This window comes from Prorops nasuta, unplaced genomic scaffold, assembly GCF_024137725.1.
Source record: "Prorops nasuta isolate Cenicafe-Biocafe unplaced genomic scaffold, Cenicafe_Pnas_1.2 PNAS00016, whole genome shotgun sequence".
NCBI classification, from domain to species: Eukaryota; Metazoa; Arthropoda; class Insecta; order Hymenoptera; family Bethylidae; genus Prorops; species Prorops nasuta.
The window spans coordinates 5448486-5520574 of record NW_027116813.1 but is presented as its reverse complement, the minus strand read 5'-3'; the positions used below and the strand labels follow the sequence as shown (position 1 = coordinate 5520574).

Genomic DNA, 72089 nt, shown 5'->3' with positions numbered 1-72089 from the left:
TACGAAATCACCGACTTTGAACTTGGCACGACCTGCGACCTTGATGTGGCTGTATACTGTCTTGAGTAGCTTATCTGCATGCTCGGGTTTCACATCCACGGGACGCATTCCCGTGGTACGATGCTTTCGCGCATTGTACGCGTCCACCAACTCTTGCAGCATAGCGCGCCACTTGTAATTACCGTTCAACGTAAATCGTTTCCACATTTCCGTCTTCAACGGACGATTCCAGCGCTCGACTATCGACGCTTTCATCACGCTGTAGGTCGAGTAGTGATTTATCCCGCGTTTCCTCATCAACGCCCGAAAGTCACTGTTGTAAAACTCCTTGCCGTTGTCGGTCTGTAAATTTTTCGGACATCTGTCGTCCTTCAGTAGGATTCTCGTCATTGCCGTCGTCACTTCTCCGCCGCTCTTGGTCTTCAATGCCACCGCCCAAGCGTATTTTGAGAGGGTATCGATTACAGTGAGAATGTACTGGTGACCCGCATCGACGTAATTGCGCATATCAACAAGATCGGCCTGCCAGAGATCGTCGAAGCCGCGCACGATGACTCTTCTGCGTGGAAAATTTATCCTCGCCGGTGCGTGGAGCTCCTCCACCAACTGTATCTTTTCTTTGCTCATTTTTTCAAAAATAGACAGATTCTTCGAAATTCCTAATGAAAAGTGTTGCTAAGTATTGCTCTTTCCAGATCTCTTTTACTCACTTTATCATCCAATTTTTCACAAATTGTTTGAAAAATTTGGTCCATCTTTTTCTCAAATTGTTCATTATGTTTATTCAATGCCATTGTCAGATATTGCTTGAATTCAAGCAGTAAATGCTCTAAATTTGGTTCGTGTTTCCTACTCTCACCATCCAGTCCAATTCCAAATTTATTTATCGACATTTCAAAAATCAGTCTCCTGTTCCTCGTTATTATTATTATTCCTCTTTTTGATGGCTCGTAATGTCGAGAGTATACAGTCTACGATGTATGTTAAACAAATGCAAATTTCACAGCAGCAGGAGTCAGACATTTATTTACCTCGTACTACCGAAAGACGTTGATATTACACTGAGGTAAGAGTGTAACGTGCAACTTTCTTTATACGATGAGATCCTCGTCGCGCAACTCCTCGATTATCGACTGTATCTCGTTGTGATGACTAGTATTACCGGCAGCCACCGACGCGATCAAAAGTCTCAAACGTTCGATCAATTCATTCGGATCGTTCCAATGTACGTAGTTGATTGGTCCCTCGGTGACACGCATAAGACCTTTACCCTTTTTTTTCGATGATGCTGATGACGGTTTACTTGCGCTCGACGGTTTACTTGCGCCCGATGTTGACGCGTCAGAAGTTGACGATTTTCTTGCGCGTGATGTTGATGGTAACCGATAAGGCGGTAAAGTAGGTTTTCCCAATAGCAATGGTTTCATAATTTCTGTATATTTTGCACCTCTATTACCTTTGATTTGTTTTAGACTATCGTTTAACAGTTTATGCGCTTTAGTTTGATTGAGAATACTCTTGTATTGTTCCAAATCGTCGGGTTTTATAATGGCTCGATTGGGTTCTCTCATGAAAATTAGTTCATAAGTACCTCTTGTACCGGTGTATAACGTCTTATCGAGAATAATATCTCCTTCATGACTTATTTCAAATTTACATTTACCAAGCGTCAGTTGATCATCTTCATAACGAGGTCCAAAAGCACGATCAATCAAGTTATCCCTATCAGTCAGAAGTAATTTAATATACTTGCCAGGGATCGGATGTAATTGAATATGTTGAAAGACATGTTGAAACAAGCCTGGTTCCTGTTTTTCATCAACATTTAATTTTTCTAGCAAACTTTTTTTTGAATCGGGCGACGGTTGATCGGTTATAGAAGACTCGTCGTCGTCGTCGTCGGTCATGAAATCCAATGGATTCGTAATAGTTTCACTAATATTACTACTACTAAGATTCTTTGCTCGTTTATGCGGTGTCGATGTGAAGTAGGCTCCCCTCTTCAATTTATCGTTGTATTTGACAAACGAACTATTATTATTATTATTTGTGTTATCCTCCGTTTGCGAAACGAGTTTCTTCAATGGTTCGACTATCGGCTTGAATGTCTCGTTCAAACTGCTCTCCATTATCGCCTTCTCCGATTTCAAGGCACGATGCTTGTCGCGAATGACCTCGCTCGTCTTGGCGATCCTCTTCAGAAGCGATTTTTCATCCATCGCGATGCTGTATAAAACAGCTTTCCCCCGAATTGAACGGTTTTTAACCGACCTGTTGCGATGCTGTATTCTCCCCGAACCGACACGGGTTTTAACCGACCTGACACGGTGATCCGAACAGCCTGCGCTCCAGTATCAAACTGACACTCAAGGCCGTGATCGTGAAACCTTACCGGCATGATTATCGACATTCACAAGGCCGAAACCTTACCGGCAAGGTCGAAACCTTACCGGCCTGACAAGACCGTTCACTCGATCGTGGCGTACTCGTTGAAACCTTTGCGATAACGACCGTTCCTCAGAGAGCTATCCTTGTCTATTACTAGGAAACCGTAATCGCGACTCCAACAGGTCGAACACAATGTGAGAAATTTCTCATACGACATATCACTGTTGACGTGATCGTTGAAAATATGCTTCAGATTAGTTCCATCCTGCTTAAATATTATTAGCAAGTTTGCGTTATCTCGTATCAGATGCTTCGGTATTTTCGCATAAGTCTGACAGAGGTAGAAACAATCGATGTTGGAATGTCTACCCATGCAAAAGTAGTCCCTTATATTGTCCTGCTTGTCGTTGGCCACATCGTCGAATATGAAAATGGAATTCGGCTTTGCATCCGCGACGTTCACAACCTCGCAATTGTTGGAAAATTGAAAGTAACCGATTTCCTCCGTTTCCTGCAGAAGCTGCTCCAGATATCGATACTTCGGTTGCTGCAGCGATTTCGAGTAGACGTACAGGTTCTCGAATCTCACACCGTGCGGACTCTCTATGAGGCTCAGCAGCACGTTTGTCTTACCGCAATTCGACGGACCGCAAACTATGCAGCGTATCGTAGATGGTAATAGCGATCCGTGACGTTTTTTTTTTATTTGCGCGGTAGCATTGTGAGCATCCAAATTTGTCACGCGAATAGTCGGCACGTGCTTCACGAAATGCATCCTCGCTATTGACCTTCGGCAACAGCCGTATCGTTCATTTATATTTCGCGATTCACGGAACTATTCGGTCAGTTGCCATTACGATGGCGTTCATGCTAGTCGTCGTCGATTCCCTGCATAACTTGACGAATCATCAGCTCGAACACATACCGAAGATCGTATTGCTCGAGTACTTTCCAGACAGTATCGCGAGTGTGTGGGAAAGATTACCTCGGCACATTCGCGCGGACTCGGATGTGCAGCAATATCAATATTGTTTGCAACACTACAATCTACCTGATACCACTCACCACGACGGACCACCGAGACGGATAAAAGACTGTTACGTTTGTCAGCAAGAGGAGAGAGAGAAGCAGTTGCTCTAAATGTCTGGATCGTTCTTCAATAAAGTCTTGAAAAAATTGCCATTTGAGCTGCACGTGCCCGGTTACAATTATTGCGGACCCGGCACTCGACTTCGCGAAAGATTGGAGCGCGGCGATCGTGGTATAAATCCGCTGGACGAGGCCTGCCTCGATCACGACTTAGCATATTGGCACAACGAGGATCTACCGGAGCGTCATCAGGCCGATAAAGTGCTAGCGAGGAGAGCGCGTGAACGTATTAACGCAAGAGACGCGACCTTGGGTGAACGCGCGTTCGCCGCAGCCGTATGGGCATCGATGAATGCTAAGCGTAAACTTGGCTTGGGATTACATAATAATAATATTGTTGCGATGAAGAAAGCAGTAGCGGCTAAAAAAAAGAACAACAACAACAAGAAAAAAATTGGTATTACGAGGAAGAGAAGAATTCGAATGCCGAGGAAACGGGGTGGTATAATACCTATACTTCCACTACTAGGTGCAGTCGGAGCATTGGCAGGTGGAGCATCGGGTATAGCGAGTGCTGTAAACCGTGCAAAAGCTGAGAGAGAACGATTGCGGGAAATGCAACGTCACAATCGCGCGATGGAAGCGTCGCGCGAGAGAGGCCGAGGTCTTTATCTGAAACCGTACAAGCGAGTCGTCGGAGCGGGTATCCGTGGAAAAAAAAAACAAAAAAAAAACAACAAAAAAACGGTCGAGGAAGAAAATGAATGAGGGGAAATTTCGTCGCAATGTAGAAGCTCTCCTTCCGGATTCAGGTCCTACTAGTAACGTACAATTGGCACTCATCTGCCGACGCATACCATACTTCCGTGGAGTCTTTATGCGCACATCTCTGCCGCTAGACGGACCGCGGTGCAACGAGTGCGCGATCGTGAATCTCGACGATCAATGCGGTCCTGGTACCCACTGGGTAGCCTACGTCAAGCGTAACGACATCGTCCTATATTTTGATTCCTTCGGAAATTTGAAACCGCCGAAAGAATGTGTGCGTTACTTTGGTCCTAACGTTACAATCTACTACAATCATGATCGATATCAATCGTACGATAAAAGCAATTGCGGTCAGTTGTGCGTGAAATTCCTGCGAGAACAGATACTTTGAAAAAGAAAAAAAAATAATGTCTTTCACCGTGACATTATCGGATCGTAAATCAGTATTAAATTCAGATTTCTTTCCCCCCATCAATCTGCAAGACGATCGCTACGAGATCGGTCTCGTGGACATGCAAACGTTCAACTCGATAGCCAATGTGGACGAGACGAATAATAAGTTTTACTACGATAACGATAAGGTACTGACGATACCCAGAGGCTGTTACGAGTTGAGTGCCATAAATGAATTTTTCCAGTCTGAAATTTCTGCGAGACATGAAATTAAAGACAAGATTGACAGCGTCATTCTTCTACGAGCGAATAACAATACACTGAAGAGTGAAATATTCTGTAAATATTCGATTGACTTTGGAAAACCGAATAACATTGGCTCGCTACTGGGCTTCTCGTCGAATCGCGTGATCGAGCCGAACGTCCAGGCTGAATCCGACGATACCGTGGACATTGTGAAAACAAATATTCTACGCATCGAGTGCAACATTGCGGGTGGTGCGTACACCAACGGTAGACCACGACACATTATTCACGAGTTCTTTCCCAGCGTACCACCGGGCTATAAAATCTCGGAGGCACCGAAAACCGTCATTTATCTACCGGTCATCGTCAGAGTAATCGACCGTCTCACGTTACGTATCCTCGATCAGGACGATCGTCTCGTAGACTTTGGACGTGAAGAAATTACCATAAGATTACACATTAAGAAATGTTAATTTACAAAAGTAGTAGCGAGGATTATAAAGCGGTGAAACTGGATGAAACGTTCGCTAGTCGTTCGTCCTACGTGGAGTCGAATACACCGGCTCGGAGTGAAAATCGCGACAAGAGGAGCTTCCTGCTAACGAGAAGAAATATCGAATTTTTACAATCATTGGGATTCACCGTGAAGAGATTGGGCGAAGGTAGTACATAGTGGAACAATGGCAGATCCCTTGAACGTCACCGCACCGCTGACCTACGACAATCGCATCACGAAAATGGAGATGCATGCCTATAATCCGTATGCGAACGCCTCGTTGGCGAACAGCGACGAGATTCGCATTCCCATACAGCAGCAAGATTTGATACTCCTGCCGTGCGAGAGTTATCTCTACGTCGAGGGCCAGCTGGTGGAGGGTACGCGTGACGCGAGCGCCACCAACGATGATACAGTTACGCTCGACTGCAATTCCGCGGCTTTCCTCTTCGACGAGATTCGTTATGAATTGAACGGTATCGAGATCGACCGATGCAGAAACGTCGGTATTACCAGCACTCTGAAGAATCTCGTTTCCCTGAGCACCGAGGAGAGCGCCAGTCTACGTCATTCCGGATGGTTCGTCGCTACGGCCAGAGACCGGCTCAAAAAGGAGGCGGCTGTTAAGAATTTCAGCTTTTGCGTGCCCCTGAAAATGCTGCTGGGATTCTGCGAGGATTATCGGCGAGTCGTCGTTAACGCGCGTCACGAGCTCGTTCTCATTCGCGCGCGCGACGATACAAACGCCATTTACTCGGCGGTGAAAATCACCGATTCGTCGATCAAGCTGCTACGAGTGCAATGGAGAATACCCCATGTGACTCTGAACGAAATTACGAAACTCCAATTTCTCGGTATCGTCGAGCAGGACAAGAGTCTGTCACTCGCTTTTCGCGCCTGGGAACTTTACGAGTATCCCCTTCTGCCCAAGTCGCAGCGACACACGTGGTCCGTGAAAGCGTCCACGCAATTGGAGAAGCCGCGATACGTCATTCTGGCGTTCAGAACGAACAAGAAGAGTAATCAGCACGAGGATGTGCTGAGATTTAATCATTGCAAAGTCCTCGATGTCAAACTCTATCTGAATTCCGAATCCTATCCGTACGATCGTCTCGACACTGATTTCACGAAATCCCGCTACTCCGTCCTCTACGACATGTATGTAAAGTTTTTCACCTCCTATTACGCTGGTGAGAAACTCGGGAGACCCATGCTCGACTATACGGACTTTTTGACTACGGGCCGCTCTTCGTCATCGACTGCTCGCATCAGAACGAGTCCATAAAAACCGGCACGGTCGACGTTAAACTCGAGATCGAGTGTATGGAAATCATTCCGGATAATACTACAGCCTATTGTTTAATCATACACGATAAAATTGTACAATATAATCCTCTTACGAATATTGTTAGAAATGTAAGTTAAAAAAAATAAGAAAACAATTTTTATTAAATAAATATATAATAAACAACAAATTTATTCATTATTTTTTTATACAAAATACCTATCAAACTTTAGACTTAAATTCCACGTTGTGATATTTTCCTCCTTTATATAACATTATTAAATTATTGGATGCTGCAGCCTTTTGTAGGTGCTGCAACTGCTCCGTATCTTCCGCCAATTTTGCCATTCTCCCTGGCAAGAATACCCAATCGGTTGTTGACAGCTTTACAATGATTTTCATTCCATATTTTGTCATAATTTTGTCCACTTCGGAAATATCGTACTCTTGATTTTCCGTCAAGCTATTTAATTTCACAAAATTTTTTGGAATGACGCTTCCCAATTCATTGATTTTATTGAAATTCATTTTTATCTCTATGAAAAAAAAAAAAAAAAAAAAAAAAAATGATTAGTCTCATTAAAGTTAAAAACTCAATTAAATAATGCATGTACTAATCGAATGAAAAAAAATATCCTTACCTTTTTTATGTAACAAACAAGTTTCTTTTTAATGCGTTCAAACACACACAAACTTATTTTTTCTTAATAGTTCAAGCACGCGTGGTACGACTATGCAGCTCTCGTTTAACAGACTGACTTTTTATATGAACGATATTGTCATATATTAAGCGTATGCAATGTTTGGAAGGGGTAATTTTTGTTTATTTTTTTTCTTTTTTACTTGCGATGAATTTCCATTGTGATTGATCTATAGGTTTATCACAGTATAACACAATAGGAAAAAATATCTATGGATATCACTATACGGGGATTATTCAGAGGGTATAGTGTATCCTTCTTAATTAAGAAAGAAATAATGGAAGGGGTAATTTTTTTTTTTTTATTTGCGATAAATTTCCATTGTGATTGACCTGTAGGTTTATCACAGTATAACACAATAGGGAAAAATATCTATGGATATCTCTATATACGGGGAGGGTATAGTGTATCCTTTAAGAAAGAAAGAATGGACTTCTAATGTAATTTCATATTGAAAACAAACGATAAAGACTCTCTCTCTCTCTCTCGACGGGATTTCTTCAGAGGCTGCATTCAGTCCTCGAACGTTCATCAGTGCGGATAGTAAAGTAGAAAATTAAAGAAATGGAAAGTGAACGTTGTTTAGTGACAATAAATCTAGTAGAGGAGGAGGAGGATAAAAATCAAGCAGAATCGATGTCTGATTACATCAAAAGAATTAACGATTCTCATAATCGTTATTTTGAAGAATATGAAGCAATGCTTCATCATAATGTGCACATGAACTGTAAGTACTTATTTTAATTTCTTTTAAAGAAAAAAAACCCTACCCATCCATACAGATTGTTTATTTCAATAAATAGAATCATAAAAGAATTTTACGACACATATATTTGAAAACTGTTAACAATCCCACTATTTGACCAATTTTTTTTTTTTTTTTATTATTATTCAAAACGAAGAATTACGAAAAAAAAATTTTTTTCTTTTATTTTTTACCAGCCATTGCTTTAGAGGAGAGGGAGGAAGAAGAGGAGATGGTGGAAGAAGAGGAGATGGTGGAAGAAGAGGAAGAAGAAGAAGAAGAAGAAGAAGAGTTTGTGATTTTTGTAAGTATATTTGCTTTGTTAAAATAGTTATTACAATATCAAAAAAAAAAAAAAAAAAAATAACAAAATGTTTCTCAAATATGTCCCAGGTGAAAAATATGGCCACACAAACGGAGTCCATTGCTACAAGAACTGAGGCTACGCAAATGGAGCCTCAGATAGATCTCACACCACATTACTGGTGTACAAATTGTACAAAATATGGTCACCTACGCATCAATTGTTCACTACCAGAGTGGTGTAGCATTTGTCATAAATATATACATCATGCAATTGAATGTAAAAAAAATTTCTAAAAAAAAAGCATTGTAAATAAAACCTTTTTAATACTTCAATAAATTATAATTAAAAAAAAAAAAAAAAAAAAGATTCCCTTTTTTCTAACTTACGAAAAAAAAAAAAAAAAACAAAATATGGGGGAGCGATCACTGGATCGCTCTCTACGAGTATTCTCTCTCTCTCTCTCTCTCTCTCTTTCTCCAAAGCGTCTACACTATTCGCCTTAAAAGAAGTCGGTCGCGCGGGCACCCAGGAGCGTAAAGACTCGGTTGGGCACCCCCCAACTCTCATCCCAGGAGCGTCAAGATTCGCTTGGGCACCGCTCTTTAAGGAATTTAAGGTAAAAGGGGGAGGCCACATTTGTACCACCCCACCAAAGGAGTCAGAGGGGGGATACACGCGACAACTATCGGTAGTTAGCGATACCGACAATCATCGATGGAATCTCTCTCTCTCTCTCTCTCTCTCTTTCTCTCTTTCTCTGCGTCCACTGCTTAACGTAAGAGTGGGCCCACGTGTGTACCCTACGAGTTTAACGTCGGGGGAGGAGGAGGATGCGCATGCGCACAACCGCTCGAGGAGAGGGGGCAATTCCCCTACTTCCCTTGCCCCCGCGGGACCCCGACCCCCTCGTCACCCGGTCACAGAATCCCCTTAGCTACTCTACTATGGATCGTATGATATGCTTACCTGAAAAGCTAAAAATGGCTAAAAGATAAGTCAAGGAAGGCTATAAAAATTCTTAAAACTGTTTTTTATTCAATAACTAAAGTTTTACTATCAGTTACTCATCCAGTCTCTATGTCTCATCCTCCTCCTCCTCCTCCTTTTTCATCCACATCCTCCTCTTGAAGGCTAGCTTCTCTATAGCCGTATGCCGTGGTACCGCGAATGTATAATTTTAGTCAAACATCTTTTTTAAATTGAACTAGTTCACCCGTGTGTGTAATTACGTAATATTAAAATACCATTAGCGCGAAAGAAGATTAAGGAAGGCAGTCACCTAGCGGTGATTACTGGACCTAGCAATTAACTCAACCTAGTTTATCTGTGTAGCAGAGTCGGAAATAGTTAGGCTACGTAAGGTAACTAACCATCGACTTCGAAGGGTGAAAAAACCTTCCCTCAACTAGGTTCCCGTAGGATAACTAACCAACGGTACCATAGGGTGAAAAATACCCCCTCCCTAACCAAACTCGGTCCCACTATAAGACCTTCCAACTGTGACATAGGGTGAAAAATACCCCTACCTAACCAAACTCGGTCCCACTATAAGACCTTCCAACTGTGACATAGGGTGAAAAATACCTCCACCCTCCCTAACCAAACTCGATCCCACTATAAGACCCTTTCCTTCCTCATCCCCACCATTACCATACTAAGAGAGTCTTATCCCCACCCATCCACCTTCCACACCACAAAACAGCTTCCCCCACTCCCTGTCATCGGAACCGCATTGCTCCTCTACTGTTGCATAACTTAAAAGATCCATCTGGAAGACTTGCTCGTTGGGCTCTCGCCTTGATGGAATAAGATTTTACGATCGTACATCGTAAAGGAGCTTTAAATCATGTTCCTGAAGCTTTGCCAAGAGCACCGGAAAGTTTAAATCCTTTGCTACCGTCTTACGCCGATACCAAGGATGCGTGGTATTTAAAGCGCGTAAAGGATATCGAAAGAACACCAGAAAAATTTCTTGATTGGAAATTAGATGGAGAGTTGATGTATAATCAACGACGTTCAGATTTGGCAGATGCTGAGCTCGAAGATCTTGATGCTTTGGAAACTGGTGATACCCAGGAAGTACAGGCAGAAAGTGCTCGAAGAATGCCATAAGTTACCGCAAGCCGACCATCAAGGTATCGATCATACATATCAACGCCTTTCGATAAATTACTTCTGGCCAGGTATGTTCAAAGATGTAACGGCTTACGTCAGTCACTGCGACGAATGTCAGCGTTGCAAGGTAGAACAACAAGCTCCCGTCGGCTTCATGGGACGTCGAATTGTTGAATAGCCGTGGACTGTAATATCGGCAGATATTATGGGCTCACTGGCGCCAAGTAAACAAGGGTTCTCGTATGTGTTGGTATTCCAAGACCTAAACACAAAATGGAACGAAGTAGCTCCACTTCAACGCGCTAACGGCAAAAAGATTGCAGAAGCTATCGAAAATTTGGTGATTCATAGATGGGGTACACCAAAAGTTTTAGTTACCGACAATAGTACCGAATTTGTAAATAAAGACATAACTGCTTTATTACAATTAACGGGAGTAGAGTAGCTAGGATGGTTCTGGGACCGCGTGGCGAGGGGGTCGGGGTCCCGCGGGGGCAAGGGAAGTAGGGGAATTGCCCCCTCTCCTCGTGCGCGGTTGTGCGCATGCGCATCGTCCTCCCCCGACGTTAAACTCGTAGGGTACACACGTGACCTCCCCCCCCTCTAATGTTAAGCAGTGGACGCCTGAGAGAGAGAGAGAGAGAGAGAGAGAGATTCCAGCAGAATAAACTCGTAGGGTACACACGTGGTCCCCCTTACGTTTATCCGTACAAGAGAGAGAGCCCCCCATCCCCCTTACGTTAAGCCATACAAGAGAGAGAGAGAGTAGTTACAAATTGCCAGGATCTAAATAGGAGAAGAAAGCGTTATTCTATATAAAAGAGATTGCAGTTTCAAGATTTTCTCAGTTCAACGTACTACTTCACTATGACAATAAATAAATAAATTTGGAGCTGGTTTCAATACCGGTAAAGTGAAAAATTATTTCCACAAAATTGACAATGACACGTTAAAGTTTGATAAACAAAAGAATGCATTTAATGCCAAGAAGAAAATAATTTCAAACTTAGAATGTGATGTTACGGATGAGACAAGTGCGGTGAATATGGCTGCTCTGTTACGTAATTCGATGACTGTACGTGATAGCTTAACGAGAGAATTGTTTGAATACAGTGAGAAGCTAACTCACTATTACCAAAAATGTGACATTCTTGAGGAAAAATTTACAACTCTAATGAAAAAAATCGATGAAATTGATGAAATTGGTATAAGAATCGATAAATTGATTGATAAAGTCGATCATAATGATTATAAATTGGATCGGAAAGACAAGGAATTACGAAATGATATGATTGCTGGATTGAAAATTGTTGTAGAATATTTCTCTAATCAGCTCGCAAAAAAAGATTTTGAAAATGAGAAGAATAGAGAAGACGATATAAATTATGCCCTGAAGAAACTTATACTACCGCCAGTGCTTGATGACCTGCTGTAAACATAACACGTAGTGGAATAATTATGAGTAGTTTCCGAGAAGTGGAACGCAGAATATTATTTTGTAAAGTGGATGGATGGATGGAAAGGTATTGAAGAAACACAAATTTAAGTAAAAATATATTTATTGGTTTTATTTACAATTTTTAAAAGTTTTTCCTACATTCGATAGTATGATGAATGTATTGTTTACAAATGGAACACCACTCTGGAAGTGGACAATTAATTCTTAGGTGACCATACTTTTCACAATTAGTACACCAATAATGTGGTGTCAAATCCATTTCAGGCTCCATTTGCGTAGCCTCTGTTTTTGCGAAAATAGGTTCCGTCTGCGTACTACTATTTTTCACCTAGGACATATTTGAAAACTTTTTTTAATATTGTAATAACTACTTTACAAATCAAGTATACTTACAAAAATCACCTCCTCCTCCTCCTCCTCCTCCTCCTCCTTCTCTAAATCAATAGCTGCTAAAAAATAAAAGGAAAAAAAATTAAAATTTTTTTTTTTTTTTTCGTTATTCTTCGTAAGATTATTTCATGATTCTATGGATGGGTTTGTTTTTTCTTTAATAATATGAAAAATGAAATTAAAAATTTTTTTTTTTTCCGTTATTCTTCGTATGTGTGTTGTAAGATTATTTCATGATTCTATGTATGGGTGGGTTTTCTTCTTTTAAAAATTAATGAAATAAGTACTTACAATGCATATTTCGCTGAAGCATCGCTTCATATTCTCGAAAATAGCGTTCATGAGAATCGTTAATCCTCCTAATATAATCCTGCATAGATTCTGCTGCAGTTTCCTCCTCTTCTGCACGATTTATCGTCACAGAACACTTTTCACTTTCCATTTTTTAATATTTTGCTCTTTCAACGTGTACTGCTGTAGGTTCGAGGACTGAATGAATCCTCTGAAGAAATCCCATCGAGAGAGAGTCTTTATCGTTTGTTTTCAATATGAAATTACATTAGAAGTCCATTCTTTCTTTCTTAAAGGATACACTATACCCTCCCCGTATATAGAGATATCCATATTCCCTATTGTGTTATACTGTGATAAACCTACAGGTCAATCACAATGGAAATTTATCGCAAGTAAGAAGAAAAAAAAAATTACCCCTTCCATTATTTCTTTCTTAATTAAGAAGGATACACTATACCCTCTGAATAATCCCCGTATAGTGATATCCATAGATATTTTTTCCTATTGTGTTATACACCTATAGGTCAATCGCAATGGAAATTCATCGCAGGAAGAAAAAACAAAAATTACCCCTTCCAAACATTGAAATTAAATACGCTTAACATACGATAATATCGTTTGCAAAGAAGTCAAGTGAACAGCAGAAGAAGAAGAAAAAGCTTCAGTCTATAAAACGTACTCTGCGAAGCAGTTACAGTAAAAAAGCTTCAGTCTGTAAAAACGTATTCTGCAAAGCGTTTGTGTCAGGTGTATTGAGAGAAAAGAGTTTAAACGAATTAAAAAGAAACTTGTTTGTTACAAAAAAAAAAAAAAAAAAAAAAGGTAAGGATATATTTTTTTCATAAAGATAAAAATGAATTTCATTTCAATTAGTACATGTATTATTTAATTGAGTTTTTAACTCTAATGAGACTAATTATTTTTTTTTTCATTTAGATAATAATGAATTTCAATAAAATTAATGAATTGGGAAGCGTAATTCCAAAGAATTTCGTTAAATTAAATAGCTTGACGGAAAATAAAGAGTATGATATTTTAGAAGTGGACAAAATTATGACAAAATATGGAATAAAAATAATTGTTAAGCTGTCAGTTGGAGATTGGATGTTCTTGCCTGGCAGAATGGCAAAATTGGCGGAGGATACGGAGCAGTTGCAGCAGTTACAAAATGCTGCAACAGCCAATAATTTAATAATGCTATACAAAGGAGGAAAATATCACAACATGGAATTTAAATCTAAAGTTTGATTGGTATTTTGTATTCAAAAATAATGAATAAATTTGATACTTATTTATTTAATAAAACAATGGTTTTCTTATTTCTAACTTACATTTCTAACAATATTCGTAAGAGGATTATATTGTACAATTTTATCGTGTATGATTAAACAGTAGGCTGTAGTATTATCCGGAATGATTTCCATACACTCGATCTCGAGTTTAACGTCGACCGTGCCGGTTTTTATGGACTCGTTCTGATGCGAGCAGTCGATGACGAAGAGCGGCCCGTACGTCAAAAAGTCCGTATAGTCGAGCATGGGTCTCCCGAGTTTCTCACCAGCGTAATAGGAGGTGAAAAACTTTACATACATGTCGTAGAGGACGGAGTAGCGGGATTTCGTGAAATCAGTGTCGAGACGATCGTACGGATAGGATTCGGAATTCAGATAGAGTTTGACATCGAGGACTTTGCAATGATTAAATCTCAGCACATCCTCGTGCTGATTACTCTTCTTGTTCGTTCTGAACGCCAGAATGACGTATCGCGGCTTCTCCAATTGCGTGGACGCTTTCACGGACCACGTGTGTCGCTGCGACTTGGGCAGAAGGGGATACTCGTAAAGTTCCCAGGCGCGAAAAGCGAGTGACAGACTCTTGTCCTGCTCAACGATACCGAGAAATTGGAGTTTCGTTATTTCGTTCAGGGTCACATGGGGTATTCTCCATTGCACTCGTAGCAGCTTGATCGACGAATCGGTGATTTTCACCGCCGAGTAAATGGCGTTTGTATCGTCGCGCGCGCGAATGAGAACGAGCTCGTGACGCGCGTTAACGACGACTCGCCGATAATCCTCGCAGAATCCCAGCAGCATTTTAAGGGGCACGCAAAAGCTGAAATTCTTAACAGCCGCCTCCTTTTTGAGCCGGTCTCTGGCCGTAGCGACGAACCATCCGGAATGACGTAGACTGACGCTCTCCTCGGTGCTCAGGGAAACGAGATTCTTCAGAGTGCTGGTAATACCGACGTTTCTGCATCGGTCGATCTCGATACCGTTCAATTCATAACGAATCTCGTCGAAGAGAAAAGCCGCGGAATTGCAGTCGAGCGTAACTGTATCGTCGTTGGTGGCGCTCGCGTCACGCGTACCCTCCACCAGCTGGCCCTCGACGTAGAGATAACTCTCGCACGGCAGGAGTATCAAATCTTGCTGCTGTATGGGAATGCGAATCTCGTCGCTGTTCGCCAACGAGGCGTTCGCATACGGATTGTAGGCATGCATCTCCATTTTCGTGATGCGATTGTCGTAGGTCAGCCGTGCGGTGACGTTCAAGGGATCTGCCATTGTTCCACTATGTACTACCTTCGCCCAATCTCTTCACGGTGAATCCCAATGATTGTAAAAATTCGATATTTCTTCTCGTTAGCAGGAAGCTCCTCTTGTCGCGATTTTCACTCCGAGCCGGTGTATTCGACTCCACGTAGGACGAACGACTAGCTAACGTTTCATCCAGTTTCACCGCTTTATAATCCTCGCTACTACTACTACTACTTTTGTAAATTAACATTTCTTAATGTGTAATCTTATGGTAATTTCTTCACGTCCAAAGTCTACGAGACGATCGTCCTGATCGAGGATACGTAACGTGAGACGGTCGATTACTCTGACGATGACCGGTAGATAAATGACGGTTTTCGGTGCCTCCGAGATTTTATAGCCCGGTGGTACGCTGGGAAAGAACTCGTGAATAATGTGTCGTGGTCTACCGTTGGTGTACGCACCACCCGCAATGTTGCACTCGATGCGTAGAATATTTGTTTTCACAATGTCCAAGGTATCGTCGAATTCAGCCTGGACGTTCGGCTCGATCACGCGATTCGACGAGAAGCCCAGTAGCGAGCCAATGTTATTCGGTTTTCCAAAGTCAATCGAATATTTACAGAATATTTCACTCTTCAGTGTATTGTTATTCGCTCGTAGAAGAATGACGCTGTCAATGTTGTCTTTAATTTCATGTCTCGCAGAAATTTCAGACTGGAAAAATTCATTTATGGCACTCAACTCGTAACAGCCTCTGGGTATCGTCAGCACCTTATCGTTATCGTAGTAAAACTTATTATTCGTCTCGTCCACATCGGCTATCGAGTTGAACGTTTGCATGTCCACGAGACCGATCTCGTAGCGATCGTCTTGCAGATTGATGGGGGGAAAGAAATCTGAATTTAATACTGATTTACGATCCGATAATGTCACGGTGAAAGACATTTTTGTTTCAAAGTATCTGTTCTCGCAGGAATTTCACGCACAACTGACCGCAATTGCTTTTATCGTACGATTGATATCGATCATGATTGTAGTAGATTGTAACGTTAGGGCCAAAGTAACGCACACATTCTTTCGGCGGTTTCAAATTTCCGAAGGAATCAAAGTATAGGACGATGTCGTTACGCTTGACGTAGGCTACCCAGTGGGTACCAGGACCGCATTGATCGTCGAGATTCACGATCGCGCACTCGTTGCACCGCGGCCCGTCTAGCGGCAGAGATGTGCGCATAAAGACTCCACGGAAGTATGGTATGCGTCGGCAGATGCGTGTCAATTGTACGTTACTAGTAGGACCTGAATCCGGGAAAGCATCGCCACGACGAAATTTTCCCTCATTCATTTTCTTCCTCGACCGTTTTTTTGTCGTTTTTTTTTTTTGTTTTTTTTTTTCCACGGATACCCTCTCCGACGACTCGCTTGTACGGTTTCAGATAAAGACCTCGACCTCTCTCGCGCGACGCTTCCATCGCGCGATTGTGACGTTGCATTTCCCGCAATCCTTCTCTCTCAGCTTTTGCACGGTTTACAGCACTCGCTATACCCGATGCCCCACCTGCAAGTGCTCCGACTGCACCTAGTAGTGGAAGTATAGGTATTATACCACCCCGTTTCCTCGGCACTCGAATTCTTCTCTTCCTCGTAATACCAATTTTTTTCTTGTTGTTCTTTTTTTTAGCCGCTACTGCTTTCTTCATCGCAACAATATTATGTAATCCCAAGCCAAGTTTACGCTTAGCATTCATCGATGCCCATACGGCTGCGGCGACCGCGCGTTCACCCAAGGTCGCGTCTCTTGCGGTAATACGTTCACGCGCTCTCCTCGCTAGCACTTTATCGGCCTGATGACGCTCCGGTAGATCCTCGTTGTGCCAATATGCTAAGTCGTGATCGAGGCAGGCCTCGTCCAGCGGATTTATACCACGATCGCCGCGCTCCAATCTTTCGCGAAGTCGAGTGCCGGGCCCGCAATAATTGTAACCGGGCACGTGCAGCTCAAATGGCAATTTTTTCAAGACTTTATTGAAGAACGATCCAGACATTTAAAGCAACTGCTTCTCTTGCTGACAAACGTAACAGTCTTTTATCCGTCTCGGTGGTCCGTCGTGGTGAGTGGTATCAGGTAGATTGTAGTGTTGCAAACAATATTGATATTGCTGCACATCCGAGTCCGCGCGAATGTGCCGAGGTAATCTTTCCCACACACTCGCGATACTGTCTGGAAAGTACTCGAGCAATACGATCTTCGGTATGTGTTCGAGCTGATGATTCGTCAAGTTCTGCAGGGAATCGACGACGACTAGCATGAACGACATCGTAATGGCAACTGACCGAATAGTTCCGTGAATCGCGAAATATAAATGAACGATACGGCTGTTGCCGAAGGTCAATAGCGAGGATGCATTTCGTGAAGCACGTGCCGACTATTCGCGTGACAAATTTGGATGCTCACAATGCTACCGCGCAAATAAGAAAACGTCACGGATCGCTATTACCATCTACGATACGCTGCATAGTTTGCGGTCCGTCGAATTGCGGTAAGACAAACGTGCTGCTGAGCCTCATAGAGAGTCCGCACGGTGTGAGATTCGAGAACCTGTACGTCTACTCGAAGTCGCTGCAGCAACCGAAGTATCGATATCTGGAGCAGCTTCTGCAGGAAACGGAGGAAATTGGTTACTTTCAATTTTCCAACAATTGCGAGGTTGTGTACGTCGCGGATGCAAAGCCGAATTCCATTTTCATATTCGACGATGTGGCCAACGACAAGCAGGACAATATAAGGGACTACTTTTGCATGGGTAGACATTCCAACATCGATTGTTTCTACCTCTGTCAGACTTATGCGAAAATACCGAAGCATCTGATACGAGATAACGCAAACTTGCTAATAATATTTAAGCAGGATGGAACTAATCTGAAGCATATTTTCAACGATCACGTCAACAGTGATATGTCGTATGAGAAATTTCTCACATTGTGTTCGACCTGTTGGAGTCGCGATTACGGTTTCTTGGTAATAGACAAGGATAGCCCTCTGAGGAACGGCCGTTATCGCAAAGGTTTCAACGAGTACGCCACGATCGAGTGAACAGGCCGGTAAGGTTTCGGCCTTGTGAATGTCATGCCGGTAAGGTTTCACGATCACGGCCTTGAGTGTCAGTTTGATACTGGAGCGCAGGCTGTTCGGATCGTCAGGTCGGTTAAAACCCGTGTCGGTTCGGGGAAAGCTGTTGTATACAGCATCGCAACAAGTCGGTTAAAAACCGTTCAATTCGGGGGATAGCTGTTTTATACAGCATCGCGATGGATGAAAAATCGCTTCTGAAGAGGATCGCCAAGACGAGCGAGGTCATTCGCGACAAGCATCGTGCCTTGAAATCGGAGAAGGCGATAATGGAGAGCAGTTTGAATGAGACATTCAAGCCGATAGTCGAACCATTGAAGAAACTCGTTTCGCAAACGGAGGATAACACAAATAGTTCATTTGTCAAATACAACGATAAATTGAAGAGGGGAGCCTACTTCACATCGACACCGCATAAACGAGCAAAGAATCTTAGTAGTAGTAATATTAGTGAAACTATTACGAATCCATTGGATTTCATGACCGACGACGACGACGACGAGTCTTCTATAACCGATCAACCATCGCCCGATTCAAAAAAAAGTTTGCTAGAAAAATTAAATGTTGATGAAAAACAGGAACCAGGCTTGTTTCAACATGTCTTTCAACATATTAAATTACATCCGATCCCTGGCAAGTATATTAAATTACTTCTGACTGATAGGGAGAACTTGATTGATCGTGCTTTTGGACCTCGTTATGAAGATGATCAACTGACGCTTGGTAAATGTAAATTTGAAATAAGTCATGAGGGAGATATTATTCTCGATAAGAAGTTATACACCGGAACAAGAGGTACTTATGAACTAATTTTCATGAGAGAACCCAATCGAGCCATTATAGAACCCGACGATTTGGAACGATACAAGAGTATTCTCAATCAAACTAAAGCGCATAAACTGTTAAACGATAGTCTAAAACAAATCAAAGGTAATAGAGGTGCAAAATATACAGAAATTATGAAACCATTGCTATTGGGAAAACCTATTTTACCGCCTTATCGGTTACCATCAACATCACGCGCAAGAAAATCGTCAACTTCTGACGCGTCAACATCGGGCGCAAGTAAACCGTCTAGCGCAAGTAAACCGTCGGGCGCAAGTAAACCGTCAGGCGCAGCATCAACAGCATCGAAAAAAAGGGGTAAAGGACTAATGCGTGTCACCGAGGGACCAATCAACTACGTACATTGGAACGATCCTAATGAATTGATCGAACGTTTGAGACTTTTGATCGCGTCGGTGGCTGCCGGTAATACGAGTCATCACAACGAGATACAGTCGATAATCGAGGAGTTGCGCGAGGAGGATCTCATCGTATAAAGAAAGTTGCACGTTACACTCTTACCTCAGTGTAATATCAACGTCTTTCGGTAGTACGAGGTAAAAAAAAAAAATTAAATGTCTGATTCCTGCTGTTGTGAAATTTGCATTTGTTTAACATACATCGTAGAATGTTTACTCTCGACATTACGAGCCATCAAAAAGAGGAATAATAACGAGGAAAAAGAGACTGATTTTTGAAATACAAAGTAGTGCATTTGAAATGTCGATAAATAAATTTGGAATTGGACTGGATGGTGAGAGTAGGAAACACGAACCCAATTTAGAGCATTTACTGCTTGAATTCAAGCAATATCTGACAATGGCATTGAATACACATAATGAACAATTTGAGAAAAAGATGGACCAAATTTTTCAAACAATTTGCGAAAAATTGGATGATAAAGTGAGTAAAAGAGATCTGGAAAGAGCAATACTTAGCAACACTTTTCATTAGGAATTTCGAAAAAAAAAAAAAAAAATGAGCAAAGAAAAGATACAGTTGGTGGAGGAGCTCCACGCACCGGCGAGGATAAATTTTCCACGCAGAAGAGTCATCGTGCGCGGCTTCGACGATCTCTGGCAGGCCGATCTTGTTGATATGCGCAATTACGTCGATGAGGGTCACCAGTACATTCTCACTGTAATCGATACCCTCTCGAAATACGCTTGGGCGGTGGCATTGAAGACCAAGAGCGGCGGAGAAGTGACGACGGCAATGACGAGAATCCTACTGAAGAACGGCGGTAGATGTCCGAAAAATTTACAGACCGACAACGGCAAGGAGTTTTACAACAGTGACTTTCGGGCGTTGATGAGGAAACGCGGGATAAATCACTACTCGACCTACAGCGTGATGAAAGCGTCGATAGTCGAGCGCTGGAATCGTACGTTGAAGACGGAAATGTGGAAACGATTTACGCTGAACGGCAATTACAAGTGGCGCGCTATGCTGCAAGAGTTGGTGGATGCGTACAATGCGCGAAAGCATCGTACCACGGGAATGCGTCCCGTGGATGTGAAACCCGAGCATGCAGATAAGCTACTCAAGACAGTATACAGTCACATCAAGGTCGCAGGTCGTGCCAAGTTCAAAGTCGGCGATTTCGTACGAATCAGTAAATACAAGCAGATGTTCGCCAAAGGCTACACGCCAAATTGGACGACCGAAATATTCGAGGTGGCGAAAGTGCAGAGTACCAATCCCGCTACGTATCTCCTCAAGGATTCCAGGGGCACGCAACTGTTGGGTGGATTTTACGAATACGAGCTTTCGAAAACCATCAATCCCGATGTGTATCTGGTGGAGAGAGTATTGCGCAGAAAGGGCGACAAAGTGTTCGTTAAGTGGCTGGGATTCGACAGTACGCACAATTCCTGGATAAATAAGAGCAATGTTTTATAAAAACTTTTATTAAGATGTATCAAAATATAGAATAAATAAAAACAATAAATAAATAATTAAAGCGAATAAATAAAAACAATAAATACATAAATAACTAAATAAAGCGAATAAAAAAAAAAAAAAAAAAAAAAAAAATTATTCTTTCAGACTATAATGTCCCCAGGGTAGAGTCGCCGCGGTGCCGGGTGTAACGAAACGCTTGTCGTCGTACGGACTGAGGGCTACCTTCCGCTGACTGATCGAGAAAACCTGGTGCAGCCTCGATCGAATCAAATTTTGACTGCGAGACTGTACGGTGAAATTGTCCAAACAATCCTTGTAGTCGTCAAATGTTATATTTCTATCGATAACGTAACCTTTGACACCTTTGGCTTTTTTGGTAATTTTCGCACAGTCCTGCACCTTGAAAGTATACATTTTTGCCCTCAGTCCTACGAACTCGGTCATGATACGACCATTGTTCTCGTCCTTCATCAGACCAGGTATCTTTTTGTTGACGCGTGGCAAGTCATACCGATTATCGTCAGGATAATCGCTGGTGTCGAATCGCGCGAGATCGCGTTTCATGACCGAGTAAACGTCGTCGCACTCGACACTGTATATCAGACTGTCCGTGTCGGTATACATCGCTCTACATTTACTACCGAATGTAGGAAGCATATAGTCATAGTGGAATTCATACAAGCAAATTTTTGAAATATCTAAAATACTCATTCCCACGTAAATGGGTTTATCAAATTTCGCGGATAATTTCGATAATTGAATCGCGACCAAATTCTCGTTGAAAATCGCGAGACTGTGAAAATTCGGTTTGGAAATCAGGCTTTCCGCCCCGTATCTTCCCTCCCACTTGGTTGCGAGCCTCACGTCAACTCTATTCCTCACGTTCTCCATTGTTTTACCGAAAACCGCGTTGTTCATCAGCTTGAAGAGATTCTTCTCAAATTCATTGGTGGACGCGGTGCGCAAACGCGTGTTCAGCTCGATGTAATCGCGAAGCCAGGTGGACTGCTGAAACTTTAAACCGCGATGTATACGCTTCAGTAAGAGTCCATTACGCATACATTGTTGCAGAGCGCGATAATGTATTACGTAACGGGTCTTATCGTTTAAAGTGGCCAGCAGCTTCTCCTGGCTCGCGCCCGGCGGCTTCTCGCGCACCATGCAGAACGGTAGGTCCGCGTGTTTGTCGTGAAGCTCGCGCGGATACTCCAAATCGACCTCCAAAATATAACCCTCGGAATGATCCGAGGGTATAGCGGAGACATCGAGATTGGCAGCGTCCTCGATCCATTGGAATCCATGGGTGGGCAGCGGCTGACACATTGCCCACCCATACGGATTGTTTACGTCGTAATACATGAGATATTTCGACGGTTCCGCCGGATCGTAGTCCCGCATGTACCGATTGTTGGCCCTCTCGTAACGATGGGAGCACTGACTCAAACCACCGCGTATACCGCGCTCCACGAACAGCAACATATCCACGTCCGTGAAAAGCTCCAGCCTGATTCCCGTATGCTTCAACATTGCGTCCCAGGTGAAGCCCGGTAGCGTATAATAATGGGCTGGATCCAACTCATAATTTAGCATGCAACTATCGCGAAAACTTTCGAAAACATCGGCCAACAATAGGACATCGGTCTTCAGGTACAGGTCACTGTACTCCCCAAGTGTGCGCATGTGGAATTTGGTCCATACCTCTACGGCATGATTGTATGCTTCCTCGCTGATATCGCTGTCGGACAGTCTGTTGTGAAACGACTGGCGCGGTGGTAAAGCCGTCTCTTCCAATCTAGCCGCACTATCTACATAGTCGTAAGGAAAAATACCTTTCCTCGTAAGCAAGTCGAAGTGCTCGACGCTCAATTCCGAAAATTGTGACCTCAAATTTGTCAGCTGAGATTCCGCCAAGTACGAGCTCAATTTGTTCAAACTGGAGGCCATGAATTTGAACGAATCGATAAATCTCAGCCGTATATTATAATTTCGCAGATATTTGGTGAATGAAATGTATTTTTCCTTATGCACAGGCAGCAGATATACCGATCCCTCGTACAAATTAGCGATCGTCTCGAAAATGAAATGTGAATCATAGCCGGAAAAATTGTGGAAAATTACTGGAATGACATGCGAATCTTTGAAATTTAAATTACAATTATTGTGAGCCGGTCCTCTGTATCTGCCGGTCAGATGATCGTGATCGCGAATTCGTAGTTGATTCGGAAGAAACGGCTTTTTGCATATATGACAATTGGGGTCATTATAGTGACGCGATCGTTCGCTAATACTAAGATTATGCATGGGCACGACAGTCCCCAGTTTCTCGCTCGCGATGCGCGCAATGACCTCGAGCTCGCGTACGAACCATTCGATGCAGTCGGCACCCCGATGAGCATCGTATTTCGAGAGTGACGCATCGCGAGCACTTTTTAAATAATAGCCTACACTAATAGGTTCATGCTTCTGATAAATATCACTACTGTTCGATTGTTCAACTTTTGATAATATGCACTCCAGATCCGCGTATACGACGAATGGCACTCGTTCCCCATTTTTGATGTTCTTGAAGGAAACCCAGCGATCCTCGGCTTTGCTCGGCAACATCAAGCGGAGATTATCGTTGAGCTGCGCGCAATCCTGCTCGTGCGACTCGAGCCTCTCCACTGTGCGGAAGTAGTGGAGACATCTAAAAAAAAAAATAAATAAAACATATGCAGTTATATTTGTATCATTATTAATACATACCGATCGCATACATAATGAGCATTTTCTCTCTTGGTGAATTGGCTTCGCACCAGTCTCGAGAGATTCCTTATGCACATAAAATGTGCAGCTCCCTGTTCATCGTTGACGAGAAGAAGATTAGCATGCCTCGATCTCTTCTTCTTCGTCACCTGAAGAGGCACAATTTTTGCGTCGCTATTTTGCTCTTCATTCTCCAAGGTGAAGATGTTCACCGACACGTCGTTATCCACCTCGAATTTCGGGATCTGTTTTAGCGTAGTCGGAAAGGTTAGGCTACCGACGTCTAAAACCGTCCGAAAATGTGGATAAGAGGACGTACGATTTGGATGAGCCGTAGGTTTCGCTGGATAGAGTGCCGCCGTCACGGACGACGCGAAACATGCATTATCACTGGTTTCTAAATTTATCAGAGCTTTCCTACTCGTGATAGCGGATGGCAGATTAATTTTACAACCCGCGTGCAACGGGTTAAAACGATTAATGTTAACTATTAAATAATGAATTTTGTGCAAAGTCCATCCACTATCACGCTCTTGAAATTCACTTAATTTTTTCATAATAACGTCTAAAATGTTTTTCCTATACCAATCACTAAAATTATCAGTCTTGTACAATGTAGCATTAGTCGTACTAATGTTTTTATCATCACTCTGGTCCTTAGAGATGAATTGTCCGTTAAATACACAATTAACCTTAACACTATTTGCACTAACAAATACCTTATCTATACGCGTACGCACTAATACTTCCGCGTCTACTAAAAAATCCTTAGGCTCTATATAATTACTATTAACTACCATGCCGCTGCATATTCGACTTCGAAACGCCGAATCAAGCTCCTCCCAGGTAAGTCCTTGTACGTCATTGCTACAACCAGCACCAGATTTAATATAATTCAATTCCCTCTGCGCTCGTAGCAACAGACACTTTATACACGCGATTTCGGCGAAATTCTTTTGACGCGTTCCAACGGGTAAAGCTCGATCCGCGTTGCTCAATCGTCGAATATGCTCGCGACATTCCAGTACCCACGCATCGTACTCATTCGCACTATTAATTGTAAAAAATTTTCTTCGCAATTCCGTAGACATTTTGGTGTTTTTCTTAAAGAAATGACTATGTCATACGGTGAACAATAAATTAATAATTGCGAATGCGTCTCTCGCGAAGAGTAACGCTTATATATATCGAATAGAGAATGGAAGTAGGGGTATCTACACATCCCATTGTTTCGTCTGAGATGCATACTGACATTGATATACATTGTTTTTTTTTTTTTTTTTTTCAGAAGTCTTTTATTCCTTTATATATTGATCATATACAGATTTCATATAGTAGACATTTTGCAGTGAACATATACCATAATGATTCATACACTTGGGTAACGGTGGTTCGAAATTTTTACTCCATCCAAGACAAAATTTACCCCACTCACACTCCTTCGCATTGTATATATTTTCTAAGTTGCAAATTTTTCTCAACCAATCATATTTCTCCCGTCCTTTCACGAAAATCCAATCTTCATCGTACGACGTTACATACTTTCTTATTACATCTTTATGCTTGTAATAAGGTGAATGACCGTCGGTCCAATTGAATCCATGTCGATTAAAATAAAGCCAACTTTAAAAAAGAAAAAATTATATACAAAACATTACATTTAAAAAAAAAAAATACTTACTCATTCTGTTCTCTCTCGAGATCGCTCAACCAAGCTTCTTGAAATGGTGGTGAAAATACATTGTGATACACTTCATTATCACGCAACACCGCAAATTCTTTAACTATAAAACTCTTGTCGGTCAATACAAAACCTTGAAAATCAACGAATGTCGGTGTCATTATCGTCAGTCGCTCGATGCAATACTGAACGATCTTTTTTTTTTTTTGTTACATTTAAGAAAATTTAATGTTTTTTTTAGGAGGGGATATTTTCTAAGAATTTTTTTCCCATTGTTAGTTTCTTCGGAAAAAAATATCTTCCAGAGATTAAGACTCCTTATCGAATGTATTTTTTTCCCATTGTTAGTTTCTTCGGAAAAAAAAAATATCTTCCAGAGATTAAGAAACAATGGACTCCTTATCGAATGTAACTTTATATTTTTAAAAAATCTTTCTCTCTCTACGGAGATATTTCTTCGGAGATGCTTCATTTCAGTTTTTATCTTCGTCGAGAATAGAGCAACAATGCATAGAATAACTCACATAATGGATATAGAAGGTTTCTTAGTTTATAAAAAAGAACTTAAATATAAAGATATAGCTATAATTGATTTAAAAAGTAATCAAATTTCTTACGCATCTTTTCGTTTGCGTGACAGTATGAAAAACCTTAGTGAAAAAGACAAAAAAACTGTGTGGTTTTTGCTAAATATGGTGCATGGTATAAAATACAGTGATACGGGATTCGAGAAATACGAGCAGGAGGATGTGGAAGATTTTATTAGAGGTTGCCTAACGTGCGAGAATCCCGTAGTAGCCTACAAGGGAGGGAACATTGAAAAAAATCTATTGAATAGGATGAATGTGGATAATATTAATTTAGAAGTGTATGGTTGCCCTAAGTTTAAGGATTTAATTGAATTATATGATTTTGAAAAAACACCGTGCAATTTACACGTTCGAGAGAAGAACTTGAACAATGAACGTATCCACTGCCCGTACGAGGAGGTGTCAGTTTTTGCCAAGTGGATACAATCAAAAATGTGACTCTTTAAAATTCATCGGAGGAATAAAGAGGGGAAAACAAGTCCTCGCAGCCTCATTCAATGTTACAACATCGTCGGTGACAGTAAGAAAAAATGAGCTGCGAAAAGTGTAAATTAATCATGATTCAAGAGGATATTGTTCCTCTTTCACCCACTCTTCCCAGAGAATTGACAGAGGAATACGTCAATCGAATTAACGATTTCTTCAATCGTTACTTCGAAGAGTATGAACGGAAACTGCACCATTATTTGCATAAAAACTGTAAGTATTTATTTATTTAATATTTTTATATTTATTATTTGTTTGTATTTTTTTTTCTTCAAAAAATAAAGTGAAGAAAGACGAAGAGACTGAGGAAAAAGATATTGAGTCAAAGGAGACGAAGAAGGAAGAAGATAAAGAGGAGAAAAAAATAGAGGAGGAGGAAAAAGATATTGAGTCGAAGCAGACGAAGAAGGAAGAAGAAGAAGATAAAGAGGAGAAAAAAATAGAGGAGGAGGAAGAATGTAAGTATTAACTTTATCTTTTTTACCTTTTCATAATTATTACCTGTTTGTATTTTTAAATTAAAGTGAAGAAAGACGAAGAGACCGGGGAAGATATTGAGTCAAAGGAGATGAAGAAGGAAGAAGAAAAAAATAAAGTGAAGAAAGACGAAGAGACTGAGGAAAAAGATATTGAGTCAAAGGAGACGAAGAAGGAAGAAGATAAAGAGGAGAAAAAAATAGAGGAGGAGGAGGAAAAAGATATTGAGTCGAAGCAGACGAAGAAGGAAGAAGAAGATAAAGAGGAGAAAAAAATAGAGGAGGAAGAATGTAAGTATTAACTTTATCTTTTTTACCTTTTCATAATTATTACCTGTTTGTATTTTTAAATTAAAGTGAAGAAAGACGAAGAGAAACAGACCGGGGAAGATATTGAGTCAAAGGAGATGAAGAAGGAAGAGGAGAAAAAAATAGAGGAGGAGGAAAAAGATAATGTGTCAAAGCAGACTAAGAAGGAAGATGAATCACCAAATTTCTTTTTCTTTTATTATTAAATTTTTATAGAATAGTTTAAAAATTATTGTAGAAATATTATTAAAAATATATATTAATTTTATTTAAAAAACTACAACGATTGTTCAACTAGCAAACCCCTGCTCCTCAACCTTGAATTCACGTGAAAAACGTTATCATCCAAAGTATGGACGAGGTAGTAGAAGAGGAGGAGGCTGTTAATAGCTATTGTGAAGTGGAGAAATCTAATACGTATTGATAGAGAAAATAATAATAATTATACATTTCGTATTGAGCTTACATCTCTACCATTCTCAGTCTACCGAGTTTGCTTGACGTGATAGTTTCAACAAGAAAAAAAAAAAAAAAAAAAAAAAAAAAAAATGGGTGCAATTAAATTGTACAGATTAACTACTGAACAAAATATTGAACAAAATATTGAAAACATTCAGAATATGGATGAATTTGTGGAGGAAGAAGAAGAAGTAGATTTGGAAGGAGATTGGGGTGAAGTGAATAACAACGCGTTGACCGCGATTGTCAGAATGTTGAGGAAGAAGCTTCAGCGGCAAAAATCAACATCAAATATTGATGATGATGATGATGATGAGGCTAATCTATTAGATTATAGTAGTGAAATGGAGTGGGAGCCAGAAATTTGGGAGCAAGAAATTTCTCCAGAAAATATAATACGGTTCGACGAGGATAATGACGTTCTCCAGCTACTGTCGAATTCATTTACGGAAACCTCCAACAATCGGTAAGAATCGATGAAAAAAAAAAAAAATTTATCAAGTGCTTGGATAAGTAGTATAATTTTTCCTAATTTTTTTTTCTCGTAGATGATACCGCTCCTACTACTGCTACTCTCACTACCACTTCATTTTTATAATATTTTATTATTAAATTCAATTATAACTTTTTTTTATGTATGTTATTAAAAATATATTTATAAATTTTAATTAAAAAAACAAAAAAATATCGTTCATTTCACAAATGGGGGATGGACGGAGAAAAGTTGGGCGCGCATCGATTAATCGAGAGATCGGATTGTCGATCGCGCCATAATCGATGCGATAAGCGCGAAAACAAGACACGCTTTCCTCCAACTCCTATTGAACACTGCTCCTAAATCTTTTCAAGTGTTTCAAATACGTCCCAACCACTTCTCTTTAGGTAAGGTCACGTAGGCTCCGCTCTTATTACAGAGCGGATGATAAGTATCTACGACGATGGACTATTCGCCTTAAAAGAAGTCGATCGCGAAACCTAATACGTATTGATAATTGAATATAAACTTCTCTCCGCATTGACAATGAGATGTAAACTTGATCTGAAGTGGAGAGAAGGCTAATATGTATTGTTAAAGATGTATAAACTTCATCTGGAGTATAGAGAGAGAGAGAGAGAGAGAGAGAAAATTTGAACACGTAGAGGAGAGCATTCTTCAAATCAGTCTTCAGTGAACCATCATGAGTTTCACAAGGAAAGTTAGTTTACCGGACAAGAAAGTGACGCTGGAGGATCTAAAACATTCCTCCAAACCAGTGGCAATAGTGAGGCCAATTGTGAGGCAGCAGCAGTCAGTGCGAAGAGGGTATCGCACGATACCCGAACAGCAGCAGCCACTGCGGCAGCCACATTCGCTGCCCATAGCCCTGCGGATGCTGCATGCAGCGGAGCAGTCTGCAGCGGAGCAACCTGCAGTCTCGCGTAGGCTGCAATTAATATTACGTTTACCTAATATGTAGCCTATGTGAGCTGCTAGGTTGTGTGTGTGTGACAGGCAGTCCCCACCAAATCGGTAAGAGTTAATACAAAAAAATAATAATAATAAATATTAATAATAAATATAAATAATTTTTCTTTTTAATTATAGATGCTGTTGCTGTTTTTATTGCGGTACCTATATATATATATATATTTCATATGTATTTCAATAAAGAGGGTTTTTTATGCCGAAAGGCTTTTTCCCTTAAATTTATGTTTTTTTTTCTATTACATTACCTCTCCACCAATCCACTGTATCCCGTACTAGAAATATTGCAAAGAATCAGCTACAGAGGAACAAAGATGGAATCTCTCTCTCTCTCTCTCTCTCTCTCTCTTAGACGTACACTGCTTAACGTAAGAGGGGGGAGGTCGCATCATCGCACTACTCTCTCTCTCTTGTATGGCTTAACGTAAGGGGGATGGGGGGCTCTCTCTCTTGTACGGATAAACGTAAGGGGGACCACGTGTGTACCCTACGAGTTTATTCTGCTGGAATCTCTCTCTCTCTCTCTCTCTCTCAGGCGTCCACTGCTTAACATTAGAGGGGGGGGAGGTCACGTGTGTACCCTACGAGTTTAACGTCGGGGGAGGACGATGCGCATGCGCACAACCGCGCACGAGGAGAGGGGGCAATTCCCCTACTTCCCTTGCCCCCGCGGGACCCCGACCCCCTCGCCACGCGGTCCCAGAACCATCCTAGCTACTCTACTAACGGGTATGAGGCAAACCACGAAACCTCCATATCATCCCCAGGCAAACCGCACCGAAAGGGTGAATAGAAGCCTGAAGATGATGATCAAGGCCTTTCTCGATTCTGATCATCGAGAGTGGGATCAGCATTTGGATGCATTTAGATTTGCATTTAATACTGCCTACTATGGTTCACTGCAAGCTACACCTGCATTCGCTAATCTGGGTAGAGAACCAGAATCGGCAAGGTCGACGCGACGTGAATTAGAAGGCGATTCCGAAATCATGCAGCAACCGACAGAAAAGTGGTTGGCACGCATGAAACGCTTGGAAACACTCAGAACAGTTTTCAAGGATGCTCTCGAAGAAGCGCACGAACGGCAGGCAAGACCGTATAATCTACGTCGTCGTGAAAAGCACTATGAGGTTGGCGAGTTAGTCTTAGTGCGCAACCGACAGCTATCGAATGCCGCAAAACACATATCGGCTGCACTGAACAAACCATTCGGTAGACCGTTTATGATTGCGAAAAAGTTATCGGAGACAGTTGTAGAATTGTCTGATTTGGCAGGAAACGTTACTGGCAAAATGTCTACGGCAGACATCAAGCCATACAAGCCAAAGCTACCGCAACAGTAAACTCAGATTGAAGTGCATCACTGCACGCTTGGGCGTGGCAGCGAAAAACAAACTCGTGTTCGGGCGCTTTCGGTTTCGGGTCGAAACCTCCGTTAAGGAGGGGAATATGTAACGAAGTTCTCCGTTACTTATGCGAGATACCGAATAAAAAGTAAAAAAGCTTCCGGACAGTGGATATTATTAATCCCTACGTTACCGACTCGTGAGTTAGGCTCACGAGTGGATTATAGCTAACGTCAAGGATAGACCCCGTTGACAGGCAGAGGCCCGGATGAAAAGACCGGCGCTCCAGTAAACGATATCCAGGTTACCCTGAGAAGTAAGGCAGGGCCATGCCAAACAACCTAGGCAACCTGAGATAAGGAGAAACGGCCTCGGGGAGACCTAAAGAAATGACCGTGTCTATAAGTCCCCACGAGGAGGGGAGGTAGAACATCGAGTCTGGCTTGAACGCTGGTTACGCGCTTCAAGCAGGCTGCGCGAATGTCGTGCACAGACTGCCATAGCAGGCAGCCGGAACGCGACCATGGGACTGTGCTGATGTGTCCATGCGTGCTGGTGAGCGCGTTACGCGGCACTCAGGGAGCCATGGGTCCGTTCGCGTACGTGAGGTGTGTGCTATAGGCCAGCCTTTTTTTTTTTTTTTTTTTTTTTTTATGTCTGACTGGGTTCGGGAGGGAGACTCCCATTTGCCCACGTTGGTATCACTGGATTGTGCTATATTATGTACTTTATTTCAATTGGGTGAGTTTTCATATTGTAGGCGTATGTATATGTTATATGGGTCAAAGGAGGGATTCCTGATAATGCGCTTAGGAGGTCCAGGAGAAACCATCGATTTAAATTTAATCAGTACCGATTGGTGTACTATCTGGAGTATTAAATCCAGGCTGTTGTGTCATTCACGTATTTTACCATAGCTTTAAGTACATCATGATCCGTAGAAAAGCTAAGGTGTTGAGCATTTGGGAAACTATGCTTCTTTATGATATTTTTTCTTTTTAGCGAATCTAACAGTTTATTCCTTTGTTCCTTCCATTTACAACACCACCAGAAGAATTGGTTGATATCTTGTCTGCTGGTGCCATTACAGTCGCATATGGGCGATGCCGAAAGTTTAATTTTGTGCAGATGAGAGGAACAAGCGTTGTGGTTTGTCCTAATTCTAGATATGATACATATCTGCTTCCTACTTAAATCTGGAAAATTGTAAAACCAAGGATTTTTTCCATTGTTTATTTTTGCTTGTCTACTTGTTAATTTGTTGTTACTGTTTCGTATGAAACTGAAGTATTTATTAAATGAGGAGGAGTCTACGTTTAATTTTCCTCTGGTTTTTTGTATTTGTTCGTCGAATAAATATTTTAGTTTGTTATTTACATCTTCTATTTCTAAATACTTGGTATAGAAGTTTTTTGAGCTTAACGCTTGTTTAGCCAGTTAATCCGCTTTGAGATTTCCATCTATTCCTGATCTTGCAGGGCACCATACTATGCCTTCTCTTTTTGAGGATCTATTTAATCTACTTAGCAAGGATTTGATGTCTGTTAATATAGAGTTATTAACTTTCAAAAAGGTAGGTTTGTTAATTTGGTTAATTGCAAATTTGGAGTCGGTAATGATTAAGGAGGGTATTTCCAGATTTTTTGAAAGTTCGATGGCCTTAAGTATAGCATATAGTTCAGCATTTAAAGTGCTGTAGTGATTTGGCAGTCTACCTAAAATATTTTTTTTAGGATTCTGGCAAAAAACCGTGAAGCTAGCTATATGTGTCTTGGACGTTGCTCCGTCTGTGTAGATCATGCACGCGTTGGGGGCTTTTAGACATGTGTTGGTTATGTTTAAAGCGTAAGATTCAAATTTGTTATTATTTGTATTTTGAATTTGATTTTGTTGTTTTTTGGGTATACAACTTTGAAAGATGGTGTGAGTGTCGTTTTCAAAGCTATACGCCAGGACTGTCCAGTCGTAGTTATATGGGAGTGGTAGAGAGTGTGAATTGATGTAGAGATCTGAGTCATGTGAGAGGGTAGAGAGGTGCAATCTGTGTACGAGGGTGCTATGATTATTATAACTTAGCTTCTTAGAGTCTATTAGGGCTCTATAATTGTTTAGTTTGTTGAGGAGTGTGTTAGGCGCTATAGTTTTCATTCTGCAAATATAACAGTCCAGTAGGAAATTTATCTTAGTTTCAATCGGATAAAGCTTGTATATGTCTGTAACTATAGGGACAGGGGTAGAGGGCATTAGACGTAGGATAAGTCTGCTGAATTTCCTTATCTGTATTTCGAATCTTTTTATGAAAGATTTGTTACATAAGGTTATATTTGATAGGTTCCAATGTATAATAGATAGTATAGTGGCGTTGAGGTATCTGTGCATGATTATTGGGTGTGGACCCCATTTAATTTTTGAGAGATAGTGTAGGAAGTTGAAATTTTTGTTAATTTTATCAAGGGTATTTTTTAAATGTCTATTAAAGTTTAAGTCGAATGAGAGAGTGATTCCTAGGAAAGTAGCGAATTCGGAATTGGGTGGGTGGGCATCTATCATCTTTATATGGGTTGTCCCCGGTATAGTAAGCCTATTAAAAAGAACATATTTAGACTTGTCAGGGCACAATTCTAGGTCAATTGACGATAACCAATCGTGTAGATTCGTCAGCGTTCTATCGAGTTTCAGCTCCACGTTCGCAACATCATAGTCGTCGCAGAAAACAGCGATATCATCCGCGTATTGTAACACGGTTACATCTTGATGAATGTGGTGCAGTATATCGTGTAGATATAAGTTAAAAACAAAGGGCTCAGTACCGCTCCTTGGGGAACCCCTTTGTGGGCTGTATGGGAGCCAAGGTAAGTGAAACCTGTGTAGAAATTTAGGACTCTATTTCTAATCAGTTGATCGATAATTTTGACAATTTTGAGTGGGCATTGAAGATTTTTAAGTTTGTTTAATAGGATGTCAAGGTTGACATTATCGAACGCCCATTTTATATCCAAAAAGATTGCTCCCGTTCATCTACCCCTGATTCGCGCTGATTTTATGTGGGTAGTTAATACCCCGATGCTATCGCTTGCCGATTTGCCTTTTCTAAACCCTTACAGCGAAGGCGGTAGCTGAAGATCTCTTTCGGACCAATGTTGTAACCTGGCGAGCAGCATATGCTCGAATAGTTTAGACATAGATGAGGTTATCGTGATTGAACGATAGTCCCTTTTACCTGGTTTAGGTAAAAAAATAGTGTTTGCCACCGTCATTGTGTGGGGGTGATTGCAGATTCCATAATAATGTTATATACTGAAAGCAGTGCTAGTTTGGCTTTTGTGGGAAGATTTTTTAGGATTTGATTATTGATGAGATCTGGACCTGCCGATTTGCTTACTTTGATTTTGTCCAGGGCATGTTCTAATTCGTTAATGGTAAATGGTTGTGTTAGGTATTCGTTTGATTTAGGAAATGTGGGAAGATCTGGAGGAACTTGTTGATGTTGTTGAGTGTCATGTGTTTTCTGTAGATTTTGATGGTTCAGGGTTCTAGTCATACTGTTTGAGTGTGATGTTAGAGTTTTTATTTTGTTTTTAAGTAGTTCTAGGGTGTCAGTTTGTGGTGTTGTGGAGAGCTGGGTTTTGTTCATACCTGATTTAATGTTATTAAGGTTCCTCCATAAAGTTGCCAGAGGTGTGTCCATATTTAGATTGTTGCAGAAACTTCTAAAGTGTTCGCGCTTTTTGTTTCTAAGAGTCTTCATTGATGCTTCGTGTTGTTTGATGAAGTTGTAGAAGTTTGGAGCTGTTTTATCCTTTTTGTATAAATTGAAGGTGATGTTTCTTCTTTCAATTTCAATTTTACATTCTTTGTCGTACCATTCGGCATAATTTCTTTTAATGTATTTATATTCTGAAGTGTATCCTCCCGAGTTTTCAGTAGCTGTGATGAGCAATTTGTAAAAGCCATTATATGTAGTTTGCGGGTTTGGGGAAGAGGAGGGAACTTGAGAGTTAAGAAGATTTTCGCAGCATTGGTTGAAAACTTTCCAATCAATAAATTTAGTCACGAGTTTGTTTCTATTTTTCTGTGTAGATGTTGTGAGATTGTATTTTATTCTTATGATATAATGATCGCTGCCTTGAAAGCGCTCTGTAGAGTCCCAGCTACATGATGTGGTCTGGGAGGGATTGCAGAAAGTTAGGTCAGGGACGCTACGTTTATTTGGAGATAAACTGATCCTTGTCGTATTGCCATTATTCATTAGAGATATATCCGTATATTTTATGATATCTGAAATTATATTTCCCTCTCTATTATTCGTTGAACTACCCCAAATTGTATTTTGCGCGTTGAAATCCCCCATAATAAAGAAGGGGGAACCATTTGTGTAAGTTATTAAGTTTGTAAAGAGTTCTGTCCATTCTATCTTGTTTAGGTATATATTTGGTGGTCTGTAGCAGTTAAATATATAGAGGAGAGTTATTTTGTTTGTGTAGACCTTATTTGCTAGTAGTTCAAAATTCTTAGGAATATTGAAATTTGGTGTGAATTGAGAAGATAACAGGTGTTTTCCTATTAGCGTGACCAGGCCTCCTCCAGCTTTGTCCGTGGGCCTGTTAAGACTATAGAATTGGTAGCCAGTAGAACCTCGAAAGTCTTCCTTTTTTAGCCATGTTTCTTGGATGCAGAAGATATCTGGGTTCTCCGATTCTAGTATGTATTTTAAGTCGTGTAGGTTCTTTAAGAGACTTCTAATATTCCATTGGTATAACGTTATATTATTTCCTCTGTTGTTATTTGTTTAACTGTTATTTGGTTTCATATTTTAGTGGGGTAGTGGCTTAAGGAAGGTTTAAGGATATTTTGGAATTTGAACCAGGATTTGAGAATATTGAAGGACTTGCTAGCGGGGAGTAAGGTGTGGATGTCACTTTGTTTATATCTGATAAATATTAGGCGTGATCTTCAGGGGGATCCTGTGTTTCAACCAAATTTGTGTCCTGGTATTCTAGAGAAGATTTATTTTAAATAGAGTCGTTTTCTAAGATAGCGTTTGATGATAAGATTGTATGATGATTGTCTGTGTTCAGGTCGGGGTTATCGAAAATGATGTTAATATGGGTAGGTAGTGTATTATCGGAGGAATTTAATGTATCATATTGGTTGGTTATATTCTGTGGATTGTTGCTTGAAGGGGAGATCTGTTGGCTAAATCTGTAGAATGGAATAAAGTCACCTAGAGTTATATTATTGTTATGGTTTGGGTGTTGTGAGTCAATAATTTGGGGAATAGTGTTGGTCTTTCTATTTATCGCATCCGCGTAGCTTGTTGAGTATAACTTAGCTTTTGCTTTAGCTTTCCAATAGTCTAGGTTTTCTTTTGCCATAATGAGTTTGGTGTCTTTTTCCAACTTATGGAAAGAACAGGAGAAGTCAAAAGTCTGATGTGCTTCTTTACAGTGAAAACATGCCTTGGGTTCTGATTCACAAAAGTCGCTTTTGTGTTCTCCACAACATTTTATACATTTAATTTTTGTCTTACATAAATTGGTAGTATGACCGTATCTGAGGCAGTTATAGCATTTTCTTATCGGTTGTATGAAATGTTGTACGTGAAGCTTAACTCCATATAGTTTCACGAAGGATGGTAGATTGCTGTTTTTTCAGATGATTTTAACCGAAGGTGTTGGTTTGAAGAATGTCTGGTTGGTTATGGAGGTTCGAGATGGGTCATAAACTCTCCTTTTAAGTTTCTCTATTTTATATATAGGGTAATTTTCATAATCGTATATTAGATTTTCTTTAATTTCTTCTTCTGAAAATTCGATTGGGATATCCTTAATTATCCCAGTTTTAAGGATTTTATAAGAAGGAATAAATATATTCCAGTCGGTATAAATTGAGCTGTCTAGAGTAACAAATTTATTCGCGTTTATAGCTGTATCAAAAGTAATAAAAACTCGATCCTTGCCTCCGCTTTTTATTTCAGTAATACCGGATATATCAGCATTGAACAATATCTTGGCAATTTTTAGTTTATGGAAATTGCCCAAATTATTGTTATTTTGGTCCTTCATCTGCACGTTTACCGAAAAAGGCGCTGTATTTAAATTTGTATATAGGTGTTGTGGTGATATAGTGTTCGATTTTTGTTTCTTGTTTGAATTTCTTTCATTTATCTTATGTGGCATAGTGTCAAGTGTGGTTTAATTATCGTTTAAGTTTTCCGATATGGAAATTGTCCTTTTTAGGGGGTTTAAGTTATTATTATTTGCCATCCCTAACAGCACACTTGACTAAAAGTCGACTTTCAGTCGACTTTTCTTAGTCAGTCTCAAGTCAACTTGTAATTGTCGACTGTAAGCTGACTTGTCTTAGTCATCCTCCAGTCGACTTCAAATTGTCAACTATAAGTCAACCTATTGTAGTCAGTACAAAGGCATCAGCCAGTCAGATACAAATATATATAGTGTGTGTGTGAGCATGTAATATACCATTTGTGTTTGATTATGTCGATCTTCAGGTTAATTAAAAGCAACCACTGAATGCAACCTGTGCAGCCATTGCTTGATGCGGTAGTCGTTTATTGGATATCATCGCTGTTTGCAGAATTAAAAGACAATAATTACGGCAATTTACTGATATATTATTTTATCGAATAAAAAATATGGTATGTACTACTAATTATGTATATATTTTTTAATCTTATGAAGAATGCAGTCGCTTAAAATGTATTCCCGTTTTGTTTTTATATTTCCTACAAATAAGTTTTACATAAATTTATATAAAATAATCTCATTTCTGTGAACAGATTATTGCAGCTAAATCGAAAAAATAAGATATATATATATATATATATATTATCATATACATATACATAAAGTCAAATTAATATACATACGTACAGTAAATAATTGAGCTATATATTATAATCTGTTACAATAATTTTATATTATTTTTTAAAATGACAAAAGATTTTTCTGAATTGTCAAAACGACAAAGAAATAGACGAACATTAGCATTTTATAACAAAGAATTTAAAAGCAATACAAGTATACAAGGTACTAATATAAGCCAATTTCATTCATGTCCAGTTAACAATATTAACATAATTGATAATAGCCAGAACAATAGCATTAATGGTAATGGTTTAGAAAATAATAGTACTCTTGAACATATACTCAATGACAACATAAACAGCGATAGTCACAATGACAATGACAACAATTATAGAGAAAATACTAATCATGATAGGATCATTAACAGTGACAATGACAGGAATATTAACAGGGAGCTTTACAGCAATATAAATATAAACAGTGTCGATACTGAAACAAACTCAATTTCATTCAGAGAAGAATTACGTAAATGGGCTATTGAATTCAATATTCACCAAAATGCTATTACTTCTTTGCTGCATATTCTATCTCGCCAGGGTCATGATCTACCACTTGATGCTCGAACCATAATGAATACTCCAAAACCTAATTCATATATAGTCCAAAATATATCTCATGGTCAATATGTTCACTTCGGGCTATCAAATGCTTTAATAAATATTTTTAAAAAATTTAACTTAGTTATCTCTAATAATGTAATAAAAATAGATTTACATATTGATGGTATGACCATATCTAAAAGTCCTAAAAGGCATTTATGGCCTATTCTTGGACGCATATCAAATTTTGTAACACCGTTTGTGATAGGAATTTATCATGGTAGTAAAAAACCTTGTATTACAGAATTTCTTAGAGATTTAATTAATGAATTAATCACTTTGAATAGTTCAGGTTTTAATTATATGCATCAGCATTGGCAAATTAAAATATGCAATATAATTTGTGATTCCCCAGCAAAAGCCTATGTTACTTGCACCAAATCTCATAATGGATATTATGCTTGTGGAAAGTGTACAGTCACTGGTCTTAGAATAGGTCGACGAATGACTTTCCCAGATTTAAATTCACCTCTACGAACTGATCCAGATTTTTCTTCAAGAAGTCAGGTTGGGCATCACTTGGTAGATATTTCTTCTCCATTTGAACGTCTCTCAATTCCAATGATCACTAGTTTTCCAATTGATTACATGCACAATACATGTCTCGGTGTCATGAAACAGCTTTTGAGTTTGTGGCTAGAAAAACAACAAATATCAAGAATTGCAAAAATTTATATTAATAGATTGTATAATTCATTGAAAATGATTTCTAAATGCATACCTGTAGAATTTTCTAGAAAATATTTTGATCTTAATGAATATACTTCTTGGAAAGCAACACAATATCGCACTTTTCTTCTTTATTTGGGTCCTGTAGTTTTAGCAAATGTGTTGCCTAATGAAAAATACATTCATTTCAATAGTTTGAACTGTGCTATGAGAATACTCTGCAACAGTAAAGAATTTTATAAAAACAATGCATATAGTAATAGTTTATTAATTAATTTTGTTCAAAACATGTCTATTTTATATGGACCTCAAACGTTAACTTATAATATTCATAATTTAATACATATATCTGCAGATGCCAAAAGATTAGGTCCATTAGATTCATTTAGTGCGTTTCCTTTCGAAACTTACTTGTTTATTTTAAGAAAACTGTTACGAAAATTTGAAAAGCCACTTCAACAATTATATAATAGATTACATGAAATTTCGTTCATACATGCACAAAAAATTAGATTAAATTCTGTAGCGCCTAAAATGTTAAAACCTTTAAATATCAATAATTTACCATATGGCTGCGATCATGCTCATAGTGAAATTAAATTTTCAGCTTTCACTTTAACAACTAAAGCTTATAACAACTGCTGTTATATAGAAGTGAATGATACGACAAGTATTGTATGCATATCATATATTTGTTTCCAGCGTGGTAATCCTGTGATCATCGGTTCAAAATTTACAAACCTCACTAGGTTACCTAATTATCCTTGTGACTCGAGACTTTTCAATCTTTATGTCGCTTCCAATCTTTCTAATTTGCAAATATGGCCAATTTCATCCATCATTTCTAAAGGGGTACAATTAGATTATATTGATGGTACATATGTTGTTCTTCCACTGTTAAATGAATAGGTTTAATTTATTTTTTATATTAATTCTATCTGTCTATTTTATATTTATAAATAACTTTACAATTGACTTTATGTATATATGTATGCAGTATATAACTCACCCTCTTCTTCATAATTACATGTACGTAAATATATATTTTTTTATTTTCTTATACTATCACATTTATACTAAACGTTTGGTCTCTAGGTTTGGTATGTAATACTTGGAGATGGAATTTGTTCTGTGGTCCCTAATTCATGGGTATTTGCCACAGAAGAGCTTTATTGGTGGCCACCAAAACATATTAATTCCCGTCAGGCCATATCAAAGGCTTTGGAGCCCAACAGCGATTGGTGTCTTTTAAGCTATTCAAAGCTTCTTGGTCCTTTTGGTAAGATATTATAAAATTTATAGACCTCAATATTATCATATTTGTTTATTAATTATTAAATATATTTCAATTGAAAGTTTCCTTTCCTGAAGCGTTGGAGGTGGAAAAAAAAGTGTTTGGCTATCATCCGATGCTGATACAGACACAATCTGTGACCTTTTGGTTAATAAAAAGAAACGTAAAGCTGTTAAAGCATTGTGCTCACTGGAGGATAATTTATGTAAGAATTTAAATTGTATTTAAAATCTATATATTTTAATAAGCTTATATGTGCAAAATACTTTTGTATAGCTGATGGAGATGTTCCTGTAAAAAACATGAAAAAAAAATCCACTCCAAAAGCCTTACAAAGAAAAGGTAATTCAAATTAATAGTACCAGTAGCTTTTTAAATCAGTAATTAGAGTTCAATTACCTTAATATAAATAAAATACAAATGTAACTATAAACTTGAATATATAAATTAAAACATAATTCGTTAATAATTAAATACACACTTTTATTACCAATTGTATTGATTGTACATAGTATTCTATGCATGCAAGTAGAATGCTTAGAGGATCTACAGCAAATTTTCTAAATGCAGCTAGATTAATAAGGTAATTTAAAGCACTAACAAATCTCTTAATTATAATTATAGGATCTACAAAAACTAATAATACACAAAATGAGCAGCAAAACGATGGTAATTTATCACTTAAAATTGTTATAACAACATTGCTGAATTAAAAGTTACTTATACTTTGCACTTTTTAATTAGTTACTAAACTTGTTCCTCTTCCGCAATGCCCATTGCAGTTTAATGAAAAAGGTAAATAAAGGTATGTAATAGTTTATTCATAACTATAAAGAAGTAATAATTTTTTTTACCTCACAGCGCAAACCAGTACACAAGCTGTACTCTCTGTGGTGGAGCAGACGGGGCAAACTACAGATACAAGTTATCAAGAATTGGAAACAGGTATCTATATAATCTTTTAAAATAAATATATACATGAAATGGCATGTAGTATTACAGTACTTTTTTGCAATTTTTATTATACTTATAGGGTTATCGATTAAGTAATTTTTAATCTCTTTACAGAAAATTTGGTGCAAACTGTGGATCTTTTAATAGAACGGATAAATAATGAAGCTTCACCCAAACATTTTCACTGTAAGCAATTGTCATCCTTTTGATACTAAAACATATTGATTTGCCATTAGCACTTGATAATTACTTGATAATAATTTTTTCTTCAATTGCCTTGTAGACTCAACAGGAGAAGATTACGAAGATGACCCTGACACTGTTCCTGTTTTACGAAAGGAAAAAAGTAAGATATTTAATGAAAGTTGCTTCCGTAAGATTTATTAGTTCTTCGAGTTGTTATTATTCATGCATAAGTTTATATAACTTTATTGTAATTTTTGTTTATAGCATCATAAACTCATTTTTCTTTTTCTTTACAGAAAACTTAAAAGAACATGATGATTTTACAATTAATGGAATGGAACATCGAAATTGCTGCTGTAAGTATAATATATATTCTTGTTAATTTAAATTAATATTCCATAACTATACAGTATTTTATTACAGCTAAATGTAGACGTGAGGGAAATGAAAATTGGAAGAAACTCTTTAGGATGGTTTTTGAAATTAAAACCTTACTTCTGGAGAAACAAATCTCAGGAAGCTCTAACAGCTTTGAGAATTTTAGAGAATTAGGTCACCTATTACCGGTTCTACCTCTCTTAACCTTAGAGGAGTTTGAGAAATTTAATTCACTATTAGAAGAAAATACTGCAGCTAAACGTCAATTGGTAAGAAATTTTATATACCTATATGTATATTACATAAAAATGTATTGTGATGTAGTAAATACAATATAAATAGATTTTATTTATTTTATATTTACTATGCTATGAAGCATTCTGTTAACAAATATTTCAATTTAATTGAAATATTTTTAAAAATACAGGTGTTTCCATAATTTACATATCATTCAACTTATTACATTATCGTTTTAGACAAACATTTTTAAAAGGATGTATTCAATAACATTAATAGTCTCTTTGTTATGATGTATGCATGTCTAACATTTAATATTGAATTAACTCACCTTTTTATTTGAAGTCTTAAGCTCCTTTTAACCATTTATATTTTCCTCCTAAACCTTTGTAGGAAGATGTTATTTCCAAAAATGGTGGGTCTAATGACAAAATTGCTACAAAGAACGCCATGAAAAGTCTCATATCTAATCCATTGGGTATTTCCTTATCCTGGGCAGGCCATCAAAAGAGAATAAGCTTTAAAAAGACTATAATTTGTAAAATTATTAGTGGTAATTCCTCTTCCTTCATACATTTTCATCCACTCAAGCTAACCTTAATTAGAAAAGTCTGTTCTATACCTTGTGTATAGCAAAAGCAATTAATTCACAGATTTCAATTTATTGTACATCGTGCAGATTAGTTTAATAAATTTTTCTTTTTATAGATACTATAATAAAATGTGTAAAAGGCAGCACGATCAGTGGAATACACCAAATCATGCAGGAATGGTTACGACGATCCAGTGACCGTCATCGCTATGAGCAAGGATCATCAATGACAAATACCTAACAAAATTTGCTCTCAATATAAATTATTTTTATTATATTTAAAATTAAAAAAGTTTAAAAAATGTATAGATTAATTCTGATTTCAATATCATTTAGAAAAATTACATTATCAAACATTTTTGTATTCTCAGATTTAAGCATATGTCAAAATAAAACGCCTTTATATATATATATATATATATGTCTTAAATAATTTATTATGATTAGAAATTACTAATGTATATAAGCAATAAAAAACTGCACTAATTTCTGCCTAGAGAAAGTCGACTATATGGTGACCTCTAAAAGTCAACTATATGGTGACTTCTACAAGTCAACTTTAAAGTGGGAAATTGTCGACTATAAGTCAACTACGAATCGACTTTTAGTCTGTATAAAGCCCAATTTTAGTCAAAGAACAAGTCAATTATAGAAAGTCGACTTCTCATAAGTCAACTTATAATCGACTATAAGTCAACTTTGTGCTGTTAGGGATGTTATGACTGACACCACAGGCCAGTATTCACCAGTGTTAATAGGAAAGAAGGATACTCACAGTTATCTCGCACTATTGGAATAAAAACTTGAAGCTCACGGTTTTCCCGTACAGTTGGAGAAACTCTTGGATTACTTTCTTTAGCGCATCATAGGTGGTGGTAATGTAGAGAGGGAAAAAGAAAAGGTAAAGAGATCCGGATGAAAAGAGGTTGTATGTTATACACTTCCCAAACTAAAGCTGGTATAGCCTTCTAGTACTTTTCGAACCAAACCGCGCGATGGTCAAAATCCGAATCTATAGGCCAGCCTGCACGTACGTCACTACTGGATACCGGCCAATGCATAGTGCGTTGTGCAGGGGCGTAGTTAGCCCGTTGGAATGTGTGCCGGTGCCCTCCGTAATCCCATAGGCTTGCGCTATGGCTGGACGAGCCGCGAACATTGCCTCCGTGGTGGTTCGCTCCTGGCAAACTCTATGCTTGGCAATGATACCGCACGTTCCCGCACTCCTCACCACCACTTGTGTGTAGGTGGTGAGGGATAAATGTATGCCCTTCAGCAGATAGGTCTGCGAGGCTCGGACTTCCGCAAGGAACCCTCCCCTCTCTCCACGACCTATCATACTGAGCGACCCTGGCTACCGCTACCGTTCAAATGCATGGACGCAGGGCCGTATAAGATGCATAGAGAGAATGTGGTTGAAAGACTCCAATGATAACGTAGGGTTGTTGGCCACCCAACTGACCAACTGGCGCCCTGATACCGATAAATAAGGACGGGTGAAGGTAATGAGAAAACCCGTAGTGTGAGTGGCTCTTCACACGGACGGGAATAACGTTACATTACATATTCCTCAATCATAAAATGTATTAATTTTTTATAATAATTTTCCTTACATTGTTTGGATCATTATTGACATATAAATGAGTTATCCTAGGCTAGCAATTATATAAGACATAACAAATTCGTTTAATTTATAAGTATTACATTTTTCACTTTGGTTAATTCTAAGCGGCATACGAAAGCACTTTAAGTGTACCTCACGAAAATGAATAGTTTCATGAATAGTTGATAAATTTGTACACTTGAAGACTCCAAATATGATGACGGGAATCCAACATCAAAGAAATCGTTGATTTTAGTAAATTTGTTTATTACTAGATAAATTGAATCATTGTGAAGAATGATATTTCGAACCAAGCAAACACTTCCATCCTTCAAAGAACAACAATTATTTCTTTTTTCTAAACTCAAACAGTAATCTGACGTCTCCATTTTTTTGTACTGACTGCACTTCATAAAATACTGTGGTACGAAACCAGATTCATGCTTATGAAAAATTTTTACTTCACCCATATTTGAAACTGCTGTTTTGATAAACTTTTTTTTCTCAAATCAACGGTTAACAATTTGTTGAAGAGGATCTTTAGGTTTTCTGACATGATTTCTAAAATATCTCATGTTATTTTCGAATTCAAAAGCAGAATAATTATCTAAATTACCAAATCGCCTTGAATTTTCAACGATATGGAGTAAACCGTGTACATTAAACGAAACGAATGATGTCACATAAATGCCTGTACAAAGCTCTACAAATGCCTTTAAAGCATGATCTGCGAAATTGAAATCAGTTTCATACGGCGAATATTTTTTTGACAAACAACGAATCGCAACATGAAGTAATAAATAGTGTTCATAACCTTCATTTTTGACGATGCCTATGAATACCACAGAACCTACGTACTTTAGCATTTGACGAAGAACCGTCCCTTTGTATTTATGGAACTCCGAAATGGTACTTGGAGATCGTGAGAATTCAGTTGGACAATATTCTGATATTTCATTTATCCTAGCGTTAGCTATTTCAATATTTCGCATGCTTAATTTTACTTCTTTACTATACTTTCCTACACTGTGGGAAATTGATTTGTCGACCTTTCGGCTAACGTCACTCCATACTTTTCTGAATTATACCACACTATAATAAAACTCATTTAAGTTGGTATCTGTAATTGAGAGTATAGAAAAATGAAAATAATATACATATACATTTTAGTACTCATGTACATATAGTCTACTCGACATTAGTTCATAAAATAGTAAATGTCAAATAAGATAAAATTCATGAAATGTGAAGTATCAGTTGTTTGTAACACAATAGAATGGATTATAATAAAAGTAATTAAATCAGTATTTTCCAAATTTATGTAATTCCTTAAAGTGTGAAAATATTCTGTTTGTCTACAAATAAATCCTTCATTTGTAAATGAGTGCATGCAAGTTATTTAATCAACAGTTTGAAGCAGCTGAAGTAAAGGGACTAATGTGTAGCAGAAAGAAGAATAGTTATCAGATGAGTATTCCAAACCACAAAAGGAAAACTGACTGGGATATTATTCTTTGTTAAAATGTTTGTAATTATTTCTGTTACAGGAATCATTCATCAAGACACATTTAATAATTGCTATTATTTATTGCACATCTTTAATGGAACATATAGGACAGGGCTCGGAACTGCTTGCAACTTTCGGCTGATTTCCAAGCTCTATCCCCTCCACTAAGTCACGTGGGCTCGCAGTCGCTGGTCGTAGCTGGGCGCGTAAAACATAGCCAGGGGCGGCACACGCAATTCTGGAACAAATAAAATACATGGGACCAAATTACTGTTTATCAGCAATAGTATAAAAAACTTACCATTTATTGGCTCAACGTTATTCTAAATATAGTATTACCAAATAATAAGTCGAAAGTGTGTTACACTAATGTAATTAGTTGATTTTAATAAACATTAAATTTATTTGATCTATAAAAGAATAGTGCTATGGCCCTGCGTGTTGAATTTATAACTATTAAAAGTACGCAAATTGCAGTATTATTTTCCCTATTGTAGTTCTGCTGCTAAAAATAAAAATGCGTACGAATACAATACTATTTTCCATTCCTTTCGCACGAAAGTTATACCTGTAATTATATACTTATATATATGCTGTAATGTTGTAGACTGTTTCAAGGATCAAATGACAGATTCTTAATAGATTTCCACCTCACCCAGGAGGTACTATTAATGATGCATTTTTTTTGTAAGTGGTATCCCCAATAGATCTAATTCACTGTAATTGACAACAAGAGAAGTTAAAACTTAATTTGGTTTATATGTTGTGACTGGAGGAACTAACGAAGAAGTATCTATTTCGATGTTAGTTAAATATGTTCTCATAAGAGCAGTCAAAATGGAATCATTCATGGAAGACCGTAAATCATTCTTGATTTGTTTCATTTTATAAAACAAACATTCACACAAATAGGTGGATCCAAACATAGAAAATATCCTGAGCTCAAAACTTGTTAGAAAAGGATATTTGTCTTTTGGTAAGGTTTTAAAATTTTCTAATGAGTTCTGAAATTTATTTTTTAAATAATGCAAAGAAATATCATTTTGTAAGTCGCAAAGTTCTTCCCGTAAGGTTACATTTTGCCCTTCAATAGGTACAATGAAGACATTTTCATATAAAATTAAATCCTTCCTAAGAGCTTGCAAATCTTTAAAATGAGTAGTGAATTCTTCAATAATCGATTGAAGGATATAGAAGTGTTTCTTAAAGTCGCAAGTATTTGGAGCAGATTCTTCCAGTAAATATTTACATGCGGGAAAGTGATAAAAGCTATTATGTATTAAATCATGCATAAGCATATTTAATTTTGCTATGAAGGAATCGATATGACTGACTAATTGAGAAATAGATTGTTTTGATGTTTGCAATTTATAATTCAAAGTGTTAAGATGATTTGTTATATCTGTTATTAATGCTAGCTCACAAAGGGAATCTATATCTTCTAAGAATGATTTGAACTCATTATACATTGCTGATGTCATTGCTATACTATGCAAGAACATCATTATTTCATTCTTTAAAGCGAAAAACCTTCCTAAACATTGCCCTGCACTAAGCCAACGAACATCAGAATATAAAGGTATATCCTTATAGAGTGAATCATGCTCAGCTAAAAATAATTTAAATTGACGATGAGTTAATGATCTATTTCCTCCTTTAATGAAATTTATAATTTTTGTGATCATTTTCATTGCAGCAGTAATCTTTATTGCTTTGCCACATAATGCTTCTTGATGAATAATGCAATGGATTAAAGGAACTTTTATATTTCTTTGAAATAGCTGCCCAGCAAATCCTATTCTAGTTCCTACCATAGACGGTGCACCATCCGTAACGATGCATGAACACTTGGAAAAATTAATATTAAATTTTTCAAAAGTGTTTTCTACCACGCTAAAAATATCTGCGCCTGTCGTTGTACCATGTAACGGGAAGAAATCTAATAACTCTTCAGTATAAGAAAAGTCATCTTGTACAATGCGCACAAACATACTTAATTGACTGACATGACGGTTGTCAGTACTTTCGTCGAGGCACAATGAAAAATATACACACGACTGTAGCAGAGATTTCAATTTTTCTTCAATAGAACCAGCTATTACTTACACTCTGGAAGCAAGCGTTTTATCGCTCAATGGAATTTGAAGAATATCATCAACCGTCAAAGATCCTCCAAATGCATTTACTGCTTTAAGAAGACACGATTTAATAAATTCGCCATCAACAAAAGGCTTACCACATTGAGCAATTAGCAAAGAAATATCGTAGGAAGCTTTACGAGCAAATGAGGATGTTTGGGCAGCAATATCCAAATTTGGAGGTTCATCAGAATATTGTTTAAGAAATAATTTCAATTCTTCTATTAAATTTCGTCTTTCATCATCTTTATAAATTGAATGATTATATTTCGACATGTGCTTTGAAAAAGAATGTTTTTCTATAGTAAATTTAGAAACTATGGATGGCTCATAATGGCAAATCAGACATACCGTTTTGTTGGATATATAAACGAAGAATTTGTCTTCCCAGCAACTGTTGAAACGCTGATTGTTCGAGATTGGGAGGAGCAGAAAATGTTGCGAAGTAGATTCCGCATTTCTCTGTTATATCTCCCATCTCTATTGCGCTCACAATAGACGGCTAGACCGACAGCGTCTAGCCGCTCTATCTGTCTCTCTCTCCGCGGCGCGCTTGCGCGTCTTCTGGCCCTGGCGCGTCGCGGCCGCGAAGCGACACTACTTGCGCGCTTGGCCACTAGGTGGCCAGCGCCCGCGGCAGCTCTCTCGCTGGCAAGATTAGTGTCGCGTAATTATATAGATGGGTCCTTGATAACGACCCATCGCACCTCAGCCTTGCTCGACCGCTGCTTTTGACAGCAGCAACAGCAGCATCTTTTGACGCCTCCACGGCTTTTTTTGACGCCTCCACGGCAGCGCCTCCACCAGGCCATTCAAGAGCGCCTCCACCGGCGAACTCATTGGGTACCATACTTTGGTAAGTATCACCCAACCACCCACCGCCTACCAAGAGGGGACTACCCCTCTGCGGCAATATCCTCCCTCCTAAGGGAAATTTCTCCGGGGACTGCCCGGGAGAAGTTAACCCTCTCCTTCCCCTCCACACTGCCTCCGAGGACTACCTCGGACCCAGTGTTCCGACTCTCAAGTCCAGGGCTCTCGATAGAGTCGGGTAGCGGGAGGGGTAGCATTCCCCTAGGGGTTGGGGTGGCTCGGAGCCACTATAGCTCTAGGAGAAGTAGGCCGAGGGGTAAGGGGACTTCCCCTTCCCTAAAACCACTTCTCCTATTTCGCTTCCTCCCGTGGCTGGGGATTTTACTGGGGAATACTCCAGGGAAAATTGCCCAGTCCGGGAGCTTCTAAGTCCGCGTTCCTTTCTGGGGAATTCTGTTTTCGGGGGTTCTAGGGAATTTTCGTAGACCGAAATTCCCTAGAAGTTGACGAGAGCAAATTCCCTAGAAAGTCGATCATCAGTCTAGCGGTTGTTTTGTAAATATTGTAAAATTTTGTACATTTTATTTATTTAAATAAAAACTCCTTTTGCCTCTTATCTTTGGCTTTGAATATTTTATTCTAGAACAAGACCTTCCCTTCTGACCACAGGTTCGGAGCCAACTTGGGACATTGTTTCGCACACTGATTATATTTTTGATTTCAACTCATTTTATCACTCTAACTGTCAATAAATTAGAGAATTCACAACACAAAACCAGCAAAATCAAGGAAGAAATCGATATCACTTCCTTCAAAAGAAATCAAATTTTGATGAACAAAAGAAAGAAGAGAAGATTTATTTCGACCTCTAAATTACAAAATCGCACAACCGGAGACCTAATCGACTAATCCGTTCTAATGACCGTTTATTGTGACACTTTAAACGGCAATAATCATCTATCGAATAACTGCTGATATTTGGCAATGTCAATATGTGCGAGACAGTGCCCAAGTAGGCTCCAGCCCTGTGGTCAGAAGGGAAGGTTATATCTGAGAATAAATTTCGAAGACAAATGTAGGAGGTAAAAGAGTCTTCATTCAAATAAATAAAATGTACAAATATATTTACAAAGAAGCGCTAGACTAAAATGATAGACTTCCTAGTGAATTTGTTGTCGTCAAATTCTAGGGAATTTCGGTAATCGAAGATTCCCAAGAACCCCAAAGACTAGAATTCCCCAGGAAGGAACGCGGACTTATCAACTCCCGGACTGGGCAATTTTCCCTGGAGTATTCCCCAGTAAAATCCCCAGCCACGGGAGTAAGCGAAATAGGAGAGGTGGATTTAGGGAAGGGGAAGTCCCCTTACCCCTCAGCCCCCTTCTCACAGAGCTATGGTGGCTCCGAGCCACCCCAACCCCTAGGGTGAATCTACCCCTCCCACTACCCGACTCGTCGAGAGCCCTGGATTTGAGGGTCGGAACACTGGGTCCGAGGTAGTCCTCGGAGGCAGTGTGGAGGGGAAGGAGAGGGTTGGACTTCTCCCGGGCAGTCCTCGGAGAAATTTCCCTTAGGAGGGAGGAAATGCCGCAGAGGGGTAGTCCCCTCTTGGTAGGCAGTGGGTGGTGGGTGATACTTACCAAAGTAGTCGACCCGTAGAGTTCGCCGGTGGAGGCGTCAAAAAATGCCGTGGAGGCGGTGGTGCCGAAAGGCTCAAAAAGGTGCTGCTGTTGCTGCGGGTAAGGCAGCGGTCGAGCAAGGCTGAGGTGCGATGGGTCCTTATCAAGGACCCATCTATATAATTACGCGACACTAATCTTGCCAGCGAGAGAGCTGCCGCGGGCGCTGGCCACCTAGTGGCCAAGCGCGCAAGTAGTGTCGCTTCGCGGCCGCGACGCGCCAGGGCCAGAAGACGCGCAAGCGCGCCGCGGAGAGAGAGACAGATAGAGCGGCTAGACGCTGTCGGTCTAGCCGTCTATTGTGAGCGCAATAGAGATGGGAGATATAACAGAGAAATGCGGAATCTACTTCGCAACATTTTCTGCTCCTCCTAATCTCGAACACAATAATATTGTTGTTATACTGAAAAAGTTCGTTGGGAGACTGAAAATGATACTAAAATATTTAAATCTTCTAGTCAACCTCCTGAGTATAATAACAACACAGGGTGATCGTTACAAAAGATACCAGTTGATTATTTCGAAATCCAATAATTTTTCAAAAAATGTTTCATACAAAAGTTTTATGGTTCAAAAGGGGACATAAAATGTTACCATTAGTTTGATTTTCAAATTGTGTTTAAAAAACATATGATTGAATTTTTTAAATAACCTACTATTTTTTATTGCATATTCTTTTAGCTTATCTCAAGAGTTTTTCAAAACACTATATGAAAGTAACATTCCTTATAGCAGTTCACTAGATATATCAAATTAAAATTACATGTAGGTGTGAATTTGCTTAAAGTAGTGTGCGTACAGTTGTACACATTCTCATAAAATCGCGTATTATTTATCATTAAAAACTTGCGAAAGTTTCAAAATTTCTTATAGAACAAAAAATATGCATTCTCCTTGTGAATTAGCTTTAATAACAATAGCTTAACGAATCACCTTCATAATGTCAATTTATTAATTGCAAACGTCAAAACAGTCTACTTCTCAATTGATCAGACGTATTAATTCCTTCGGTGCAAATTTTAATGTATGTTTAGGCATGATTTAGTATTTAATATTATTCCTCACATTGCCGTCTGTAAATATTTACTTCAAGAATCTGCTCCAAATACTTGCAACTTTAAGAAGCAATTCTATGTCTTTTCAGAAATTTTAGGCGCAAAATTTTTTCTGTTTAAATCTACCTATTTGCGTGAATATGTTCACTTTCGAAACTGAAACAAATTAAAAATGATTTACGATTTTCCATGAATGAATCCACTTTGGCTACTCTCAAGAGAACATATTTGACTAACACAACGAGATAGATACTTCTTTGATAATTCCTCCAATCACAACATATAAACCAAATTAATTTTTAATTTCTCGTGTTGTTAATTACAGTGGATATAACCTACTGGGGATACTACTTAAAAAAGATGCATCATTAAAAGTACCTCCTGGGTGATGTGGAAATCTATTAAGAATCTGTCATTTGATTATTGAAACTGTCTATATCATTAAAGTAGATAGGTATACAGGGTCTTTTCCTAACAGCGGAGCATAGGAGATTCGTGTTAGTTGACTATAGCACTCGGAATGATGGAATCTGAGAGCGCTGATTCGTCAATATTGCGTAGTACCAACATATAATAGGCCGTTACCAATACTTGGATACAAAAAATGAGATTCATCCGCCATATTGGTATGGAGAAATGTTTACATGCTGATCGTAGCAGAAAGAGGTGAAAAATGGAAAAATGTCAAATGTTGTCGTTACTAAAGTAAAAATTGAATGCTTTGAATGAAAATGAAGATTATTCGTACTTTCCATTCATTATTTTCAATTTTTACTTTAGGAACCTTACCATTTGACATTTCTCCATTTTACACCTCTTTCTGCTAGGATTAGCATGTAAACATTTCTCCATACCAATATGGCGGATGAATCTCATTTTTTGTATCCAACTATTGGTAACGGCTTATTATCTGTTGGTACTACGTAATATTGACCAATCAGCGCTCTCAGATTCCATCATTCCGAGTGCTATAGTCAACTAACACGAATCTCCTATGCTCCGCTATTAGGAAAAGACCCTGTATAAGTACAGGTATATCTTTCATGTAAAAAAAATGGTAAATATTATTGTATTTGAACGCATATTTATTTTTAGCAGCAGAACTACAATATGGAAAATAATACTGCAAATTGTGTGTGCGTAATTTTAATAGTTACAAATTCAATACATAGAGCCATAGCACTATTCTTTTATAGATCGAATAAATTTAATGTTTATTAGAATCAAATAATTACATTAATGCAACACTTTCGACTAATATTATTTTGTAATAGTATATTTAAAATGACGTTAAGCCTACAAATTGTACATAATTTATACTAATGTAACATTTTTATTCATATGGATTTTTTTCAGCATAAACAATAATACTATTGCTGATAAACATTAATTTGGTGCCACGTGTTTTATCTGAATCATAATAATTACGTGCGCCGCACCTGGCTTAGGTTTGCGCGCGCAGCTAAGACCTGCGACTGCGAGCCCACGTGACTTGGTGGAGGGGATAGAGCTTGGAAATCAGCCGAAAGATGCAAGACGTTCCGAGCCCTGATATAGGAACTAATAAATTGGACAAAAACTCTTGGATATTTGAAATTCAGGTTAATCCATGTATTGCAGTCGCAGCTACTCCATGAAACTTGGATTTGAAGACTTAAGTAAATCTCATTTAAAAAAATATAATTATTAATATTAAGAAATGTAAGTCTATCATAATAAGCTATTATTTTTATACCATAAAAAATCTATAGCATGACCATTATTTTCTAAGACTTTGTTCAGTCTATGCTGGACAGAATTGACTAAGTTTTCACAAATTTGTGATTTTCCTCTCAATTCTTCCCAAACTCTCAATACGTGGCTTCTCAGGGCTTCTTTGGTTCTTTCAGCCTCTGGTCTCCATCGTTTGGTTATGATACCCCAGATATTCTCTATGACATTTAAGTCAGGTGATTTTGAAGGCCAATCAACCAGGGAAATTTGTGGATGCCGGTTAAACCAATCTCGTGTCTTGAGGGAGGTGTGTACACTGGAATTATCCTGCACATAGTGAATGGTAGGCATTTCCTCCGCAGGATAGATTGCTCTTACTGTCGGTAGCATGACATCTTCCAATACGCTTATATATATATATATATATTGTGACGAGACGCTTGCTTTGGCGCTGCCCCATGCACGATACCGCGTGGTGGGGAGAGCTGTGGCGTACGTGCCGATACCGCGGCCTATACTATAGCGTGCGCCAAGTATAGAGTCCTCGTCATGCCCCTACTTAACTTCCCAAAACGGCCGCTCCGCAGCGCCGATTCCGTTTTCGGCGGCTCAACTGGGTATATAAGACCGAGCTCCTACCCAGTTGAGCATTCCGTACCCAGGAGCTCTCCGGGTATACTCTTCCCAACCTTCCTACGCAGGAGTTCTCCGCGTATCCCTATCCTTTGCTCAGGAGTTCTCCGAGCACTTCCTGGCGCAGGAGTTCTCCGCGTCGTCCGCACCGTTCCTTGCCCGATGCCCATGCTAACGGCCGAGTCCAGGAGTTCTCCGGACCAACGGCCATTTTTCTTACAGGGATTAATGCCGTTTTATTTACAGCTTCCCCGTTGACCGCCATATTGGCGTCCGCCATATTGGCTCCCCGGGCCCTCCCGTAAGGCCACCTACCGCCGCGCCGCATACCGGTCCGTTCCCGAAAGCCCCGCCGAGTGGCTACCGAGCGAAGCGCCGCCAGCGGGCGATAATTATACTTGCGACATAGCGACCGACACATAAGCGTACACACCTGCAGCGGCAAGACACGAACAACAGAAACATAAATAGGTTAATGTTATTATGTACGAGAAACATTGTAAATACTCTTGTTTCTTTTATTTATCCCAAATAAACAGTTTTTGTTATCTACATTAAACTCGTCCATATTTATTTTGATCCTTCTCGGTCAAGCGAACCGAACGGTTTTTGCGACGACTAAACTCGTCAACAAAACGCGTTACAAATTGGCGCCCGAACAGGGACCGAGAACGATCAAAAAGACGGTTTAATGCCCCAACCGAAAACATCGACCGGCTTCATCTATAAGCTCAGCAAGGCGGATTTAGCAAAGAAACTTGCTTCACTGCAATTATCCACCGAAGGAAACCGAGACGAGCTACGAGCCCGGCTAGTGGAATATCACTTGGCGAATATTGAACCGAATACTTCGGCAGCTAGCACCATGGACGAAGAGCCCGATTTTAACCCGCGCCAAGCGCTAGAGTGGGCACGTAAGTCTGGTATTCGTTTTGAAAGGAAAGATCCCCTAAGTTTCCTAGAAAGAATCGAGGAATTGCAAGAAAGCTACCAGATTGCGGAAGCCGAGTTACTTGCCTGTGTACCAGTCCTTCTGGCAGGACAACCTCTTTTATGGTATCGTTTAGTAAAGGAGGAAATAAACACATGGAAAGAGTTTAACACTCTCTTCCGCAGATAATACCTACCGGCACGGTTTCATGTCGCTATGGAGGAAAGTATACATCAGCGATTACAAAAGCCGCAGGAACGAATCCTAGATTACATCACGGGACTAGGAACTCTTATGCGCCGCCATGGGGAAATGTCCAAGGCTTCACAATTGGATCGCTACTATAACAACCTCCAACCGGCTTATAGAAACTATATTAAGAGAAGGGAGGTACACACCCTAGCCGACCTAATTGAGCTTGGACAAGAATTCGAAATCAACCTAGATTTAAACAAAGCTTTCTCCGGAAGATCCGAATCTAGGAAACCTCGATCCGAAAAAGCAGTGGCCACCGCTAGCCCTGCTTATAACTCCAAAGAATGTTGTTGGAATTGCGGACAAAGAGGACATAACCGCAAGAGTTGCAAACGACCTCAGAAATTGTTCTGCTCCCGTTGCGGGAAAGAAGGAGTATACTCCCGTGAATGTCCGTGTCCGGGAAACCCCGTTGCGGGCCGAGAGGGAACTGAAGCCTCCCGGCCCCCTACCAAAGATTGAGAGACCCGCGTCCTCATAATTTACTCCGTATCAATAACCGGAATTACCGAGCCCTGATTGATACAGGAGCCACGCACTCCTATATTGGGACAAGAGTATTCCAAGAGTGCACACCATTAACCAATCCGTTGCAAGAAGCTACGCGATTGGCTAATGGAGAGAAGATTCCGGTTACGAAAACCGCCCGCTTAAAGATCCGGATAGAAAAAGTGAAGTTAAATCACATCTTCCGCATCTTACCGACCTTACCAGTAGACGTCTTATTAGGACTAGACTTCCTGAACCGTATCGGATTCCAATGGAGTACCTCTGTTCCAGTAAAAGCATGTCTTATCACCTCCGAGGCGAATCGAGGCCTACGTAGATGCTCTCCCTCTGAGAGAGAAAAACTGGACAAAATGGTACAAGAAGAGCTCCGGACTACCAAACTTTCCAGAAAACATACCACTTGGGCTCAACATTGCATCCGGGTAAAAACTGGACAAGAACCCATCCGTCAACGCTATCGGACCTACAATCCTAAGCTACAGGGTATCATTGACCAGGAACTGGACAAAATGTTAACAGAGGACGTAATAGAGCCTTCCGACAGTCCATGGAATTCAGTGGTCGTTCTAGCCCGAAAGAAAGACGGAAAATACCGCTTCTGTATTGACTTCCGACAAGTCAATACTGTTACCGAACGGGATGCATACCCGTTACCACCGGTCCAAAACATTTTGGACAAACTAAAAGGGGCCAGATATCTTTCAACGATTGACTTGAAAAATGGATACTGGCAAATTCCCCTAGATCCGGAAAGTCGACCGATTACGACTTTCGCCATACCAGGCAGAGGCCATTACCAATTCAAGGTAATGCCTTTTGGCCTACATTCCGCACCGGCTACCTTCCAAAGGCTTTTGGACAGAGTAATAGGTCCAGCTATGGAACCTTATGCCTTCGCGTACCTCGATGACATAATCGTGCTCGGGAGTACATTCGAGGAACACTTCCAAGCCCTAAAAGAAGTACTACGCCGACTAAAAGAGGCAAATCTCCAAATTAATCCAGAAAAATGTAAATTTGGACAAACAAGCCTCAGATATCTGGGACATATAATTGACCAGAATGGATTACACACCGACCCGGACAAGGTAGAGGCAATCACAGCCAGAGACACACCAACCAATCTACACGAACTCCGAAGATTCCTCGGTATGGTGTCATGGTACCGCCGCTTCCTACCAAACGTCGCCACCACGTCCGAACCGCTGAATAAACTCCTTAAGAAGAAGCAACCCTGGAATTGGGGATCCAAACAAGAAAACGCCTTCCAGCAACTTAAACAACAGTTAACCAAAGCCCCCATCCTGACTTGTCCAGATTTCTCAAAGGAGTTTACACTACAAACGGACGCCAGTGACGTTGGATTAGGAGCAGTCCTCACTCAAGATTTAGAAGGCAAAGAACACGTGGTTGCTTACGCAAGTCGAACGCTAAGAGGAGCCGAAGTTAACTACTCCGCCACCGAAAAGGAATGTCTAGCCGTCATTTGGGGAATTGAGAAGATGCGACCTTACCTGGTAGGATATCACTTCACGGTAATCACCGATCATTTTTCGTTAAAATGGCTTCGCAATCTCTCCGCACCCAATGGCCGACTAGCCAGATGGTCCGTGGCTCTCCAACAATACGACTTTGAAGTAAAATACCGAAAGGGCGCTTCCAACCACGTACCAGACGCCTTATCCCGAGCACCCGTTAAAACTAACTTGGATCCTGAGATATACCAGTTAGAAGGGGTCACTTGTCCTTGGTACAACCGGATAATCAAAAATTTGTCCAAGGAACCCGAGAAATTGTCCAATTACCTATTGGACAAAAACGTATTGTACCACCACCATCCTCAGCATGGTTGGTGTCAATGCGTCCCTACCGAACTCCGCCCGCGAGTATTAGAAGAGTGTCACGACCAACCAACGGCCGGACACCAAGGGGTTGCCCGCACCCAGGCCCGTTTAGCAGAACAATATTTCTGGCCCGGATTGTTGCGAGAAGGAAAAAGACGTACAGAAATGTACCTCCTGTCAGCAACATAAAATTAATCAACAAGGAGTAGCCGGAAAAATGTTCACTAAACACAGCACCGAACCGTGGGTTTCGGTCTCAATGGATTTAGTCGGACCACTACCTAGGTCAAAAACAGGTAATAATACCCTGTTAGTTATTCAGGACCGTTTCACTCGCTGGGTAGAAGTTAAACCCCTCCGAACCGCTACCGCTAAAAATTGCCTAAAAGCCCTCCGAGAGCTGGTAATTTTCCGCTTTGGATGCCCTAAAATCCTTACGACTGACAATGGCCGACAATTCATTAGCCATGAATTCAGCGAAGGTCTTCAAAAACTCGGGATTCAGCACAGACGGACGCCGCCATATTCCCCGCAGTGCAATCCCGTAGAAAGGGCAAACCGGACGATCAAAACAATGATCTGTCAATATGTCGGTAAAGATCACCAAAAATGGGATGAAAAGCTGTCCGAGCTCATATTTGCTCTAAATACGGCTAAACAAGCCAGTACTGGCTTTAGTCCAGCTTTCCTAAATTTTGGGCGATCATTGAATGCACCCGGAGCGCTTCATACCGAACACACCGACATTACCGACCGAGAAATCACCAGGGAGGACGTTCAGGCCCATGAACAAAAATTGATGCGTTTAGGAACGTCGAGGGAAGAGGCCCACAAACGACAACAAGAGGCAACGCATGCGCAGGAACGGCATTACAATCTCCGTCGCCGAAAGTGGCGCCCCAAGCCGGGCGACAAAGTAATGAAGCGCGAGCACCACCTATCGGACGCATCAAAAAACTACGCAAGCAAGCTGGCCCCGCGATACTCCGGCCCATACACGATAGTGGCAGCACCATCACCTGTCATTTTTAGGCTCCGAAGTATAGATGGTCGAACTATAGGTGACCATCACATAGGGCGGTATCAATAAATCGAACTTAGACAAAATCTTAGCTTAGATTAGTCTTAGCAACTGCTCAGCGAGGATTTATGTTTTAAGTTCAAGCTCTCCGTGATTTTAGACAAAAGGTTGAAATGAAAGCAACAAGAAGTTTAAAGGATGCTCAAGCTACTTTTTGTAACATGTAGAATGTAATTTGAAAAAGAAAATGACAAAATCTTAAATAAGTATTTAAACTGTAATTCAAAGTATTAATTATTATACAGTAACAGTATATTTATGTTAAAAACTATGTTTTTCTTTACAGTTTATTGAATATTGAAAGAAAATGAAAAATGAAGAAAATGAAAACCAAATTTATTTTTATTGGAAGAAAATTTAATATAGAGGACTGCTAAAAATAAATGATCAGAAAGAATGGAATTCATATGAAGAGTAGTGAAATCAAAAGTTAATTTTTATTTGTAAGTTATTTAAAATAATTATAAGTATTGAATGAATAATACATTGAAATTAACCATAGGTGAGAAATGGAAGAAATAAATTATATCAATGAATTTAATTTGAATCTTATTTCTTCTTCTGATTCATCGTCTGATGAGGAATACAGTGGCAGTATTCGGCGTCATAAGCGTTACCTCCGTGATGCTATAAATCCCTTTGAAAGTTATGATGAGAGGAATTTTAAATTAAGATATAGATTTTCAAAAGAGAGCACAATGTATGGTTTGTTGCCTTTAATAGAGCATTATTTAAAAAAGCCTGACAGAAGAGGATTACCTGTGGAACCAGTAATACAGTTACTGATCACTTTAAGATATTTCGCAACTAATACTTTTCAAGTAAAAATAATTTATTTTACAAAATACTGACACTCAAAACTGAATTTATTTAGTTAACTTAATTTTTGTTTTAATACTTTAGAGAGTAAGCGCGGACCTCGTTAATTTACAGCAGTCTACTGTGAGTTACATCGTTTTCCGTGTAACTAATTTATTGTCAACGTACTTTAGAAAGTATGTCAAATTTCCTACAAACGAAAGAGAGATAGAAGAAAATTTTCAATTATTTAAAGAATTAGGTTTTGGCGAAGGTGCTATAGGACTGGATAATGTAACTGGAGCAATCGATTGTACTCACATACGTTTAAGTGGTACACAATTTCGAGAACATGCTGAAGTATATATGTGCGAAACAGTGCCTCAAGTTGGCTCCGAACCTGTGGTCAGAAAGGAAGGCCTTATTCTAAAATAAAGTATTCAAAGCCAGGTTATGTGGTAAAAGAGGTTTTATTTAATAAATAAAATATATACAAAAGTTTACAATAATTTTACAAAAGAACCGCTAAGTTAAAATAATCGACTTCCTACGGAATTTGTCGTCGTCAAATTCTAGGGAATTTCGGTAAACGAAGTTTCCCAAGAACCCCAGAGACTAGAATTCCCCAGAAAGGAGCGCGGACTTATAAGCTCCCGGACTGGACAATTTCCCTAGGGTATTCCCTAGTAAAATCCCCAGCCCCGGGAGGAAGCGAAGTTGGAGAAGTGGTTTTTAGGGAAGGGGAAGTCCCCTTGCCCTTCGGCCGCCTTCTCCAAGAGCTCTAGTGGCTCCGAGCCACCCCAACCCCTAGGGTGAATTCTACCCCTCCCACTACCCGACTCGTCGAGAGCCCTGGACTTGGGGGTCGGAACACTGGGTCCGAGGTAGTCCTCGGAGGCAGTGTGGAGGGGAAGGAGAGGGTTGATTTTCTCCCGGGCAGTCCCCGGAGAAATCTCCCTTAAGGAGGGAGGAATGTGCCGCAGAGGGGTAGTCCCCTCTTGGTAGGCAGTGGGTGGTGGGTGATACTTACCAAAGTATGCTCCCAAATGAGTTCGCCGGTGGAGGCGCTCTTCAAGATGCCGGTGAGGCGTCAAACACAAGCCGTGGAGGCGTCAAGGTATGCTGCTGTTGCTGCTGTCACACAGCTGTCGAGCTAGTTTGGGGTGCGATGGGTCCTTATCAAGGACCCATCTATATAATTACGCGACACTAATCTTGCCAGCGAGAGAGCTGCCGCGGGCGCTGGCCACCTAGTGGCCAAGCGCGCAAGTAGTGTCGCTTCGCGGCCGCGACGCGCCAGGGCCAGAAGACGCGCAAGCGCGCCGCGGAGAGAGAGACAGATAGAGCGACTAGACGCTGTCGGTCTAGCCGTCTATTGTGAGCGCAATAGAGATGGGAGATATAACAGAGAAATGCGGAATCTACTTCGCAACATTTTCTGCTCCTCCCAATCTCGAACAAACTCCCCCCGTTGACGCGATGGCGTCAAAACAAGGAAGAAAGAGTGTAGTCAGTTTAACCAATTTTATTTACAAAAAAAAAATAAAATAAAAGATATAAAAACAGATAAGGACGAGACGACTATTTACAGGGCTTCATTTGAAGCTTCGCGGAATTTAATTCCAGGGCCGGAGTCCACCGGAGTATAATTTTTCCCTGAGGGGCCCAGGCCTTCCATCTCCGCAGTTTGAGGGCCGAATATAGCGGCACCTCGATTGTCTGCCCGAAGGCTCGGACAATAATTTTTTGCGCATTGCGCTCGATTTCCCTGGCGCTGGGATCGTCTAAGACTTTCCCAGCCCAGTTCGTCGAGGCAATGCGCTTCTGGGCGGCAACCACGGGCCTCCGACGTCGCGGGTTCGATGGTGGTTTCCGCGGCGTTGGTGGTGGTGGCTTCTCTTTTTGCCCCGCCGGGAGAACGTGGCCGAACAGCCGTAGAAATTCCGCTTCCTCCCGGGGGGCATGCAATTCGAGGACATCGTCCCCCTCGTCCTCGTACCCTACACCCAAGAGGTGGGCCCATGGATAGTCCGCCATGATCAATCGTTCTGCACCGAAAAGGCAAATGATGAGTACGAAGACTCAGTAAGTATCGTGGGAGTTTTGGAAGAAAAGACATGGCGGAGATCATAAAGTGTTCCTGAAGGTTTGGAACAGGAAACAGGGCGACCTGAAGAGTCCCAGGACGCCCGAGAGAGGAGGTGGTAACCTGAAGAGTCCCAGGAAACCGGGGAAAGAAAGTTTAAGCAACCTGAAGAGTCCCAGGAAGCTTGAGAAGGAGAGATGACAACCTGAAGAGTCCCAGGATGCCGGAAAGTAGGGTGAAACTAGACCCTGATACGACCCAAAGTGAGGGCTAAGAGGGGAGTTTACATAGTTGCGAGAGACTCCGTTGAATCTCTTTTCTCGCGGTTTTAACTATCGCTACGCGAGCTACCCCGTCTACTCCAGGAACTAGTTTGAGAATCCGCCCCAAGGTCCACATGCGCGGGGGATTGTTAGGTACTTTAACAAGAACTAGATCTCCTTCACCAAATTCCGAGTTAGAATTTTGCCATTTCGGCCTATGCTGCAGAGTATGTAAGTATTCGGAAGACCATTTCTTCCAAAATGTCTCGGTGATTCGATTCACGGTTTGCCAACGGTTTAATGATGATTCGCGTAAATCCAAGGTGGAAAGTTCAGGGGGGGAATTTAACGCCCGTCCTGACAAGAAATGCCCCGGAGTGAGTACGTCCAAAGACTCTGGATCATCATGTAACCGCGATATAGGTCGTGAATTTAGGCAGGCCTCAATCTTAGTCAGTAGTGTGGTCATTTCCTCGAAATTAGGCACGAAAACTCCGAGGGAGCGCTTCAGGTGGTGTTTCATACTTTTTACAGCACTTTCCCAAAGACCGCCCCAGTGGGGAGTAGCGACAGGAATGAATTTCCACTCGATTTCACGGATGGACTCGGTGGGTTGAGCGCGGGCGGCTTCTAAGGCACATCGGTAGGCGTGTTTAAGTTCCGCATCCGCTCCTTGAAAATTAAGGCCGTTGTCTGAGTACATAACGGCAGGTTTTCCACGACGAGAAATGAATCGAGACAGCGCAGCGAGGAAGGCCTCGGTATCCAATCGAGAAACGAGTTCCAAGTGAACAGCACGGGTAGATAGACATACGAACACTGCCACGTAACATTTCATGGATTTTGCGTTACGACCGTGATGCAATTTAACCAAGAAAGGCCCAGCATAGTCTACTCCGGTGTGTTCAAAAGTGAAGCTTCGCGAAACCCTAGCGGCAGGGAGTGATCCCATAAGCTGGTTACCGAGTTTAGCGCGTTCGCGAACACACGTGACGCATTTGTGAACGCATGATTTTACTAGATTTCGCGCATTCACGACCCAAAACTTTTGTCGCAACGTGGACAAAGTTAGTTGGAGCCCCCCGTGAAGTGTATCTAGGTGCTTTTGCCTAATGAGTATGGCCGTTAAGTGGCAATCCGGAAGAATAATGGGGTGTTTCATTTGTTCAGAAATTTCGGCGTTCCGAAGCCGCCCCCCTATTCTTAGGATTCCTTGTGAATCAATGACCGGATGTAAGGAACGAAGCTTTGACCGCGACGGTATACGTAACCCATGATTCAAGGCTGAGATTTCGCTCGCGAAGTGCGTTCGTTGAACAACCTTTACCAAGGCTTCAATCGAACTGCGAATTTCCGTTGCAGACAGGAGGGAGTCCTCCCATTGGCCGGTTTTTCTGGTCCGCTGGACAAATCGAAGAACATAGGCCATAACTCGGACCAGTTTAGACCAAGACGAAAACTTATCAAAAAACCAACACTCAGTTGTGTCGAATTGAGCGGTTAACGCTACCTTCCGACTTTCTTCCGCGGTTTCAAAGACCTGAACGGGATTTGCGGTGTGCTCACGGAGAAAAGCAGGCCCATGCCACCAAAGGGAGTCCTCTGATAACTGTTGAGCACTGGTTCCTCTTGAGCACAAGTCGGCAGGATTCAACTTAGTGGGTACATGATGCCAGCTGGCTTCCGATAAATGTGTTTGGATATATGAAACGCGATTAGCCACAAACGTCTTCCAATGCACAGGTTGCTTTGCTATCCAGGCTAAAGCGACTTGCGAATCCGAATAGCAACGAATCGCATCACAACGCCCGACCAAGCTTCCCTTGACGTGAACCAATAACTTGACTAGAAGGGCAGCTGCGACCAACTCCAGACGAGGGATTGAAGTGGTCTTGATCGGAGCGACCTTTGTTTTGGACATTACTAAATGTACCGAGAGTTTAGCGTCCTCATCAGTGAGGCGTTCATAAACGACTGCGCCGTACGCAAGTTCTGAGGCGTCACAAAATCCAATTAATTCGCGTTTTCCAGTAGTAAGTGATTGTCCGGTCCACCGTGGAATCCGTAAAGTCTGTAAGTCTCGGAGATGCTCATAGCACTTGAGCCATTTTGACTTAATAGGTTCAGGAATTTCTTCATCCCAAGAGAGTTTAAGCAACCAGGTGGATTGCATTAACTGCTTTAGAGTGATGATTATTGGAGAAATCCATCCCAATGGATCGAAGATCTTAGCATTCTCTGATAAGAGGATGCGTTTGGTTAGTACACCAATGTGTGAAGGAGAAACACGGAAGCGGAAGCTATCATCCCCGTGATCCCAATATATGCCCAAGACTTTACTTGATCCAGCAGGATCCTCAAAGAAAGAATGCAGCTCGGTAGGTTCAAGCGGGGAAGACCCCGGTTGATTGAATGCCCATTTGCTTAAGGAGAAGCCCCCTTTTGCCAGTAGAGCGATGAGTTGTTCCCTGACCGAACTAAGTTGCTGTAAGTCATGGGCCCCAAAAAGTATATCGTCTACATAAGTAGAATTTAAAAGCACATCCTGCGCGAGAGGGAAGTTAGCTCCGTCCGTGTAAGCTAATTCGCGCAAAACTCGCGAGGATAGGAACGGTGCCGGTCCCGTACCGTAGGTCACCGTGTTGAGTTCGAAGGCCTGAAGCTCACCGGAATCAGACTTCCATAAAATGTTCTGATACTTGCGGTCCTCAAAACGCACAAGAATCTGTCTGAACATTTTAACAATGTCAGTGACGCCTACATATCGAAAGGAACGCCAATTCATTAGGATCCGCGTGATGTCCTGTTGGAGCTTGGGTCCAATGAATAACGTATCGTTAAGCGAGACGCCAGTAGAAGTTTTAGAAGATGCGTTGAATACAACGCGAATCTTTGTTTTCTGGTTCTCGGTCTTAAAAACTGCATGATGAGGCAGAAAGACGCGAAAATCAGAGTTCAAAGGAACAGGAGACATATGTCCTAACACTTGATACTCCTGTAAGAATTGAGAATAACTTTCAGCTTGTTCTGGAGAGGTTTCCAATCGCCGAAGTATTCGTTTTACGGTTTTCTCTGCTACCCGAGAGGAAGAACCTAAGCTGTGCTTCTCGATGTCAGATCGAAAAGGTAAAGCAACGACAAAACGACCTGAAGAGGTGCGTGATACCGTATTCACAAAATGTTGCTCACAGAGGGAGTCCTCTGTGGACATGGGTTTGACTTCCGGAACTTCTTCCAGTTCCCAGAAGTCGCGAAGGGTTTTTTCTACCTCAAAGCAATGATGCACCGTGACACTATGAGAGCGACCAGCCTTGGGTACGACCCCCGAAACGATCCACCCGAAAATAGTCCGCTGAGCAAACAACGTATGATCAGGAGAATGCATGTACGGGCCTTCCATCAATGCTGCAAGATAGTCTGCGCCAATGAGCACATCAATTGGAGCCCTGGTTGAAGCGAAGTTATCAGCCAGATCAATTTCGCTAAGTGCTGGAAAGGACGACGGAGAATAAGTCGGAGGCATATACTGAGTAATCCTGGGTAAGATCAATGCAGTTACGTCCAACGAGACACCGTGTCGTGATAGAGAATGAAGCGTAATCTGTACCTCTGCTCGAACGTTTTGAGCCGAATTCAGAGAGACGCCATGAATGGTCGCGTTGACACGTTTTCGTGATACCCGTAGCTGCTGAGCTAGATTTTCCGAAATAAAGGAAGTTTCGGAGCCTGTGTCAACTAAACCGCGGACTATAATACGAGAACCGTCATGAGCGTCGATTCTGGCAGAGAAAGTGGCCAAAAGCACTGATCGGGTGTCGGAAACACTAAGATGTGTTGTAGTATTCGAGCTAGAGGGTTCTGGCTCGGAAAAGGAGTTGACCGCGGGGGTAGACCCCCGTGCCTTGCTCCCCCCGGTGCCAGATTTGTCAAAATGTAATAAAGTATGATGCATTTTACTACATTTCCTGCATCGTGACGAAGAAGAGCAATTGGAGCAACTATGCCCGGGCCTCAGACAGTTGATGCAAAGATTCTGTGAAAATGCGAACTTTGAACGTGCCTGAGGGGTCAATGCAAGGTAGTCCTTGCACTGATACAAGAAATGGTTACTACCACAGTGAGCGCAACCGGTACTATTCACGCTAGTAGCGTGTGACTTCAAGGATCTCCCCGATTCCTTTTTGGAAGTTCTAGGTTTGTTACCTAATGATTGCAAAGAGTTAATGTGACGCGTTAGAAACTCCGAAAATTGAAGAAAGGTGGGATAATCCTTGCTGCTTCCCAGATACATCTCCCAGGCCAAGCGGAGGGTGTCATCCAGTTTGTTCTTCAGTGAATGAACAATGATGGGATCCCAATGATCGACGCCGTAACCCATAGTTTTGAGGGCGTTGAGCGCAACCGTGACCGAGTCCCTAACTTCCTTGAGAACTTTAAAATTGTCACCCCGAAGCGTGGGTACTTGCGAGATCTGGTCCAAGAACGTATCCGTGATCATTCGTCTGTCAGTATACCTAGCTACTAGAGTGTCCCATGCTATCTCATAGTTCTCGGAGGTGATCGCTAAAGATTTAATAACCGTAGCCGCTTCACCTTGCAAGCAAGATTTTAGGTAGTGGAACTTGTCTCGTCCGGAGACATATGCCTTTTCATGAACAATGGAACTGAATGTTTCATAAAAGTTGTTCCATTCTAAATAATCCCCGGAAAACTTCGGCAAATCGATAATTGGAAGCCTAATGTGGTTTATTTCGCCTGAAGGCGCCGTGGGACCTGATGCTGGCATCACCTGATTGGAGCGAAGTTCATCTAAATGTCCTAGGATGTATTCTTCCGCGTCACTATGGGCATCAAGGGCCGCTTCATACCAACTTTCGGTTACGTAATCCATTTTAGCTAATTCAGCCGGTTTAGTATGAGTAGTGATCTTAACGTGAGTTTTATGCAACACCTTAAGCCACTTCTCGACGGCCGCAAGCCTATCCTCCAAGAAAGGGAGGGTGAAGTTGCGTACTCCACGTTTCTTAATGTTAACGACCAACCGAACGAATTCATCCCGAATCATGGGCACGTAATTGATCGCTTCTAGTAATTCCCCTGAGCTAGGCGTAGTCATCTTGAATCTCTATTCCAGAACAAACCACAATCTTAACACAGTCAGAATCTCCAACTTAAAAACACTGATGCACTTCGAACGTTTTTTGCCGGAAATCCGGCTCGAAGGACCAAAAATTTGTGCGAAACAGTGCCTCAAGTTGGCTCCGAACCTGTGGTCAGAAAGGAAGGCCTTATTCTAAAATAAAGTATTCAAAGCCAGGTTATGTGGTAAAAGAGGTTTTATTTAATAAATAAAATATATACAAAAGTTTACAATAATTTTACAAAAGAACCGCTAAGTTAAAATAATCGACTTCCTAGGGAATTTGTCGTCGTCAAATTCTAGGGAATTTCGGTAAACGAAGTTTCCCAAGAACCCCAGAGACTAGAATTCCCCAGAAAGGAGCGCGGACTTATAAGCTCCCGGACTGGACAATTTCCCTAGGGTATTCCCTAGTAAAATCCCCAGCCCCGGGAGGAAGCGAAGTTGGAGAAGTGGTTTTTAGGGAAGGGGAAGTCCCCTTGCCCTTCGGCCGCCTTCTCCAAGAGCTCTAGTGGCTCCGAGCCACCCCAACCCCTAGGGTGAATTCTACCCCTCCCACTACCCGACTCGTCGAGAGCCCTGGACTTGGGGGTCGGAACACTGGGTCCGAGGTAGTCCTCGGAGGCAGTGTGGAGGGGAAGGAGAGGGTTGATTTTCTCCCGGGCAGTCCCCGGAGAAATCTCCCTTAAGGAGGGAGGAATGTGCCGCAGAGGGGTAGTCCCCTCTTGGTAGGCAGTGGGTGGTGGGTGATACTTACCAAAGTATGCTCCCAAATGAGTTCGCCGGTGGAGGCGCTCTTCAAGATGCCGGTGAGGCGTCAAACACAAGCCGTGGAGGCGTCAAGGTATGCTGCTGTTGCTGCTGTCACACAGCTGTCGAGCTAGTTTGGGGTGCGATGGGTCCTTATCAAGGACCCATCTATATAATTACGCGACACTAATCTTGCCAGCGAGAGAGCTGCCGCGGGCGCTGGCCACCTAGTGGCCAAGCGCGCAAGTAGTGTCGCTTCGCGGCCGCGACGCGCCAGGGCCAGAAGACGCGCAAGCGCGCCGCGGAGAGAGAGACAGATAGAGCGACTAGACGCTGTCGGTCTAGCCGTCTATTGTGAGCGCAATAGAGATGGGAGATATAACAGAGAAATGCGGAATCTACTTCGCAACATTTTCTGCTCCTCCCAATCTCGAACAATATAGGAATCGAAAATCTTACTATTCCTTAAATGTACAGGTATTTCAAAGTAATGTCTATATATATATGTATGTGTGTGTGTGTGTGTGTGTTTATTGTTTATAATTATTGAATTATTAATTTCATAAATATATCTATATAAGGCTGTTGTAGGTCCAAGAACAGAATTTTTAGATATTGTTCCCGAATGGCCAGGAAGTAATCATGATTCTAGAATTTTGAAAAATTCTAGAGTATTTCATCGTTTTCAACAACAAGAAATATCTGGTATACTAATAGGGGATAAAGGATATCCTGCTCTACCTTTTCTTTTGACCCCATTCAGAAATCCCGAATCAAATGAACAAGAGAGGTGATATTAAATTATGTTAAATGTTGGACTAATCTTTTAATATTAATATAAATATTTTACAGATATAATATGATACAATCACGTACCAGAATGGTAGTAGAAAGGACATTTGGCATATGGAAAAGAAGATTTCCATGTTTGTCAAAAGGTCTAACTTTAAAATTATCTACATCTACGTCAGTAATAACAGCTTGTGCAGTTTTACACAATCTATCATTAATTTATGACAATATTTTACCTCAAGAAGAAACTGATGATGATGATTATGATAATATTGTTGAAAATGATGATTATATGGAGAATGATGAAAATGAAAATACGGATATGGCAGGAGCCGGATTTTTATATAGGGACAATGTCGTAATGAATTTATTTCATTAATTATATGTACAGTTTCCTTTTTCATAATGCGGCAGCACTGAGATTTAAATGAAAACCTACATCACGTAAGATTCTAGGAGTAAAATGCTTCATCCAAATAAAGCAAAAAGTTCATGAAGGAGTAGACGACGAGTATTCAATTCCAGTTTATTCATAATATGCATTTTTCCTAAAATGTTTTTATAATAGATTTGTTATTCTCACATTAAAAGTTATTGTACTTACATCTCTTTCTCTGCAAGAAATTTTGACAGTTTTAATTTTTCCTTGGCTTCAGCAATCTCTATTTCTAATTTTTCCGTTATTAATTTAGTAATGATACGCTCTTTCTCTTCTTTCATTTTACATAATTTTTTTTCATGATTTATTTTTATTTCTGCTAATTGCATTTCTTTCTTTTTTAAAGACAAGGTTCTATTAAGTTTTTGTATTTTTAAATTTCCGGAAGAACTCGTAAAATCTGAAAACAATGATGTAAAATTGAATATTATGGTTTATGTGATATTAATCTTTTTATTTTAAGTTAAAAACATTCATAAGAATCTTATTTTACTATTATTATTTATGCACTCTCTTAACATTTTATGTCAGTATCTTTATAAAATTATATGAAACATCTATTTCATAAAAGACTAGAAGAGACTATTGGAAACGTTTTACCAAGCTCGTTTTGTAGAATTACTTCACTTCTTGTTTCTGCTGCTTCCAATTCTTCAGCTTCGAATAAACTATTTTCAAAATATTCATCTACGTTTACAGTATTTAATCGTTTAGTTGCATTCGATTTAACTGTTTCAATAACTTTCTCTTGTACATCTAAACAATTAAAAAATTAGTATGTTAGTACATGTAGTTTAAGACAGTTCATATATACTATTAATTATATGTGATATTAAATCCTGACTATACAATACGTCTAAAGTGATATTATTTTTTTTGTATTATTAAGGATAATTTATATACTATTCATTATACGCACTTAATGATTGCTCGCTAGAAAAGTTAGAAGATGCGATTACTGGAGCAGTTATCATCAAAGATGGCAATATATCTAACACTTCACTATCAATTGAGACTTCAGGCATTTCAGGGCCTCCTCCAGTCCTGTATCTTGATTGTCTCTCAGTAGAAAGATTATGTCGTGTCTGTTGCTTTAAATTCTGCCAAAATTTTTTTAGTTGGTGAACATTTCTCTAAAATTAATTATAAAATATGTGAAAAAATAACTTAGGGAAACAGCAATAACTAATAGCTATTGTCATTAAAAAAACATTATAATTTAATTAAGATTTTTCCGTTCTTTTGGCATAAGTCCACTAGGGACCGTTGCTACTAACCCGAGTTAACTTAACCTTTGGTTAAAATAGCATTGTTTATTTAACGATAACTATTATTTAACCAGAGTTTAACGAGAGAAAACTTCATTAAATAGTTGGTGTAACTGACCCTAGATTTGTTATACTTAATTTGAGCAATTTGCAATGTCAATTTATAAATGCAATGTAGACATAAAAAATAACAGAAAATAGTATTAAAGATTACCTTCAAATCAATTAACGTATTAATATTATATTCTTCAGTAATTGATTTCCATGCAAAGTTTTTGTCCCTTAAATTAACAGCACTAACTGATTTGCATTCTATTACATTTTTATATTTTTTTAATATTTCTAAAAATACTCTTTTTTCCAAATGACTATACGGAGGAGATCGTTTGGACATTTTTGTTTTATTAACAAAAAAGTACTTTCTACAAAGGAATTAAGTAACAGGAATTGGTTTAGGTTAGGTTTCTTACAATAGGGATAATTATAAATTATACAAGTCTAATTGTTATAAAAATTTTCAATAAATTTTAATACATACCAAACGAATTATATGTACTTCGTTTATAAATAGACGAGTTAATTCCTTTAGCATGCCATTTATCTACTTCAATCAGTGCCAATCAACATAGCCATAACCTTACTTCAAACTGATAGCTGACACGACAACAGTCGATTTCGTAACTGTCTAAAATCACGGATAAACTTCATGACAATCTCCAGCCAATTTTACCTAAGCATTTGCTAAGAGTAATCTAAGCTAAGATTTTGTCTAAGTTCGATTTATTGATACCGCCCATAAAGGAGTTAAAACCCTGTCCGGAAATGCAGGTGGAAGGGGAAGCACATCTTTCCCCTATCGCATCGATGGGCTATATAAGGCCGGAAACGACACCCAAAACGCATACCCTGATCGATCATGGACCAGCACCGGCAAGCTCGTCGCGTTCGCGAAGTGTTCCCCCCGACTCCCCCGCAGCAGCCCACGTTGGGCATCGAGAGACGGGTGATTACCGTCCCCCGACACCCTCCACAGAGCCGACTGCCGGACGTCACGGCTCCGACCGGACGCCCGGTCAGCCGCGCCACCATTGTGGCCCGCTTGGCCACAAAACGGAAGGCCCCCGCGCCTCCACCCGCCTCCGCGCCTCCTGCGCGCCCTCGCGCTCCCGCGCCACCGGGCCCGCCGGCCATTGTGCCAGCGTCCGCCCCCGCTCCGTCCGCGAATAGTGTCGCGACCGGGTCGGCCGATCCCGAGGTGCTGGAGCTGGACATCGACGCCATCTTGGCCGAGATGACAGCACCAGTACCCTCGAGACTCTCTCCTATTAAGGAGATTGAGGCCGAACTGGTCGCATTATTGCCTCCGACCTCTACAGGGTCGTTTGAGGATTTACTCCATATGCCGCCACCGTCGAACCGGCCGAAGAGGCCGACGAAACCGGCGACACCGAGCCCCAGGCCCATCCACCGGGTCTCCCCTCGTCCCAGCCCGGCTTCGCTGCCGTCATCGAAGCCGGTGCCGCCTCCGAAACCCGCCTTGGAAATCCCTCGGGAAACCTCCATGGTCGGGATCCCCGAGGAGATACGGCACCGTGTGGAAATGCGGCAGCTGAAGCAACCGAACGCTCGCCTCCGCGTCGAGACCGACACCGGCTGCTGGATCCTGCGACGACGAAGGTCACAAATCCACTCCTACTTCAGGCCTAAAAACCTGAAGTAGTGAGCATTTTTCAGTGCCTGGAATTTATTCCGGGCCATAAGTCTTCCCAAAAATAATCCCTTAGGTCCGTACAGAGGCTGGGAAGCCTGAAAACATCCATTTATAACCTCTTTCCGAAGTTGACAGGTCGCACGTGGTGACAGCTCCCCGCCAGCCCGCCAAAAGTCCGAGTCACCAGGCCTGCCAACTGCCGCGAAAAAGTACCTAGGGGCAAAATTTTTGGACAAGACGGGCCCCACCATCCGGCCAATCCGAGAGCGAGGAAAAGAGTAAGAGACCGAACGAACATCTTATCGGTCTGGAAGGAAGGGGGAGGTGTGACGAGACGCTTGCTTTGGCGCTGCCCCATGCACGATACCGCGTGGTGGGGAGAGTTGTGGCGTACGTGCCGATACCGCGGCCTATACTATAGCGTGCGCCAAGTATAGAGTCCTCGTCATGCCCCTCCTTAACTTCCCAAAACGGCCGCTCCGCAGCGCCGATTCCGTTTTCGGCGGCTCAACTGGGTATATAAGACCGAGCTCCGACCCAGTTGAGCATTCCGTACCAAGGAGCTCTCCGGGTATACTCTTCCCAACCTTCCTACGCAGAAGTTCTCCGCGTATCCCTATCCTTTGCCCAGGAGTTCTCCGAGCACTTCCT

At 40.5% G+C, this 72089-nt stretch overlaps 4 protein-coding genes across 4 annotated transcripts; 1 reads left to right on the top strand and 3 right to left on the bottom strand.

Moving 5' to 3' along the window:
* Positions 1-31509: 31509 nt before the first annotated feature.
* Positions 31510-33890, bottom strand: LOC136779323 (uncharacterized). The gene is made up of 4 exons (XM_066736858.1): positions 33854-33890; positions 33693-33780; positions 32080-33496; positions 31510-32028 (listed from the first exon to the last, which is right to left on the bottom strand). The coding sequence occupies exons 1-4, from the start codon at positions 33888-33890 to the stop codon at positions 31510-31512; spliced, it is 2061 nt and encodes a 686-aa protein (XP_066592955.1).
* An 11813-nt stretch (positions 33891-45703) lies between these two features.
* On the bottom strand, positions 45704-48747 carry LOC136779322 (general transcription factor II-I repeat domain-containing protein 2B-like). The gene is made up of 8 exons (XM_066736856.1): positions 48679-48747; positions 48029-48139; positions 47646-47956; positions 46319-47561; positions 46195-46248; positions 45934-46044; positions 45841-45862; positions 45704-45777 (listed from the first exon to the last, which is right to left on the bottom strand). Exons 1-8 carry the CDS (start codon positions 48745-48747, stop codon positions 45704-45706), a joined length of 1995 nt encoding a protein of 664 aa, XP_066592953.1.
* A 9953-nt stretch (positions 48748-58700) lies between these two features.
* On the top strand, positions 58701-68399 carry LOC136779321 (putative nuclease HARBI1). The gene is made up of 5 exons (XM_066736855.1): positions 58701-59012; positions 59095-59357; positions 67672-67705; positions 67810-68018; positions 68081-68399. Exons 1-5 carry the CDS (start codon positions 58701-58703, stop codon positions 68397-68399), a joined length of 1137 nt encoding a protein of 378 aa, XP_066592952.1.
* Positions 68400-68546: 147 nt separating this feature from the next.
* On the bottom strand, positions 68547-70121 carry LOC136779320 (myb/SANT-like DNA-binding domain-containing protein 3). Its single transcript, XM_066736854.1, has 5 exons — positions 69942-70121; positions 69379-69592; positions 69060-69215; positions 68625-68859; positions 68547-68568 (listed from the first exon to the last, which is right to left on the bottom strand). Exons 1-5 carry the CDS (start codon positions 70119-70121, stop codon positions 68547-68549), a joined length of 807 nt encoding a protein of 268 aa, XP_066592951.1.
* Between the last annotated feature and the right edge of the window lie 1968 nt (positions 70122-72089).

Excerpts from the sequence above, each read along its gene's own strand:
- LOC136779323 (XM_066736858.1), bottom strand. The coding sequence starts at position 33,890 with ATGACGGTGGCAAACACTATTTTTTTACCTAAACCAG. Across the intron at positions 33,781-33,853 it reads TATTTTTTTACCTAAACCAG|GTTACAACATTGGTCCGAAA; the intron begins GTAAAAGGGACT and ends GCTGCTCGCCAG. Across the intron at positions 33,497-33,692 it reads CGGCAAGCGATAGCATCGGG|GTTTCACTTACCTTGGCTCC; the intron begins GTATTAACTACC and ends ATTTCTACACAG.
- LOC136779322 (XM_066736856.1), bottom strand. The coding sequence starts at position 48,747 with ATGCTACCCCTCCCGCTACCCGACTCTATCGAGAGCCCTGGACTTGAG. Across the intron at positions 48,140-48,678 it reads GTCGGAACACTGGGTCCGAG|AGAAATGCGGAATCTACTTC; the intron begins GTAGTCCTCGGA and ends GAGATATAACAG. Across the intron at positions 47,957-48,028 it reads TTTATATATCCAACAAAACG|CACATGTCGAAATATAATCA; the intron begins GTATGTCTGATT and ends TCTTTTTCAAAG.
- LOC136779321 (XM_066736855.1), top strand. The coding sequence starts at position 58,701 with ATGGAAGAAATAAATTATATCAATGAATTTAATTTGAATCTTATTTCT. Across the intron at positions 67,706-67,809 it reads ACTATTCCTTAAATGTACAG|GCTGTTGTAGGTCCAAGAAC; the intron begins GTATTTCAAAGT and ends TATCTATATAAG. Across the intron at positions 68,019-68,080 it reads GAATCAAATGAACAAGAGAG|ATATAATATGATACAATCAC; the intron begins GTGATATTAAAT and ends AATATTTTACAG.
- LOC136779320 (XM_066736854.1), bottom strand. The coding sequence starts at position 70,121 with ATGTCCAAACGATCTCCTCCGTATAGTCATTTGGAAAAAAGAGTATTT. Across the intron at positions 69,593-69,941 it reads ATACGTTAATTGATTTGAAG|AGAAATGTTCACCAACTAAA; the intron begins GTAATCTTTAAT and ends AATTAATTTTAG. Across the intron at positions 68,569-68,624 it reads TTTCTTGCAGAGAAAGAGAT|GAAAAATGCATATTATGAAT; the intron begins GTAAGTACAATA and ends AAAACATTTTAG.